The sequence below is a fragment of the Gasterosteus aculeatus genome, chromosome 7 (genome assembly GCF_964276395.1).
Source record: "Gasterosteus aculeatus chromosome 7, fGasAcu3.hap1.1, whole genome shotgun sequence".
NCBI lineage: Eukaryota > Metazoa > Chordata > Actinopteri > Perciformes > Gasterosteidae > Gasterosteus > Gasterosteus aculeatus.
Genome location: NC_135694.1, coordinates 12,163,064 through 12,235,152, shown reverse-complemented (window position 1 = coordinate 12,235,152; position 72,089 = coordinate 12,163,064). Strand labels below are relative to the sequence as shown.

The 72,089-nt window shown below is 42.3% G+C and overlaps 1 protein-coding gene across 17 annotated transcripts; it reads left to right on the top strand.

The window, feature by feature from the left end:
• Positions 1–35,541: 35,541 nt before the first annotated feature.
• ehbp1l1a (EH domain binding protein 1-like 1a) lies at positions 35,542–68,573 on the top strand. Of its 17 annotated transcripts, none has more exons than XM_078105743.1 (33): positions 35,542–35,798; positions 39,609–39,666; positions 40,184–40,279; positions 40,372–40,425; positions 40,556–40,734; positions 40,894–41,033; positions 42,659–42,724; positions 43,073–43,300; positions 44,435–44,578; positions 45,532–45,738; positions 45,850–45,966; positions 47,398–47,607; positions 47,804–47,860; positions 47,949–48,054; positions 49,867–50,292; positions 50,458–53,676; positions 53,760–53,825; positions 54,922–58,136; positions 58,221–58,269; positions 59,067–59,276; positions 60,052–60,129; positions 60,539–62,878; positions 63,076–63,169; positions 63,261–63,427; positions 63,512–63,560; positions 63,663–64,166; positions 64,568–64,619; positions 64,757–64,800; positions 64,902–65,013; positions 65,233–65,332; positions 66,171–66,244; positions 66,954–67,068; positions 67,155–68,573. In XM_078105743.1, the coding sequence occupies exons 1-33, from the start codon at positions 35,695–35,697 to the stop codon at positions 67,246–67,248; spliced, it is 12,774 nt and encodes a 4,257-aa protein (XP_077961869.1). In that variant the 5' UTR covers positions 35,542–35,694; the 3' UTR covers positions 67,249–68,573. The 17 variants fall into 17 exon arrangements, with proteins under 17 accessions (XP_077961869.1, XP_077961866.1, XP_040037529.2 ...); XM_078105740.1 differs by having other exon boundaries at positions 59,551–60,129; XM_040181595.2 differs by lacking the exon at positions 43,073–43,300 and having other exon boundaries at positions 59,551–60,129.
• Positions 68,574–72,089: the final 3,516 nt, after the last annotated feature.

Here is a 72,089-nt window from a genome sequence, read left to right as displayed (position 1 = left end):
GCTGTAAACACTTTTCCTTGGCATGAAACGGCAAATAATGAAACCAGTGCATGAAGCTGTTGTAGCTGATCTAGTCTATTTTATTCGTGCAATATACAGTCAGTACAGGAGTGCGCCCAACCACCAAGCAGACAGTCGCACCGCTGTTGTTTTTATTATTTTTTTTACATTTGAATATTAATTTTCACATTCGAATAGTTGTTTTTAACAACTATTCAAATATATATTTGAATATAGAATATTCGTTGACAGCCCTAATGCTGAGTCAAGCGACATCGCCTGAGGACATTTAAAAGACAGGCTTTTCTTTAACTTAATTTTCACATACACTTGCTTTATGCCTCTCATGCAAACCCACTTGGATGTGTACAACTAGAGTTCCACTTTAAGATCACATTTTAATGTAAGTCGCTTTGGATAAAAGCGTCTGCTAAATGACCTGTAATGTAATGTAATGTAATTTTGCTTCGTATTTAGGTTTAAATATGGACAGAAATACAGCATCAGCAATCCAGAAATTGCCTGAAAACCCCAAATGCTGTTGATTGACCTCCCTCACTCTGCTCCACAGATCCAGAGCTTTGTTTCAGACATATTTTGAGTGAAAGCTTCTCTTAATGAACCGTCCAGCTGAAGGTGCAGAGTGCTTTACTTGGAGGCGTCACAGAGGCCTGTTGTTTGTTCACATCTCTTACTATGGCTGTGTTTGTACAAGGCGCAGAGGACTGTGGGAGGGAGCTTGTGCCCAGCACTGCCAGGCCTCGCCCCTCCCTTCCACACAAACACCCTAATGTATGTCCCCAGTCTTGTAAATTCACCTCCTCTTCCTATCAAGTGTATATATTGTGGAGTCTCTACCCTAGGCTGCCCCCGATCAGGTGAGAGTCTCTATTGCAGCACTGGTGTACGCAGAGGGGGCCGGGTGCAGCTCTTGGGGCGGGTCATCGATGGGAGGTATGTCCCCAGATCCATCCTTGATCAGGGTGATATGCTCCCAGCCCCGCCTGCAGGAGCACGGCTGTGCTGAATTGCCAATCAGGGTGTCGGCATAACAGGAGCTGCACCCTGGCCTCTCTGTGTGTGCCTGGCTCGTATCCAGAGCAGAGCTCTCACCATCGGGCGGTAAGTTGAGACTCCACGTTGTTCGACCCTGTTAGTCATGTTGTGATCACCCCCTGACTAACGACCACCCTTTTTGTCCCAGGCAACGACGGGAAACCGAGGACGTTTTAAGTTGGTCTTTGATACGTGTTTGAGCCGGAGGGACCGGCAGCACGCGGACGGCGTCCTCATCCTATTGTTTTGTTTGTTTTGTTGGAAATAAAGCCACGCTGACGGCGTGTTCACCCTTCCCCTCCTAAACTTTGTGGTTGTTTTGGACCCAGACGCATCACAAGTGGAGGAGAATGCGGGCGGTCTGACCCAAGCAAACCACAGCATGGAGCATACGGCTGCGTTAGCCGCTTTGCTAAAAAGCCAAGCCGAGCTACAGAATGCTGTGAAGGAATTGGTGGGAAGAATAGACAAAGAGGGGAATGCCCCACGGCCTCCAGGCGCCGTTCTCTCCAAACAAAGTCCAGAAGATGATATAGAAGCGTATATTGAAGTATTTGAACGCACCGCTGCTCATGAGCGTTGGCCGGCGGCCGAGTGGGCTAGTATCCTCGCACCCTTCCTCACTGGTGAAGCACAGCGAGCCTGCCGGGACCTGTCCACCGCCGATGCCCGGGACTTCCAGAAGCTGAAGACGGCCATTTTGTCGAGCCATGGCTACAGCCTGCCAGCCCGGGCCCAGCGGTTCCATGCTTGGACCTACCAGCCGGGAGAGGCACCTCGGGCCCAAGTCGCAGGGCTCCGCCGCCTCGCACACCGATGGCTCAACTCGGGCGAGGGACCGCCATGGATCGAGAGACTTGTGATAGATCGTTGCATACGTGCACTGCCGCCCGATGCTCGCAAGTATGCTGCCCAGGTGAGCCCCTTATCGTTGGATGCGCTGGTCGCGCTCCTCGAAAATCACCAGGTGAGCACGGAAATGATGAGGGCAAGCAGGAGCGAGCCACCCAGGGTCACCCCGAGAGAGCCAGCCAGCCGCGACCGCCGCAGAGCGCTGCCGCCACCCAACACAAGCCAGCCGAGGCCCCCTCCCCATGCTGCGAGAGCCCACCAGGCCCCCCGGAGGTGCTACGTATGTGGTCAGGAAGACCACATCTCCTGGGACTGCCCGGCCCGAGACCAGGATGTCTCCATGGCTTCCGCCACCAGCACAGACGCTGCTCGGCCCTGTCTTCACACCGGCGGTCCCGACCAGCGACATGCCTACGTGCCAGTGAAGATTGGAGACGCCGACGCCCACGCCCTCGTTGATTCTGGAAGTGTCATCACCCTGGTCCATGCTGACTACGCTGACGACCTGACTACCGAGACCGTCCCAGTAACCTGTGTTCACGGGGACGTGAAGCAATATCCAGTGAGCTACGTTGCAGTCCGGACGCCTAAGGGAAATGTCGTCGTCCCCGCTGGAGTGGTCCCCAATCTGCCGGTGCCACTACTCCTCGGCACAGACTTCCCCCTCTTCCCCCGGTTCTGGGGAAGTGGCAAAAGAGACTTACCTGCTGCACCTCGCCGAAGGGGACATCGGCGTCGGCCGGCCAGCCCCCCAGTGCGCAGAGTCGCATGCCCCACCTTCCGGCCCAGCACAGAGGGGACCCCCGGGTCGAGCTCCGGGCCGGAGGAGGAGGATGGCGGGACCCCGCCGCCTGACCAGGATGCCTTCGCGGAGTTCCCGGTGGTTGACGCAGTGGCGACCGGCCAAAGGGGTGAGTTCGCCACCGCCCAGTGGGAAGATCCAAACTTAGAGGCGCCTCGTCAGAATGTGATGGCGATCGATGGTAATTTGTGCCCTGGGGTGAATGAGCTACCAAACCCACATTTCTGCATAAGGAACGGTCTGTTGTATAGGGGGGTCCAAGCTAAGGGGGGGGATCTAGTCGAGCAGTTATTGGTGCCAAAGAAGTATGTCTCCCGAGTATTGTATCTAGCACACACGCACCAGCTGGGGGCTCACTTGGGAGTTCAAAAGACATTTGACCGGGTGGTGGCCAGGTTCTACTGGCCGGGGGTGAAAGGTGCCATTGAACAATTTTGCCGTGAATGTCCGGAATGTCAGAAGACGGCACCCCGCCCAAACTTCCGAAACCCCTTAGTACCACTCCCCATCATAGGCACCCCGTTTTCACGCATTGCAATGGATATAGTGGGTCCGTTATCCAAATCCAGCCGGGGCCACAAATATATTTTGGTGATAGTTGACTATGCTACGCGGTACCCGGAAGCCATTCCCCTGCGTACGGCCAATGCAAAGAATGTGGCCCACGAACTCATGATGTTATTTAGCCGGGTAGGGATCGCGGACGAAGTTTTAACGGACCAGGGTACATGTTTTATGTCAAGAGTAATGAGTTCCCTGTACAGATGGCTGAAGGTAAAGCGAATACGTACGTCCGTTTACCACCCACAAACGGACGGCCTCGTGGAGAGATTCAACCAGACCCTGAAGAAGATGCTGAAGAAACTGGTGGAGGTAGACGGCAGAGACTGGGACAGTCTGGAACAGACGGACTGTTCCAGTACCGGGTCCTACCCTTCGGCGTCCATGGTGCTCCCGCGACCTTCCAGAGGCTTATGGATCAAGTCCTCAGGCCCCTGCGATCATTCGCCGCCGCCTACCTAGATGACATCGTGGTCCACAGCGCAACCTGGGTCCAACACCTGGAGCACCTGGAGGCGGTGCTGGGCGCACTACGACGGGCCGGGCTAACGGCCAACGCAAAGAAGTGCCGACTAGGATGGACCGAAACTGACTACCTGGGCTACACAATAGGGAGGGGCTGCGTGAAGCCCCAGGTACGGAAGATCGAGAAGATCCAACAGTGGCCACACCCAGTGACGAAGAAGCAAGTGAAGTCCTTCCTGGGGTTAGTGGGCTACTACCAGAAATTTGTGAAAAACTTTGCCACAGTCGCAGCCCCCCTCCACGAACTGACCCGGAAGAATCTGCCCCACCATGTGAAGTGGACCAGGGAGGCTGAAGAGGCGTTCCAGACCCTGAAGAAAGCCCTGTGTGAGGAACCGGTGTTGGTGGCCCCTGACTTCTCGAAGCCCTTTGTCCTCCACACGGACGCCTCTGGGACCGGCATTGGAGCAGTCTTGGCCCAGAACGTCGACGGGGACGAACACCCGGTGACCTACATCAGCCGGAAGCTGCTGCCACATGAGAAGACCTATGCCACGGTCGAGAAGGAAGGCCTGGCCGTGAAATGGGCCATCCATCACCTACGGTACTACTTGTGGGGCAGGGAATTCACCCTCATTACAGACCACGCACCCCTTGAAGTGGATGGCCCTCAATAAGGATCGGAACGAGCGGGTCACGCGGTGGTTTGTGGAGCTGCAGAACTATAAGTTCAGGGTCGAACACCGGCCCGGAAAAGAGATGCAGCATGCAGATGCCATGTCCCGCATGCACGAAGATGATGACCATGAAGCTCCTGGACCAAGCAAGGAGCTTAGGGGGGGGAAATGTGGAGTCTCTACCCTAGGCTGCCCCCGATCAGGTGAGAGTCTCTATTGCAGCACTGGTGTACGCAGAGGGGGCCGGGTGCAGCTCTTGGGGCGGGTCATCGATGGGAGGTATGTCCCCAGATCCATCCTTGATCAGGGTGATATGCTCCCAGCCCCGCCTGCAGGAGCACGGCTGTGCTGAATTGCCAATCAGGGTGTCGGCATAACAGGAGCTGCACCCTGGCCTCTCTGTGTGTGCCTGGCTCGTATCCAGAGCAGAGCTCTCACCATCGGGCGGTAAGTTGAGACTCCACGTTGTTCGACCCTGTTAGTCATGTTGTGATCACCCCCTGACTAACGACCACCCTTTTTGTCCCAGGCAACGACGGGAAACCGAGGACGTTTTAAGTTGGTCTTTGATACGTGTTTGAGCCGGAGGGACCGGCAGCACGCGGACGGCGTCCTCATCCTATTGTTTTGTTTGTTTTGTTGGAAATAAAGCCACGCTGACGGCGTGTTCACCCTTCCCCTCCTAAACTTTGGTTGTTTTGGACCCAGACGCATCACAATATGTAGGTTATAGTGTAGCATTGAGTTATATTTCCTAGCAGTGTGTAATCAAGTAAAAACATGTTGGTATATAAATTCCACTATTGCAATTATTCACTGAAAGCCTTGATTCTAATATTCACTTTTTAAATATTAACTTTGAACGTGAAAAGTGAGCTCTTGAGGGCTGCTTCAGTACACACCATATGCAAATATGATTTAATGCCTACCAATATCAGACTCAATAAATTGTACCTGACCCTGAAAGTAACAACATAAACCACAATAATAAAGGTTTTCAAACTAGATTTTCGGAAAATGCCAAAAGATGTGTCAACAGGTTTAGGGCAAAACCGAGGGTAACTATTTCTCCCTGCCACCATACTGAGCTACACTAGACGTGTCTACCACCGCCCACTTATCAGATACACTTTGTAAATAAGCTTAGCAGGGGGAGGTTTTCATGAGAGAATGAATATGGATTTGAAGTAGTTTGAGGAAATGGGGGTTTTGTTGGTGCTTCTAGCTGAGTCACATTTGAGTGCCTTCTTTGTCCTCTTCCTTCACCAACAGTCTGTGGCGTTGTGCTGAGGCAGAGACAGAGAGCCTGACTGACATGTGATGGCTGGTCATCAGGCCCATGAGCCTCCTCACAGCTGGGTCAAACGCTGTGTCGAATGCCAACGACAACTGCTGTCCCCGGCCACAGCCCTGTCACATGATCAACACCACGTTGCTAACCGTAGCAGTAGTTCCTTGCTAATGCTGCTGCCAGCTCCTGAAGACGGATATTTGGTGGGGAATTGGTTTCAATATGAACCGAGCCAACAGAAATACTGTATATCGCTCTAAAAGAAAGCTGATGGTGCTTCCAATGTACTGTGTAAACAGGCAATGTATTCAAATGTACCAGTCCCAACTTATTAATGTAGTACCGGAGGCAAAAACAATGTATTGAAAAAACAATGAAGCAGTCTACGTAACGTTGTAAAAAGCTAATTACACACAGGTTTAGATGAACTGTAGTGAGTGGAGTTTAAGCACTGGTTTCATGTGTTACTGACCAGCTCAAATGTCAGTTGTCATTGGGAGCATCGATTTCAAGTAGTGTGGCCCTGCCTGCCGACTAATCGGCTCAGTAGCTTTCTGACGGGAGCAAAGGTGTCAGGTGACACAATGTAAAGTGCGACGTAGTCCGCTTGGGGAAGTGCTTGCCGTGGAAGGATCGGTCAAACAAACATACAACTCTCATCCATGTTGACTAATTTTAGGTGAACCTCCCTATACAATTTAAGTTATGTAATACATTATTAACAAATTAAAAACCTATTTTAACCTGAACCTCTCTTTTCCAAAACATGACCAAGCAGTTTAATTCAACTAGAAACCAATTCTTCAAAAGAGAGACCCTTCAATTGACCAATGTCACAGTTGAGTATTTACAAACATACTGGAGTACATCATTTTCATCCCGAATCTCAGTATTAAATAACTCAATCACGAAAACACATGTTTATGTTCTTGATATATGATGCCCATGTATCAATGTATGCAGAGTCTGTCTAAAGGTCATACATGTGACTGTGCCGTAGACTGTTGCCACATGGCTGCAGGGATTGCAAAATGTTCTGTGACCTTATTAATATTGTGGCGCAGGCTCTCGCTGCCTGTCGCCGTCTCTGTGATTCTGACGGACAGCTCACAGGTGTGTGGCTTATCCCGGCTATATTTACAAAGGTCATAGATGGTGAGGCATGATACCGGCGGGGATCTGATTACTTCACCAATGGTAGGTACATCTCAAGAACGTGTTCATCCCTGCCTTGAAAGAAAGCTTTTGAACAGTCTCTATTTGCCTTATGTAATGGTCAAAATGTGACTCATAAATATTGCATTGCCTGGACTTCAAAACAGGATGCGTACCAGCAGGTGGCTGGCATGCAGACAGGAAGTGGATTGTTTAAACATAACTTCACCTCATAGTTGCCACCATTTCGGAAAGATAAACACAAAGTTGCTTTGTCTATTATGTCTAAGAGCATTCCCTGAACAGCAAGAACCAGGAAATGCAATTCCTGGAATAGTTTCAGATAAACTTAGCCTCACCATGCCAAAACTTGCCAAACACCAACTTAACCCCCCCTGCTGTTCCCACATGAGGAGACTCTCCTCCACATTTCCTTCTTTCTTGCTTTATCTTTGTCATCCCAAATGCAGCTGTTTCCCAGAGTGCCTGCAGAGTGAACTGTTGGTAGTCAGGAAGGATGGATAGACACTGACGGGGAGGTTCAGGCTCTCAGCGGAAACACCACGGACGAGTGTGGCAGCATCGGTTGTAAACAGATGGTGACTGGGATCAGACCATGAGGAGGTGTTTGTGGAACTGAGTCCTTTATATTCCTATGTTGTCCACCTGTGGGGTCAATACTTTGTTACAACGGAACGGTTTGATTCTTCCTCTCTGGTAAAGGGGGGGGGCCCATAAGGCTAGATATATACTCAAATGCAGAATCTATTAACTCACTTCATTTGGAGATGGAACTCGAATCGATGTTTCCATGACAAGTTCCCATAAATAGATACTAAAGAAATTAAGAATCTTTTATAAAAATGTTCTCGTAAAGGCACCTAACTAAAGGTAATCTGTTCATGGATTTTTAGAATATTCTTTTTTTCTGGCGGCATTTCACTGTTGAACCCAGTTGTATGATTTGAAAGCTAACTTCACTTTTCAGCCAAACATCCAGGAGCTGTTTTTGATTCTTCCTTTAAACTTTCAGGAGTACACAGTCACTTTATCAAGGAATAGCATTAAAACAACTTAAGGATCTAATATACAAATTACAGTTGACTTATTCTCCACCGGGCATAAAAAGAATATCTTTGTCCCTACATTTGATCCGTTCAGATTATTTGAAAAAACACCTCTGCTGTCAAGTGAAAGTATTTCTGTGTTAAGTCTTTATAACAGAGTCATACTTCTTCCATGCATTGTTTGACAAGGTGTGTCGTATGGCGCGACATTCATACAGAGTAACTGAATACTAACACTGCAGCTGTGGAAATGAATGATTATTGTACTCTGGGATAATATCAGGACGTGTAGTGAGAAAAACTAGGAGACCGTACAGCTTCCTTTGGCGACTCGAAACAAAAGTCATATTTATGTGAAGTATGATTACAAAGAATAATGTAAACTTTTCTTTCCACTTTAACGTACTGAATGTTTGAAAGCGGATAAGACCACATTGAGGGACTGATCCACTTATCAAGATCCCAGACGCTAGAAGACAATACTTGTCTTCATATCAGGGAAAAGGATTCTAGTTTGAAAGCTGGTTTTAAGCTTTACTGAAATAATGCGATGTGGATGTGACCCATATAACCTTCTTAAACTCGACCTGTCGCATATGCTGTATGATTCATGGGTTAATCTCAATTTGTGGTAGAATTGAGGAAATCCTACAAATATGCAATAACTGATTACAACGTTTATAAGCAACATAATGTTTCCTCCATCCATATGTCATCTATTATTTTAAAGCTATACTCATCAATATTTCTATTGCCACATGCAAAGAAGTATACAGCGTTACATTAGAAGAAGGCCTCACTTCGTCATCCTGTGAATAGACTTTATGTTTTGGAATGCAATAAGGATGCTGTCTGGTACGCAAGCATGAATGCTGGATATAAAATCTAACTATTAGCATTTAGGTTGTTAATCAGGCTTTGTGTTCTACGTTATATTCCCGGCTGCTCATGTCAGCCACAGATTATAAATAGACTGTGGGCTAAACTGAGGGGCACTCATGACATGGGGAAACTTTCTGCCCTCCCCCCCCTCCCCCCTGCACACACACACACACACACACACACACACACACACACACACACACACACACACACACACACACACACACACACACACACACACACACAAGCACACACACCTACACTCAGGGGTAATTTCTATTTCGCTGTCATCCCTTGATAATATCCCTAAACACAGCTTCATGGGAACTCCGTAATCACTGTTTGGGTCATCTCAGGACTGTTAGCGTGGGACTGCATGGGCTACATATTAAACTAGAAAAGGCATTTCCTGCTGAAAATGCGTTGGAATGCAAAAAGCTGAAAGCTGCACTGAATATTTGAAAATAGCTGAAAATACAGAAAGTTGAAGGGAATTTGAATACATTTGCTGAATATTTAAAAATAGCTGAAAATACAGAAAGTTGAAGGGAATTTGAGTACATTTGCTGAATATTTGAAAATAGCTGAAAATACAGAAAGTTGAAGGGAATTTGAATACATTTGCTGAAATAAAAGATATTAGAAAAGCTGAAATTAATTTGAAATAGTTGAAAATACAGAAATGGGAGAAGCTGAAAGGAATTTCAATAGATTTGCTGAAAAAGCAGAAATGAAAACAGCTGAAATAAATGTGAAATATTGCAAAACAGAAGTTCCAGGAGCTTAAATGAATTTTAAAAAGTACAGAAATAACAAAAGCTGAGATGAATAAAAAGAGGTTTAAAATTGTTTGTAGTAATGTTAGTTGTAATTTGGGTATTAGTACTAGCAGTAGAAGTCGGTTTAGTATCAATAGCAGTAGAAACAGCTGGAATACTGATACTATTAGCCATAGTAGTATTTTTAATAACATTAGTAGTAGTTGTATTAATAGCAGTAGAAATACTAGTAGTATGGTAGTAGAAGTATCAGTTGTAGTTCTACTAGAAGTACTAGTAATATTCGTAGTGGTTATAGTATTTGAAAGAGCAATGCGTATTTCAACGAAACCGCTTCATGGTTAAGGTACAGATAATCATTGAGGCTTTTAGTTTGTAATGATGGAATTGGGTGAGGGGGGGTTGGGAGACAGAATGTTTGTTATTCAAACTAAGAAGTTTTTAATTAATAGGCCTCATCACAAACATTACAGTAAAAATTCCCTCCATGGGGCTTTTATTTTGAAATTATTGGATTGGGTGGGGTGGGGGGGTGTAGATAGAGGGAGGGAGGGTGAGAGGGTGAGGAAGGGAGGGGTGGTGAGGAAGAGATAGAGGGAGAGAGAGAGGAGGAGAAATAGACAGACATACTGACTGACTGAGTGATTAACAGTGAGAAGAGGTCAGGGTGGAGGGGGGAGGGGGGCGAGTGTCTTTATCATATTGGTCTGTTGACAGAAAGCATAGCTGCGTCATGTGACTCCACTAATCAGGTCACAAGGAGCAGCTGTGAGTCACAGACAGATCTTGCAGCGTGTGAGTGCTCGTAACCACGACAACGGCGTGTGATCATTAACGGCTGGAAAATGCAGAGACATGGCAGCGAGTTACACAGAATCCACACCTCAAACAAATGAGAACCAGCGCAAAACTATAACAGCTATCTAAAAAATACGGCGTTTGTATGAGACCCAAGACTCTACCGAACGCGTGGATGTGCTTTTTATGTCTGTCCGGTAATAAATACGGCTCATATGGCCGTTTACAAAACGTGTACCTTGTGGATTTTTGTGAGAAATATGTCGGCAGATTTGTATTGGAGCCTATGGGGCTTTTGGCAGAGGTTGTGTCACTCAAACACTCCTTGCGCCAAAACTAAAAAACTCTGGGATTCCATGAACACATTAATCCAATCAGCACAACCATACCCTCATTAATCTGAAGAAATGAAGCCTCTAGAGTGTATACTTTGGCTGCAAGGACAGAAGTTCCATATTTTTTTAACCAGATTTCTGCGCTGCCCCACACTCTAGCCTCGAGCTCTCCACTCAAGCAGACGCAATACACACTCATGTAAAAGTCAGAAACGGAGCGAAGAACTAGTGAAACATAATCAGTGATTATGAAAAAAGTACAATAGATATCAAGAAGCAGTTTTTTTCATAAAATAGTTGAGACTTGTGTGAACATTTGAGAGTTGAAAGGGTGTCTGTAGCTGAAAGATTTGCAAAGCTGAAAAATCTGAAAGTTGAAGAAGTTTAGGAGGATTTGAAAGCAAACTCCATTTGAAAACCATGTTAAAATATTAATGATTATTGATTTATATAAATTCAAGCATAAGAGGTAGAAAGCTGAAAAGTCATAGCCCTCAAGCCAGAAAGGAGCTGAACATTTTAATATTTGAACGGTTTTAATAGCTGAAAGTGTGAAGGAGTTGAAAGGTGGCGCGGAAGAAATAGAAGAAGTTGAAGATGAAGAAATAAAGATTCGAAGAACAATACTTGGAATGCATCGTTAATGCATTCCAACAATTATTCTTTGTCACTCATCTGCAGGACAATGATTCAGGCAAGGGCAATGTGTTTGTAATTACATGTGTAGACCTTGTAACCTAACCCAGATGAAAAGACAAATTAAGAACTATTTATGGACAAACCTCACCTCACCAAACATTATGCTATTTGTTGGAATGCATTGAGATGCATTCCAAGTATTGTTCTTCGAATCTTTATTCCGACTTATTATTTTTCTTCTATTTCTTCCGCGCCGCCTTTCAACTCCTTCACACTTTCAGCTATTAAAACCATTCAAATATTAAATTATTCAGCTCCTTCAGGAGAGGGGTGCTATGACTTTTCAGCTTTTTAGCTCTTAAGCTTGAATTTATATAAATCTATAATCATTAATATTTTAACATGGTTTTCAAATGGAGTTTGCTTTCAAATCCTCCTAAACTTCTTCAACTTTCAGATTTTTCAGCTTTGCAAATCTTTCAGCTACAGACACCCTTTCAACTCTCAAATGTTCACACAAGTCTCAACTATTTTATGAAAAAAACTGCTTCTTGATATCTATTGTACTTTTTTCATAATCACTGATTATGTTTCACTAGTTCTTCGCTCCGTTTCTGACTTTTACATGAGTGTGTATTGCGTCTGCTAGAGTGGAGAGCTCGCGGGCTAGAGTGTGGGGCATCGCAGGAATCTGGTTAAAAAAGTATGGAACTTCTGTCCTTGCAGCCAAAGTATACACTCTAGAGGCTTCATTTCTTCAGATTAATGAGGGTATGGTTGTGCTGATTGGATTAATGTGTTCATGGAATCCCAGAGTTTTTTAGTTTTGGCGCAAGGAGTGTTTGAGTGACACAACCTCTGCCAAAAGCCCCATAGGCTCCAATACAAATCTGCCGACATATTTCTCACAAAAATCCACAAGGTACACGTTTTGTAAACGGCCATAGGAGCCGTATTTATTACCGGACAGACATAAAAAGCACATCCACGCGTTCGGTAGAGTCTTGGGTCTCATACAAACGCCGTATTTTTTAGATAGCTGTTATAGTTTTGCGCTGGTTCTCATTTGTGTGAGGTGTGGATTCTGTGTAACTTGCTGCCATGTCTCTGCATTTTGCAGCCGTTAATGAGCACAGGTGCGCCGTTGTCGTGGTTACGAGCACTCACATGCTGCAGGATCTGTCTGTGACTCACAGCTGCTCGCTCCTATGAGCTGATTAGTGGAGTCACATGACGCAGCTATGCTTTCTGTCAACAGACCAATATGATAAAGACACTAGCCCCCCCTCCCCCCTCCCCCCTCCACCCTGACCTCTACTTACTGTTAATCACTCTCAGTCAGTCAGTCAGTCTAATTCTCCTCCCCTCTCCCTCTCTTCCTCACCACCATTCCCTTCCTCACCCTCTCACCCTCCCTCCCTCTATCTACACCCCCCCACCCCACCCAATCCAATAGGTGCGCCGTTGCCGTGGTTACTCGTAAACACGCTGCAGTATCTCTGTGTGTGACTCACAGCTGCTCCAATGACGTGATTAGTGGAGTCACATGACGCAGCTATGCTTTCTGTCAACAGACCAATATGATAAAGACACTAGCCCCCCCTCCCCCCTCCCCCCTGACCTCTACTTACTGTTAATCACTCTCAGTCAGTCTAATTCTCCTCCCCTCTCCCTCTCTTCCTCACCACCATTCCCTTCCTCACCCTCTCACCCTCCCTCCCTCTATCTACACCCCCCCACCCCACCCAATCCAATAGGTGCGCCGTTGCCGTGGTTACTCGTAAACACGCTGCAGTATCTCTGTGTGTGACTCACAGCTGCTCCAATGACCTGATTAGTGGAGTCACATGACGCAGCTATGCTTTCTGTCAACAGACCAATATGATAAAGACACTCGCCCCCCCTCCCCCCTCCACCCTGACCTCTTCTTACTGTTAATCACTCAGTCAGTCAGTATGTCTGTCTATTTCTCCTCCTCTCTCTCTCCCTCTATCTCTTCCTCACCACCCCTCCCTTCCTCACCCTCTCACCCTCCCTCCCTCTATCTACACCCCCCCAACCCACCCAATCCAATAATTTCAAAATAAAAGCCACATGGAGGGAATTTTTACTGTAATGTTTGTGATGAGGCCTATTAATTAAAAACTTCTTAGTTTGAATAACAAACATTCTGTCTCCCACTACGAATATTACTCGTACTTCTAGTACTACAACTGATACTTCTACTACCATACTACTAGTATTTCTACTGCTATTAATACTACAACTACTACTAATGTTATTACAAATACGACTATGGCTAATAGTATTACAGCTGTTTCTACTGCTATTGATACTAAACCTACTATTACTGCTAGTACTACTAATACCACAATTATAACTAATACTACTACTAATATTACTACAAACAATTTTAAACAAATTTAAGCTCCTGCAACTTCTGTTTTTAGAAAATCTATTGAAATTCAGCTTCCCCACTTCCTGTATTTTCAGCAGTTCTTTAAAATAATTTCAGCTATTCTTATGCCTCTATCAACAGCAATTTTTCACTATTCATTTCTGTATTTTTTTGCAATATTTCAAATTTATTTCAGCTGTTTTCATTTCTGCTTTTTCAGCAAATCTATTGAAATTCCTTTCAGCTTCTCCCATTTCTGTATTTTCAGCAATTTCAAATTCATTTCAGCTTTTCTAATATCTATAATTTCAGCAAATGTATTCAAATTCCCTTCAACTTTCTGTATTTTCAGCTATTTTAAAAAGTTCATTTCAGCTTTCAGCTTTTTGCATTCCAACGCATTTTCAGCAGGAAATGCATTTTCTAGTTGTTGGAATGCATTAGATGCATTCCAAGTATTGTTCTTCGAATCTTTATTTCTTCAACTTCTTCTATTTCTTCCGCGCCCCCTTTCAACTCCTTCACATTTTCAGCTATTAAAATCCTTCAAATATTAAAATGTTCAGCTCCTTTCTGGCTTGAGGGCTATGACTTTTCAGCTTTCTACCTCTTATGCTTGAATTTATATAAATCAATAATCATTAATATTTTAACATGGTTTTCAAATGGAGTTTGCTTTCAAATCCTCCTAAACTTCTTCAACTTTCAGATTTTTCAGCTTTGCAAATCTTTCAGCTACAGACACCATTTAAACTTTTAAATGTTGACACAAGTCTTAACTATTTTATGAAAAAAACTGCTTCTTGATATCTATTGTACTTTTTTCATAATCACTGATTATGTTTCACTAGTTCTTCGCTCCGTTTCTGACTTTTACATGAGTGTGTATTGCGTCTGCTAGAGGCGGGACCTCGCAGGCTAGAGTGTGGGGCATCGCAGGAATCTGGTTAAAAAAGTATGGAACTTCTGTCCTTGCAGCCAAAGTATACACTCTAGAGGCTTAATTTCTTCAGATTAATGAGGGTATGGTTGTGCTGATTGGATTAATGTGTTCATGGAATCCCAGAGTTTTTTAGTTTTGGCGCAAGGAGTGTTTGAGTGACACAACCTCTGCCAAAAGCCCCATAGGCTCCAATACAAATCTGCCGACATATTTCTCACAAAAATCCACAAGGTACACGTTCTGTCAACGGCCATAGGAGCCGTATTTATTACCGGACAGACATAAAAAGCACATCCACGCGTTCGGTAGAGTCTTGGGTCTCATACAAACGCCGTATTTTTTAGATAGCTGTTATAGTTTTGCGCTGGTTCTCATTTGTTTGAGGTGTGGATTCTGTGTAACTCGCTGTCCTGTGTCTGCACTTTTGCAGCCGCACAGGTGCGTCGTTGTCGTGGTTACGAGCACTCACACGCTGCAGGATCTGTCTGTGGCTCACAGCTGCTCCTTGTGACCTGATTAGTGGAGTCACATGACGCAGCTATGCTTTCTGTCAACAGACCAATATGATAAAGACACTAGCCCCCCTCCCCCCTCCACCCTGACCTCTACTTACTGTTAATCACTCTCAGTCAGTCAGTCAGTCTAATTCTCCTCCCCTCTCCCTCTCTTCCTCACCACCATTCCCTTCCTCACCCTCTCACCCTCCCTCCCTCTATCTACACCCCCCCACCCCACCCAATCCAATAGGTGCGCCGTTGCCGTGGTTACTCGTAAACACGCTGCAGTATCTCTGTGTGTGACTCACAGCTGCTCCAATGACGTGATTAGTGGAGTCACATGACCCAGCTATGCTTTCTGTCAACAGACCAATATGATAAAGACACTAGCCCCCCCTCCCCCCTGACCTCTACTTACTGTTAATCACTCTCAGTCAGTCAGTCAGTCTAATTCTCCTCCCCTCTCCCTCTCTTCCTCACCACCATTCCCTTCCTCACCCTCTCACCCTCCCTCCCTCTATCTACACCCCCCCACCCCACCCAATGCAATAGGTGCGCCGTTGCCGTGGTTACTCGTAAACACGCTGCAGTATCTCTGTGTGTGACTCACAGCTGCTCCAATGACGTGATTAGTGGAGTCACATGACGCAGCTATGCTTTCTGTCAACAGACCAATATGATAAAGACACTCGCCCCCCCTCCCCCCTCCACCCTGACCTCTTCTCACTGTTAATCACTCAGTCAGTCAGTATGTCTGTCTATTTCTCCTCCTCTCTCTCTCCCTCTATCTCTTCCTCACCACCCCTCCCTTCCTCACCCTCTCACCCTCCCTCCCTCTATCTACACCCCCCCAACCCACCCAATCCAATAATTTCAAAATAAAAGCCACATGGAGGGAATTTTTACTGTAATGTTTGTGATGAGGCCTATTAATTAAAAACTTCTTAGTTTGAATAACAAACATTCTGTCTCCCACTACGAATATTACTCGTACTTCTAGTACTACAACTGATACTTCTACTACCATACTACTAGTATTTCTACTGCTATTAATACTACAACTACTACTAATGTTATTACAAATACGACTATGGCTAATAGTATTACAGCTGTTTCTACTGCTATTGATACTAAACCTACTATTACTGCTAGTACTACTAATACCACAATTATAACTAATACTACTACTAATATTACTACAAACAATTTTAAACAAATTTAAGCTCCTGCAACTTCTGTTTTTAGAAAATCTATTGAAATTCAGCTTCCCCACTTCCTGTATTTTCAGCAGTTCTTTAAAATAATTTCAGCTATTCTTATGCCTCTATCAACAGCAATTTTTCACTATTCATTTCTGTATTTTTTTGCAATATTTCAAATTTATTTCAGCTGTTTTCATTTCTGCTTTTTCAGCAAATCTATTGAAATTCCTTTCAGCTTCTCCCATTTCTGTATTTTCAGCAATTTCAAATTCATTTCAGCTTTTCTAATATCTATAATTTCAGCAAATGTATTCAAATTCCCTTCAACTTTCTGTATTTTCAGCTATTTTAAAAAGTTCATTTCAGCTTTCAGCTTTTTGCATTCCAACGCATTTTCAGCAGGAAATGCATTTTCTAGTTGTTGGAATGCATTGAGATGCATTCCAAGTATTGTTCTTCGAATCTTTATTCTTCATCTTCTATTTCTTCCGCGGCACCTTTCAACTCCTTCACACTTTCAGCTATTAAAACCGTTCAAATATTAAAATGTTCAGCTCCTTTCTGGCTTGAGGGCTATGACTTTTCAGCTTTCTACCTCTTATGCTTGAATTTATATAAATCAATAATCATTAATATTTGTTGGAATGCATTGAGATGCATTCCAAGTATTGTTCTTCGAATCTTTATTCCGACTTATTATTATGTTTCTTCTATTTCTTCCGCGCCCCCTTTCAACTCCTTCACATTTTCAGCTATTAAAATCCTTCAAATATTAAAATGTTCAGCTCCTTTCTGGCTTGAGGGCTATGACTTTTCAGCTTTCCACCTCTTATGCTTGAATTTATATAAATCAATAATCATTAATATTTTAACATGGTTTTCAAATGGAGTTTGCTTTCAAATCCTCTTCAACTTCTTCAACTTTCAGATTTTTCAGCTTCGCGAATCTTTCAGCTACAGACACCATTTCAACTCTCAAATGTTCACACAAGTCTCAACTATTTTATGAAAAAAACTGCTTCTTGATATCTATTGTACTTTTTTCATAATCACTGATTATGTTTCACTAGTTTTTCGCTCCGTTTCTGACTTTTACATGAGTGTGTATTGCGTCTGCTAGAGGCGGGGCCTCGCAGGCTAGAGTGTGGGGCATCGCAGAAATCTGGTTTAAAAAGTATGGAACTTCTGTCCTTGCAGCCAAAGTATACACTCTAGAGGCTTCATTTCTTCAGATTAATGAGGGTATGGTTGTGCTGATTGGATTAATGTGTTCATGGAATCCCAGAGTTTTTTAGTTTTGGCGCAAGGAGTGTTTGAGTGACACAACCTGTGCCAAAAGCCCCATAGGCTCCAATACAAATCTGCCGACATATTTCTCACAAAAATCCACAAGGTACACGTTCTGTCAACGGCCATAGGAGCCGTATTTATTACCGGACAGACATAAAAAGCACATCCACGCGTTCGGTAGAGTCTTGGGTCTCATACAAACGCCGTATTTTTTAGATAGCTGTTATAGTTTTGCGCTGGTTCTCATTTGTGTGAGGTGTGGATTCTGTGTAACTTGCTGCCATGTCTCTGCATTTTGCAGCCGTTAATGATCACAGGTGCGCCGTTGTCGTGGTTACGAGCACTCACACGCTGCAGGATCTGTCTGTGGCTCACAGCTGCTCCTATGACCTGATTAGTGGAGTCACATGACGCAGCTATGCTTTCTGTCAACAGACCAATATGATAAAGACACTCGCCCCCCCTCCCCCCTCCCCCCTCCACCCTGACCTCTTCTCACTGTTAATCACTCAGTCAGTCAGTCTGTCTAATTCTCCTCCCCTCTCCCTCTCTATCTCTTCCTCACCACCCCTCCATTCCTCACCCTCTCACCCTCCCTCCCTCTATCTACACCCCCCCACCCCACCCAATCCAATAGGTGCGCCGTTGTCGTGGTTACTCGCTCACACGCTGCAGGATCTGTCTGTGGCTCACAGCTGCTCCTATGACCTGATTAGTGGAGTCACATGACGCAGCTATGCTTTCTGTCAACAGACCAATATGATAAAGACACTGGCCCCCCCTCCCCCCTCCACCCTGACCTCTTCTCACTGTTAATCACTCAGTCAGTCAGTATGTCTGTCTATTTCTCCTCTCTCTCTCTCTCCCTCTATCTCTTCCTCACCACCCCTCCCTTCCTCACCCTCTCACCCTCCCTCCCTCTATCTACACCCCCCCACCCCACCCAATCCAATAATTTCAAAATAAAAGCCCCATGGAGGGAATTTTTACTGTAATGTTTGTGATGAGGCCTATTAATTAAAAACTTCTTAGTTTGAATAACAAACATTCTGTTTCCCAACCCCCCTCACCCAATTCCATCATTACAAACTAAAAGCTTCAATGATTATCTGTACCTTAACCATGAAGCGGTTTCGTTGAAATACGCATTGCTCTTTCAAATACTACTATAACCACTACGAATATTACTAGTACTTCTAGTAGAACTACAACTGATACTTCTACTACCATACTACTAGTATTTCTACTGCTATTAATACAACTACTACTAATGTTATTAAAAATACTACTATGGCTAATAGTATCAGTATTCCAGCTGTTTCTACTGCTATTGATACTAAACCGACTTCTACTGCTAGTACTGATACCCAAATTACAACTAACATTACTACAAACAATTTTAAACCTCTTTTTATTCATCTCAGCTTTTGTTATTTCTGTACTTTTTAAAATTCATTTAAGCTCCTGCAACTTCTGTTTTGCAATATTTCACATTTATTTCAGCTGTTTTCATTTCTGCTTTTTCAGCAAATCTATTGAAATTCCTTTCAGCTTCTCCCATTTCTGTATTTTCAGCTATTTCAAATTAATTTCAGCTTTTCTAATATCTTTTATTTCAGCAAATGTATTCAAATTCCCTTCAACTTTCTGTATTTTCAGCTATTTTTAAATATTCAGCAAATGTATTCAAATTCCCTTCAACTTTCTGTATTTTCAGCTATTTTTAAATATTCAGTGCAGCTTTCAGCTTTTTGCATTCCAACGCATTTTCAGCAGGAAATGCCTTTTCTAGTTTAACATGGTTTTCAAATGGAGTTTGCTTTCAAATCCTCCTAAACTTCTTCAACTTTCAGATTTTTCAGCTTCGCAAATCTTTCAGCTACAGACACCATTTAAACTTTCAAATGTTGACACAGGTCTAAACTATTTCATGAAAAAAACTGCTTGTGGATATCTATTGTACTTTTTTCATAATCACTGATTATGTTTCACTAGTTTTTCGCTCCGTTTCTGACTTTTACATGAGTGTGTATTGCGTCTGCTACAGTGGAGAGCTCGAGGCTAGAGTGTGGGGCATCGCAGGAATCTGGTTAAAAAAATATGGAACTTCTGTCCTTGCAGCCAAAGTATACACTCTAGAGGCTTCATTTCTTCAGATTAATGAGGGTATGGTTGTGCTGATTGGATTAATGTGTTCATGGAATCCCAGAGTTTTTTAGTTTTGGCGCAAGGAGTGTTTGAGTGACACAACCTCTGCCAAAAGCCCCATAGGCTCCAATACAAATCTGCCGACATATTTCTCACAAAAATCCACAAGGTACACGTTTTGTAAACGGCCATAGGAGCCGTATTTATTACCGGACAGACATAAAAACACATCCACGCGTTCGGTAGAGTCTTGGGTCTCATACAAACGCCGTATTTTTTAGATAGCTGTTATAGTTTTGCGCTGGTTCTCATTTGTTTGAGGTGTGGATTCTGTGTAACTCGCTGTCCTGTGTCTGCACTTTTGCAGCCGCACAGGTGCGCCGTTGTCGTGGTTACGAGCACTCACACGCTGCAGGATCTGTCTGTGGCTCACAGCTGCTCCTTGTGACCTGATTAGTGGAGTCACATGACGCAGCTATGCTTTCTGTCAACAGACCAATATGATAAAGACACTCGCCCCCCCTCCCCCCTCCACCCTGACCTCTACTCACTGTTAATCACTCAGTCAGTCAGTATGTCTAATTCTCCTCCCCTCTCCCTCTATCTCTTCCTCACCACCATTCCCTTCCTCACCCTCTCACCCTCCCTCCCTCTATCTACACCCCCCACCCCACCCAATCCAATAATTTCAAAATAAAAGCCCCATGGAGGGAATTTTTACTGTAATGTCTGTGATGAGGCCTATTAATTAAAAACTTTTAACTGTGAATAACAAACATTCTGTCTCCCACTACGAATATTACTCGTACTTCTAAGTACTACAACTGATACTTCTACTACCATACTACTAGTATTTCTACTGCTATTAATACTACAACTACTACTAATGTTATTACAAATACTACTATGGCTAATAGTATTCCAGCTGTTTCTACTGCTATTGATACTAAACCTACCATTACTGCTTATACTGCTAGTACTACTAACACCACAATTATAACTAATACTACTACTAATATTACTACAAACAATTTTAAACAAATTTAAGCTCCTGCAACTTCTGTTTTTAGAAAATCTATTGAAATTCAGCTTCCCCACTTCCTGTATTTTCAGCAGTTCTTTAAAATAATTTCAGCTATTCTTATGCCTCTATCAACAGCAATTTTTTAATATTCATTTCTGTATTTTTTTGCAATATTTCAAATGTATTTCAGCTGTTTTCATTTCTGCTTTTTCAGCAAATCTATTGAAATTCCTTTCAGCTTCTCCCATTTCTGTATTTTCAGCAATTTCAAATTCATTTCAGCTTTTCAGCAAATGTATTCAAATTCCCTTCAACTTTCTGTATTTTCAGCTATTTTTAAATATTCAGTGCAGCGTTCAGCTTTTTGCATTCCAACGCATTTTCAGCAGGAAATGCCTTTTCTAGTTCAACTTATTATTATTAGTTGGAATGCTTCAAGCATTCCAAGTATTGTTCTTCGAATCTTTATTCAACTTATTATTATTATTAGTTGGAATGCTTTAAGCATTCCAAGTATTGTTCTTCTAATCTTTATTTCAACTTATTATTCTTCTATTTCTTCCGTGCCACCTTTCAACTCCTTCACACTTTCAGCTATTAAAATCCTTCAAATATTAAAATGTTCAGCTTCTTTCTGGCTTCCGGGCTATGACTTTTCAGCTTTCTACCTCTTAAGCTTGAATTTATATAAATCAATAATCGTTAATATTTTAACATGGTTTTCAAATGGAGTTTGCTTTTCAAATCCTCTTCAACTTCTTCAACTTTCAGATTTTTCAGCTTCGCCAATCTTTCAGCTACAGACACCATTTCAACTCTCAAATGTTCACACAAGTCTCAACTATTTTATGAAAAAAACTGCTTCTTGATATCTATTGTACTTTTTTCATAATCACTGATTATGTTTCACTAGTTCTTCGCTCCGTTTCTGACTTTTACATGAGTGTGTATTGCGTCTGCTAGAGTGGAGAGCTCGAGGCTAGAGTGTGGGGCAGCGCAGAAATCTGGTAAAAAAGTATGGAACTTCTGTCCTTGCAGCCAAAGTATACACTCTAGAGGCTTCATTTCTTCAGATTAATGAGGGTATGGTTGTGCTGATTGGATTAATGTGTTCATGGAATCCCATAGTTTTTTAGTTTTGGCGCAAGGAGTGTTTGAGTGACACAACCTCTGCCAAAAGCCCCATAGGCTCCAATACAAATCTGCCGACATATTTCTCACAAAAATCCACAAGGTACACGTTCTGTCAACGGCCATAGGAGCCGTATTTATTACCGGACAGACATAAAAAGCACATCCACGCGTTCGGTAGAGTCTTGGGTCTCATACAAACGCCGTATTTTTTAGATAGCTGTTATAGTTTTGCGCTGGTTCTCATTTGTTTGAGGTGTGGATTCTGTGTAACTTGCTGCCATGTCTCTGCATTTTGCAGCCGCTCGTTAATGATCACAGGTGCGCCGTTGTCGTGGTTACGAGCACTCACACGCTGCAGGATCTGTCTGTGGCTCACAGCTGCTCCTTGTGACCTGATTAGTGGAGTCACATGACGCAGCTATGCTTTCTGTCAACAGACCAATATGATAAAGACACTCGCCCCCCCTCCCCCCTCCACCCTGACCTATTCTCACTGTTAATCACTCTCAGTCAGTCAGTCTGTCTAATTCTCCTCCCCTCTCCCTCTCTATCTCTTCCTCACCACCCCTCCATTCCTCACCCTCTCACCCTCCCTCCCTCTATCTACACCCCCCCACCCCACCCAATCCAATAGGTGCGCCGTTGTCGTGGTTACTCGCTCACACGCTGCAGGATCTCTGTCTGTGGCTCAAAGCTGCTCCTATGACCTGATTAGTGGAGTCACATGACGCAGCTATGCTTTCTGTCAACAGACCAATATGATAAAGACACTCGCCCCCCCTCCCCCCTCCACCCTGACCTCTGCTCACTGTTAATCACTCAGTCAGTCAGTCAGTCTGTCTATTTCTCCTCTCTCTCTCCCTCTATCTCTTCCTCACCACCCCTCCCTTCCTCACCCTCTCACCCTCCCTCCCTCTATCTACACCCCCCCACCCCACCCAATCCAATAATTTCAAAATAAAAGCCCCATGGAGGGAATTTTTACTGTAATGTTAGTGATGAGGCCTACTAATTAAAAACTTCTTAGTTTGAATAACAAACATTCTGTCTCCCAACCCCCCCTCACCCAATTCCATCATTACAAACTAAAAGCCTCAATGATTATCTGTACCTTAACCATGAAGCGGTTTCGTTGAAATACGCATTGCTCTTTCAAATACTACTATAACCACTACGAATATTACTAGTACCTCAGTAGAACTACAACTGATACTTCTACTACCATACTACTAGTATTTCTACTGCTATTAATACAACTACTACTAATGTTATTAAAAATACTACTATGGCTAATAGTATCAGTATTCCAGCTGTTTCTACTGCTATTGATACTAAACCGACTTCTACTGCTAGTACTGATACCCAAATTACAACTAACATTACTACAAACAATTTTAAACCTCTTTTTATTCATCTCAGCTTTTGTTATTTCTGTACTTTTTAAAATTCATTTAAGCTCCTGCAACTTCTGTTTTGCAATATTTCACATTTATTTCAGCTGTTTTCATTTCTGCTTTTTCAGCAAATCTATTGAAATTCCTTTCAGCTTCTCCCATTTCTGTATTTTCAGCTATTTCAAATTAATTTCAGCTTTTCTAATATCTTTTATTTCAGCAAATGTATTCAAATTCCCTTCAACTTTCTGTATTTTCAGCTATTTTTAAATATTCAGCAAATGTATTCAAATTCCCTTCAACTTTCTGTATTTTCAGCTATTTTTAAATATTCAGTGCAGCTTTCAGCTTTTTGCATTCCAACGCATTTTCAGCAGGAAATGCCTTTTCTAGTTATTATTATTCTTCTATTTCTTCCGTGCCACCTTTCAACTCCTTCACACTTTCAGCTATTAAAATCCTTCAAATATTAAAATGTTCAGCTCCTTTCTGGCTTGAGGGCTATGACTTTTCAGCTTTCTACCTCTTAAGCTTGAATTTATATAAATCAATAATCGTTAATATTTTAACATGGTTTTCAAATGGAGTTTGCTTTTCAAATCCTCTTCAACTTCTTCAACTTTCAGATTTTTCAGCTTCGCCAATCTTTCAGCTACAGACACCATTTCAACTCTCAAATGTTCACACAAGTCTCAACTATTTTATGAAAAAAACTGCTTCTTGATATCTATTGTACTTTTTTCATAATCACTGATTATGTTTCACTAGTTTTTCGCTCCGTTTCTGACTTTTACATGAGTGTGTATTGCGTCTGCTAGAGTGGAGAGCTCGAGGCTAGAGTGTGGGGCAGCGCAGAAATCTGGTTAAAAAAGTATGGAACTTCTGTCCTTGCAGCCAAAGTATACACTCTAGAGGCTTAATTTCTTCAGATTAATGAGGGTATGGTTGTGCTGATTGGATTAATGTGTTCGTGGAATCCCAGAGTTTTTTAGTTTTGGCGCAAGGAGTGTTTGAGTGACACAACCTCTGCCAAAAGCCCCATAGGCTCCAATACAAATCTGCCGACATATTTCTCACAAAAATCCACAAGGTACACGTTTTGTAAACGGCCATAGGAGCCGTATTTATTACCGGACAGACATAAAAACACATCCACGCGTTCGGTAGAGTCTTGGGTCTCATACAAACGCCGTATTTTTTAGATAGCTGTTATAGTTTTGCGCTGGTTCTCATTTGTTTGAGGTGTGGATTCTGTGTAACTTGCTGTTCTGTGTCTGCCCTCTTGCAGCCGCACAGGTGCGGCGTTGTCGTGGTTACGAGCACTCACACGCTGCAGGATCTGTCTGTGGCTCACAGCTGCTCCTTGTGACCTGATTAGTGGAGTCACATGACGCAGCTATGCTTTCTGTCAACAGACCAATATGATAAAGACACTCGCCCCCCCTCCCCCCTCCACCCTGACGTCTTCTCACTGTTAATCACTCAGTCAGTCAGTATGTCTGTCTATTTCTCCTCCTCTCTCTCTCTCCCTCTATCTCTTCCTCACCACCCCTCCCTTCCTCACCCTCTCACCCTCCCTCCCTCTATCTACACCCCCCCACCCCACCCAATCCAATAATTTCAAAATAAAAGCCCCATGGAGGGAATTTTTACTGTAATGTTTGTGATGAGGCCTATTAATTAAAAACTTCTTAGTTTGAATAACAAACATTCTGTCTCCCAACCCCCCCTCACCCAATTCCATCATTACAAACTAAAAGCCTCAATGATTATCTGTACCTTAACCATGAAGTGGTTTCGTTGAAATACGCATTGCTCTTTCAAATACTACTATAACCACTACGAATATTACTAGTACTTCTAGTAGAACTACAACTGATACTTCTACTACCATACTACTAGTATTTCTACTGCTATTAATACAACTACTACTAATGTTATTAAAAATACTACTATGGCTAATAGTATCAGTATTCCAGCTGTTTCTACTGCTATTGATACTAAACCGACTTCTACTGCTAGTACTAATACCCAAATTACAACTAACATTACTACAAACAATTTTAAACCTCTTTTTATTCATCTCAGCTTTTGTTATTTCTGTACTTTTTAAAATTCATTTAAGCTCCTGCAACTTCTGTTTTGCAATATTTCACATTTATTTCAGCTGTTTTCATTTCTGCCTTTTCAGCAAATCTATTGAAATTCCTTTCAGCTTCTCCCATTTCTGTATTTTCAACTATTTCAAATTAATTTCAGCTTTTCTAATATCTTTTATTTCAGCAAATGTATTCAAATTCCCTTCAACTTTCTGTATTTTCAGCTATTTTCAAATATTCAGCAAATGTACTCAAATTCCCTTCAACTTTCTGTATTTTCAGCTATTTTTAAATATTCAGCAAATGTATTCAAATTCCCTTCAACTTTCTGTATTTTCAGCTATTTTTAAATATTCAGTGCAGCTTTCAGCTTTTTGCATTCCAACGCATTTTCAGCAGGAAATGCCTTTTCTAGTTATTGTTGGAATGCATTGAGATGCATTCCAAGTATTGTTCTTCGAATCTTTATTCAACTTATTATTATTATTATATTTCTTCCGCGCCCCCTTTCAACTGCTTCCCATTTTCAGCTATTTAAACCATTCAAATTTTAAAATATTCAGCTTCTTTCTGGCTTGAGGGCTATGTATGTTCAGCTTTCTACCTCTTAAGCTTGAATTTATATAAATCAATAATCATTAATATTTTAACATGGTTTTCAAATGGAGTTTGCTTTTCAAATCCTCTTCAACTTCTTCAACTTTCAGATTTTTCAGCTTCGCCAATCTTTCAGCTACAGACACCATTTCAACTCTCAAATGTTCACACAAGTCTCAACTATTTTATGAAAAAAACTGCTTCTTGATATCTATTGTACTTTTTTCATAATCACTGATTATGTTTCACTAGTTCTTCGCTCCGTTTCTGACTTTTACATGAGTGTGTATTGCGTCTGCTAGAGTGGAGAGCTCGAGGCTAGAGTGTGGGGCATCGCAGGAATCTGGTTAAAAAAATATGGAACTTTTGTCCTTGCAGCCAAAGTATACACTCTAGAGGCTTCATTTCTTCAGATTAATGAGGGTATGGTTGTGCTGATTGGATTAATGTGTTCATGGAATCCCAGAGTTTTTTAGTTTTGGCGCAAGGTGTGTTTGAGTGACACAACCTCTGCCAAAAGCCCCATAGGCTCCAATACAAATCTGCCGACATATTTCTCACAAAAATCCACTAGGTACACGTTCTGTCAACGGCCATAGGAGCCGTATTTATTACCGGACAGACATAAAAAGCACATCCACGCGTTCGGTAGAGTCTTGGGTCTCATACAAACGTAGTATTTTTTAGATAGCTGTTATAGTTTTGCGCTGGTTCCCATTTGTTTGAGGTGTGGATTCTGTGTAACTCGCTGTCCTGTGTCTGCACTTTTGCAGCAGCTCGTTAATGAGCACAGGTGCGCCGTTGTCGTGGTTACGAGCACTCACATGCTGCAGGATCTGTCTGTGACTCACAGCTGCTCGTTCCTATGACCTGATTAGTGGAGTCACATGACCCAGCTATGCTTTCTGTCAACAGACCAATATGATAAAGACACTCGCCCCCCTCCCCCCTCCACCCTGACCTCTACTTACTGTTAATCACTCTCAGTCAGTCAGTCAGTCCAATTCTCCTCCCCTCTCCCTCTCTTCCTCACCACCATTCCCTTCCTCACCCTCTCACCCTCCCTCCCTCTATCTACACCCCCCCACCCCACCCAATCCAATAGGTGCGCCGTTGCCGTGGTTACTCGTAAACACGCTGCAGTATCTCTGTGTGTGACTCACAGCTGCTCCAATGACGTGATTAGTGGAGTCACATGACGCAGCTATGCTTTCTGTCAACAGACCAATATGATAAAGACACTCGCCCCCCCTCCCCCCTCCACCCTGACCTCTTCTCACTGTTAATCACTCAGTCAGTCAGTATGTCTGTCTATTTCTCCTCCTCTCTCTCTCCCTCTATCTCTTCCTCACCACCCCTCCCTTCCTCACCCTCTCACCCTCCCTCCCTCTATCTACACCCCCCCACCCCACCCAATCCAATAATTTCAAAATAAAAGCCCCATGGAGGGAATTTTTACTGTAATGTTTGTGATGAGGCCTATTAATTAAAAACTTCTTAGTTTGAATAACAAACATTCTGTCTCCCAACCCCCCCTCACCCAATTCCATCATTGCAAACTAAAAGCCTGAATGATTATCTGTACCTTAACCATGAAGCGGTTTCGTTGAAATACGCATTGCTCTTTCAAATACTACTATAACCACTACGAATATTACTAGTACTTCTAGTAGAACTACAACTGATACTTCTACTACCATACTACTAGTATTTCTACTGATATTAATACAACTACTACTAATGTTATTAAAAATACTACTATGGCTAATAGTATCAGTATTCCAGCTGTTTCTACTGCTATTGATACTAAACCGACTTCTACTGCTAGTACTAATACCCAAATTACAACTAACATTACTACAAACAATTTTAAACCTCTTTTTATTCATCTCAGCTTTTGTTATTTCTGTACTTTTTAAAATTCATTTAAGCTCCTGCAACTTCTGTTTTGCAATATTTCACATTTATTTCAGCTGTTTTCATTTCTGCTTTTTCAGCAAATCTATTGAAATTCCTTTCAGCTTCTCCCATTTCTGTATTTTCAGAAACTTCAAATTAATTTCAGCTTTTCAAATATCTTTCATTTCAGCAAATTTATTCAAATTCCCTTCAACTTTCTGTATTTTCAGCTATTTTTAAATATTCAGTGCAGCTTTCAGCTTTTTGCATTCCAACGCATTTTCAGCAGGAAATGCCTTTTCTAGTTATTCTATTTCTTCCGCGCCCCCTTTCAACTGCTTCCCATTTTCAGCTATTTAAACCGTTTAAATTTTAAAATATTCAGCTTCTTTCTGGCTTGAGGGCTATGTATGTTCAGCTTTCTAGCTCTTAAGCTTGAATTTATATAAATCAATAATCATTAATATTTTAACATGGTTTTCAAATGGAGTTTGCTTTTCAAATCCTCTTCAACTTCTTCAACTTTCAGATTTTTCAGCTTCGCGAATCTTTCAGCTACAGACACCATTTCAACTCTCAAATGTTCACACAAGTCTCAACTATTTTATGAAAAAAACTGCTTCTTGATATCTATTGTACTTTTTTCATAATCACTGATTATGTTTCACTAGTTTTTCGCTCCGTTTCTGACTTTTACATGAGTGTGTATTGCGTCTGCTAGAGTGGAGAGCTCGAGGCTAGAGTGTGGGGCATCGCAGAAATCTGGTTAAAAAAGTATGGAACTTCTGTCCTTGCAGCCAAAGTATACACTCTAGAGGCTTAATTTCTTCAGATTAATGAGGGTATGGTTGTGCTGATTGGATTAATGTGTTCATGGAATCCCAGAGTTTTTTAGTTTTGGCGCAAGGTGTGTTTGAGTGACACAACCTCTGCCAAAAGCCCCATAGGCTCCAATACAAATCTGCCGACATATTTCTCACAAAAATCCACAAGGTACACGTTTTGTCAACGGCCATAGGAGCCGTATTTATTACCGGACAGACATAAAAACACATCCACGCGTTCGGTAGAGTCTTGGGTCTCATACAAACGCCGTATTTTTTAGATAGCTGTTATAGTTTTGCGCTGGTTCCCATTTGTTTGAGGTGTGGATTCTGTGTAACTTGCTGCCATGTCTCTGCCTTTTGCAGCCGCTCGTTAATGATCACAGGTGCGCCGTTGTCGTGGTTACGAGCACTCACATGCTGCAGGATCTGTGTGTGACTCACAGCTGCTCCTTGTGACCTGATTAGTGGAGTCACATGACGCAGCTATGCTTTCTGTCAACAGACCAATATGATAAAGACACTGGCCCCCCCTCCCCCCTCCACCCTGACCTCTGCTCACTGTTAATCACTCTCAGTCAGTATGTCTGTCTATTTCTCCTCTCTCTCTCTCTCCCTCTATCTCTTCCTCACCACCCCTCCCTTCCTCACCCTCTCACCCTCCCTCCCTCTATCTACACCCCCCCACCCAATCCATTAGGTGCGCCGTTGTCGTGGTTACTCGCTCACACGCTGCAGGATCTCTGTCTGTGGCTCAAAGCTGCTCCTATGACCTGATTAGTGGAGTCACATGACGCAGCTATGCTTTCTGTCAACAGACCAATATGATAAAGACACTCGCCCCCCCTCCCCCTCCACCCTGACCTCTTCTCACTGTTTATCACTCAGTCAGTCAGTATGTCTGTCTATTTCTCCTCTCTCTCTCTCTCCCTCTATCTCTTCCTCAACACCCCTCCCTTCCTCACCCTCTCACCCTCCCTCCCTCTATCTACACCCCCCCACCCCACCCAATCCAATAGGTGCGCCGTTGTCGTGGTTACTCGCTCACACGCTGCAGGATCTATGTCTGTGGCTCAAAGCTGCTCCTATGACCTGATTAGTGGAGTCACATGACGCAGCTATGCTTTCTGTCAACAGACCAATATGATAAAGACACTCGCCCCCCCTCCCCCCTCCACCCTGACCTCTTCTCACTGTTAATCACTCAGTCAGTCAGTATGTCTGTCTATTTCTCCTCTCTCTCTCTCCCTCTATCTCTTCCTCACCACCCCTCCCTTCCTCACCCTCTCACCCTCCCTCCCTCTATCTACACCCCCCCACCCAATCCATTAGGTGCGCCGTTGTCGTGGTTACTCGCTCACACGCTGCAGGATCTGTCTGTGGCTCAAAGCTGCTCCTATGACCTGATTAGTGGAGTCACATGACGCAGCTATGCTTTCTGTCAACAGACCAATATGATAAAGACACTCGCCCCCCCTCCCCCCTCCACCCTGACCTCTTCTCACTGTTAATCACTCAGTCAGTCAGTATGTCTGTCTATTTCTCCTCCTCTCTCTCTCCCTCTATCTCTTCCTCACCACCCCTCCCTTCCTCACCCTCTCACCCTCCCTCCCTCTATCTACACCCCTTCACCCTACCCAATCCAATAATTTCAAAATAAAAGCCCCATGGAGGGAATTTTTACTGTAATGTTTGTGATGAGGCCTATTAATTAAAAACTTCTTAGTTTGAATAACAAACATTCTTTCTCCCAACCCCCCCTCACCCAATTCCACCATTACAAACTAAAAGCCTCAATGATTATCTGTACCTTAACCATGAAGTGGTTTCGTTGAAATGCGCATTGCTCTTTCAAATACTACTATAACCACTACGAATATTACAAGTACTTCTAGTAGAACTACAACTGATACTTCTACTACCATACTACTAGTATTTCTACTGCTATTAATACAACTACTACTAATGTTATTAAAAATACTACTATGGCTAATAGTATCAGTATTCCAGCTGTTTCTACTGCTATTGATACTAAACCGACTTCTACTGCTAGTACTAATACCCAAATTACAACTAACATTACTACAAACAATTTTAAACCTCTTTTTATTCATCTCAGCTTTTGTTATTTTCTGTACTTTTTAAAATTCATTTAAGCTCCTGCAACTTCTGTTTTGCAATATTTCACATTTATTTCAGCTGTTTTCATTTCTGCTTTTTCAGCAAATCTATTGAAATTCCTTTCAGCTTCTCCCATTTCTGTATTTTCAACTATTTCAAATTAATTTCAGCTTTTCTAATATCTTTTATTTCAGCAAATGTATTCAAATTCCCTTCAACTTTCTGTATTTTCAGCTATTTTCAAATATTCAGCAAATGTACTCAAATTCCCTTCAACTTTCTGTATTTTCAGCTATTTTTAAATATTCAGCAAATGTATTCAAATTCCCTTCAACTTTCTGTATTTTCAGCTATTTTTAAATATTCAGTGCAGCTTTCAGCTTTTTGCATTCCAACGCATTTTCAGCAGGAAATGCCTTTTCTAGTTAAAAACTTCTTAGTTTGAATAACAAACATTCTGTCTCCCACTACGAATATTACTCGTACTTCTAGTACTACAACTGATACTTCTACTACCATACTACTAGTATTTCTACTGCTATTAATACAACTACTACTAATGTTATTAAAAATACTACTATGGCTAATAGTATCAGTATTCCAGCTGTTTCTACTGCTATTGATACTAAACCGACTTCTACTGCTAGTACTGATACCCAAATTACAACTAACATTACTACAAACAATTTTAAACCTCTTTTTATTCATCTCAGCTTTTGTTATTTCTGTACTTTTTAAAATTCATTTAAGCTCCTGCAACTTCTGTTTTGCAATATTTCACATTTATTTCAGCTGTTTTCATTTCTGCTTTTTCAGCAAATCTATTCAAATTCCTTTCAGCTTCTCCCATTTCTGTATTTTCAGCTATTTCAAATTAATTTCAGCTTTTCTAATATCTTTTATTTCAGCAAATGTATTCAAATTCCCTTCAACTTTCTGTATTTTCAGCTATTTTTAAATATTCAGCAAATGTATTCAAATTCCCTTCAACTTTCTGTATTTTCAGCTATTTTTAAATATTCAGTGCAGCTTTCAGCTTTTTGCATTCCAACGCATTTTCAGCAGGAAATGCCTTTTCTAGTTATTTTTCTTCTATTTCTTCCGCGCCGCCTTTCAACTCCTTCACACTTTCAGCTATTAAAACCATTCAAATATTAAATTATTCAGCTCCTTCAGGAGAGGGGTGCTATGACTTTTCAGCTTTTTAGCTCTTAAGCTTGAATTTATATAAATCTATAATCATTAATATTTTAACATGGTTTTCCAATGGAGATCGTTTTTCAAATCCTCTTAAACTTCTTCAACTTTCAGATTCTTCAGCTTCGCCAATCTTTCAGCTACAGACATCATTTCAACTTTCAAATGTTGACACAAGTCTCAACTATTTTATGAAAAAAACTGCTTCTTGATATCTATTGTACTTTTTTCATAATCACTGATTATGTTTCACTAGTTCTTCGCTCCGTTTCTGACTTTTACATGAGTGTGTATTGCGTCTGCTAGAGTGGAGAGCTCGAGGCTAGAGTGTGGGGCATCGCAGGAATCTGGTTAAAAAAATATGGAACTTCTGTCCTTGCAGCCAAAGTATACACTCTAGAGGCTTCATTTCTTCAGATTAATGAGGGTATGGTTGTGCTGATTGGATTAATGTGTTCATGGAATCCCAGAGTTTTTTAGTTTTGGCGCAAGGAGTGTTTGAGTGACACAACCTCTGCCAAAAGCCCCATAGGCTCCAATACAAATCTGCCGACATATTTCTCACAAAAATCCACAAGGTACACGTTTTGTAAACGGCCATAGGAGCCGTATTTATTACCGGACAGACATAAAAAGCTCATCCACGCGTTCGGTAGAGTCTTGGGTCTCATACAAACGTAGTCTTTTTTAGATAGCTGTTATAGTTTTGCGCTGGTTCTCATTTGTTTGAGGTGTGGATTCTGTGTAACTCGCTGTCCTGTGTCTGCACTTTTGCAGCCGCACAGGTGCGTCGTTGTCGTGGTTACGAGCACTCACATGCTGCAGGATCTGTCTGTGACTCACAGCTGCTCCTTGTGACCTGATTAGTGGAGTCACATGACGCAGCTATGCTTTCTGTCAACAGACCAATATGATAAAGACACTAGCCCCCCTCCCCCCTCCACCCTGACCTCTACTTACTGTTAATCACTCTCAGTCAGTCAGTCAGTCTAATTCTCCTCCCCTCTCCCTCTCTTCCTCACCACCATTCCCTTCCTCACCCTCCCTCCCTCTATCTACACCCCCCCACCCCACCCAATCCAATAGGTGCGCCGTTGCCGTGGTTACTCGTAAACACGCTGCAGTATCTCTGTGTGTGACTCACAGCTGCTCCAATGACGTGATTAGTGGAGTCACATGACGCAGCTATGCTTTCTGTCAACAGACCAATATGATAAAGACACTAGCCCCCCCTCCCCCCTCCCCCCTGACCTCTACTTACTGTTAATCACTCTCAGTCAGTCAGTCTGTCTAATTCTCCTCCCCTCTCCCTCTCTCTCTTCCTCACCACCATTCCCTTCCTCACCCTCTCACCCTCCCTCCCTCTATCTACACCCCCCCACCCAATCCATTAGGTGCGCCGTTGTCGTGGTTACTCGCTCACACGCTGCAGGATCTGTCTGTGGCTCACAGCTGCTCCTTGTGACCTGATTAGTGGAGTCACATGACGCAGCTATGCTTTCTGTCAACAGACCAATATGATAAAGACACTCGCCCCCCCTCCCCCCTCCCCCCTCCACCCTGACCTCTGCTCACTGTTAATCACTCTCAGTCAGTATGTCTGTCTATTTCTCCTCTCTCTCTCTCTCCCTCTATCTCTTCCTCACCACCCCTCCCTTCCTCACCCTCTCACCCTCCCTCCCTCTATCTACACCCCCCCACCCCACCCAATCCAATAATTTCAAAATAAAAGCCCCATGGAGGGAATTTTTACTGTAATGTTAGTGATGAGGCCTATTAATTAAAAACTTCTTAGTTTGAATAACAAACATTCTGTCTCCCAACCCCCCCTCACCCAATTCCATCATTACAAACTAAAAGCCTCAATGATTATCTGTACCTTAACCATGAAGCGGTTTCGTTGAAATACGCATTGCTCTTTCAAATACTACTATAACCACTACGAATATTACTAGTACCTCAGTAGAACTACAACTGATACTTCTACTACCATACTACTAGTATTTCTACTGCTATTAATACAACTACTACTAATGTTATTAAAAATACTACTATGGCTAATAGTATCAGTATTCCAGCTGTTTCTACTGCTATTGATACTAAACCGACTTCTACTGCTAGTACTGATACCCAAATTACAACTAACATTACTACAAACAATTTTAAACCTCTTTTTATTCATCTCAGCTTTTGTTATTTCTGTACTTTTTAAAATTCATTTAAGCTCCTGCAACTTCTGTTTTGCAATATTTCACATTTATTTCAGCTGTTTTCATTTCTGCTTTTTCAGCAAATCTATTGAAATTCCTTTCAGCTTCTCCCATTTCTGTATTTTCAACTATTTCAAATTAATTTCAGCTTTTCTAATATCTTTTATTTCAGCAAATGTATTCAAATTCCCTTCAACTTTCTGTATTTTCAGCTATTTTCAAATATTCAGCAAATGTACTCAAATTCCCTTCAACTTTCTGTATTTTCAGCTATTTTAAAATATTCAGCAAATGTATTCAAATTCCCTTCAACTTTCTGTATTTTCAGCTATTTTTAAATATTCAGTGCAGCTTTCAGCTTTTTGCATTCCAACGCATTTTCAGCAGGAAATGCTTTTTCTAGTTCATCTCCAACGTCTGTAATTGTGTTTCTCTATTGCTGAATAACTGTCATTATTTCCAGGCTTCAAGAATCAATAACATCCCTTTACTGTTGTTATTATATTTTCCAGCAGAACATGAAGTCATTGTAGGTGTGACTGGCAAGGTAAAGTTTATTACCGAACAATCTAGCTTCAAGTTAGCTACATTAAACTATAGGGAAACCGGACATTTTTGGCCCCTTCGAATTAAAAACTTCGAATTTTGAATTATAGTATTAATATTGTGGTTAGTAAATCAACTATACAGCATGTTAGCTGAATAATCAAATGTAATATTTCCCTTGTTTCCCGGTTCAATCAATGCCCAAAATAAAATACTCACGCACACAGTTCGACTATTGGTTTATTTCCCGATGTCCAAACCTTCTTTTCTGATCCTAGTTGAATTATGTTATTTAACGACTTTCCGCTTAATCCGGACCCTTCACACAAAAGCACTCCGTATCTCTCTAAATGTATTTACAATATGTCATATGCTGCTTCCAGTAATACTACACACGATTTTAAAATAATACTGGCGAACTAAATACATGTATAAAGGCTTTTGTTTCCTTTGAATTGTATCCGTGGCAGTGGGTTGATACCTTTGGAACGTGATTCAGACCTTTGTTCTGCTAAATGCAAAATAAATCCTGACTTTTGCCACACGATTGACAACTTTAATTCAAAACACGCTTTATTGTGAAAGTCTTTCTCTTCGGCTTCCGCTTTCCTCTGACTGGCTAGCTTGACTCCGGCTCGCTGGGCGTGTGTTTGTTTTGTAGCCCGTACAGGAGTGAGGAGGCGCCGGGGAGCAGTGGAGCTGTCACGGCAGCAGGTGCGCTTTCTCGGTCTCTTGTCCCGGGTGGAGACCCAGCGAAGGGACAGCGGGCTGCGCACTTCCTCCGCGTCCACGTTTGTCCCCTCTGAGCAGCCATGACTTCTGTGTGGAAGCGACTTCAGCGGGCTGGAAAGAAAGCGTCCAAGTTCCAGTTCGCTGCCTCCTTCCACGAGCTGATGATAGAATGCACCGATAAATGGTGAGTGGCTTTGATGACACTTGTCATTAACTTGTCATTAGTTAATGGGGGTCGGGAGGACGTGTGCTGCGTTTTTCTTGTCAAGGACACCACGTATTGTGATTCAAAACTGAATGTTTCAAAAACGTTCTCTTGTCCAAAGTCGTGTGCGCCACAGGAAGAAATGCCGCTGTGTTTACACGCCTTGCAGCGTTCACGTCGATGCAAATTAACTTATTTCAGGTCCGCTTGTTATTATCGCAGTATTACAACTGTTTCTAAAAGTTGACATTGATGGATTCCCTGAATAAAAGCGACTTTTGCTGTTAGAAGTACAGCCGTTGTTTCGGAGGCTCTACTGATGTCAGTCACTGTGAAATATAATATGGTGACACTCCCCTCGACACGCACCCTTACTTCCGCGTCTGCTTATTGATGCGCGCGTGTGGTTATTAGCGTTGTTTTATGGCGTCATGGTACCCAGAGCAGCCCAGACTCGACACCTGGTTGTTTGGAGACGCTGATCTCTTCAAGAAGAAGAGTCCGCAGGTGGAGAAAGGGCGTGTGTCAACCACACCTCACAACCAGCACGGCTGTAGCCGGAAACGTGAAACAATGACGTCCTGCATTGAGTCCCCTTCTTCACCGATGACAGGTTTCTGACCTGTTACCACATGAACGTGTCGGGAGGCTCAGTGTTTATGCTCGGTGTTGCAATGCTTTAGTACGATTTTTGACCAGTGTTTTTTTGTGGTTTCATTTTTCATTTGACAACCGTACAACGCCTGGTAGACCTGAACTCTCCCGGTCTTCTCTGTTGGTCTTCGCTCTGTTTGTCTGGCTGCTTGGGTCTTGGCACCGGAGGAGTTCCATTAATACCATTCCCATTACTCATGGTGCAGTCAGCGTGCGTAATCCACCAGCTTCGGCTTGCACGGTGGCCCACCTTTCCCGTCACTCTGTTATGTGCCATCCACGAAGTATCCCACACACTGAACCAGTACCAACATGATTTAGAAACCAAACAGATGCCATCGTGCCGGCAGAGACCAAAAGCTGTGCTCACACAACCATGATACTACATGTTTTCTTTTGTTTCTTTAATTTAGACAGAAACCAAAGTGTAAATCAATTATTAGTGGTTTTGTAATGATGGAGCTATGTCTTGTTTTCATGGTTGTTTTATAACATCAGTGTGTTTATCCTCACTGCGTCTCTGGCTATGTTTCCAGTTGCCGCAGTAGGTGCATATATGTGTATTACTACATGATACCCAGGAAGCTGCACAGGGTCACTTCACCCTGCAACAACCTCCAGTTCTGCCCTGTGAAGCCAATGCTTCATCTCCTAAAACTTGCCTACTCTCTACTGACCGGGGTGCAAGTCAGTCTATAGAAAAACATAAGAAAAAGGCTCTCCTTCTCTCTTGATTTATACCTTCTTTGCACCTTCTTTCTTATTCGTTCTCACTCTTCCACAACCTTTATCGCCGATAGTTGTGAGTGTCATGCAACATGAGCAGGAGGCTTTAAAGGCCGATGCTGACTATGTGGATTCAATGCGCTTTGGATTGAAGCTGATATTCATTTATTTTAGTTCTAATTGTGGTTCATTTGGGCACAATTTGGGGTGTCATTTTTGTAGTTTCTAATAATTTGGTAACATGGCTACAAAGAATCAAGAAAAGTCTGACAAATTGGAAACAAACAGATCACTCAAAATTCTAAACCACTTTATTTGAATGTCAAAAGGTTGATGTTCGAACAGGAAGGTGGTCTGTAAACTGGGATTGATGTTTACAACCACACTAAAGCATCCTCTGCTTAATGGGCTATATGACTCTAAATGGACTCATTATTTTCAAAATGAGTATTTCTCAAACTGTGGGCCCTCTAGTGGGAACTGGAAGTTGAGCCCTATAAACTCATATGTACAATGTTTACTAAGGGAATAATTCAAGTGAGTAGTAGAGTCATTTTAATATAGACTCCTATACAACAATGAGTTCCCCCTGCTGGTCATTACAGAAAATGCAGCTTCAAATTTTGCATTGGCTGCTCCTACCAGCCACACCCGACTGGGAGAAAAGCCTGTTGATATAAGTCAATGCAAATGGATCATTATGATTAGAACTTTTGGAGCTGGAGAAATAAATAGCTGATGGAGTTAATTCTCTGCTCAGTGCCATCACATGCTGTATTTGGTCTGTCTCTGGATCCTCTGCACCAGTTCTCTGTTTTGTATTAAATAAATAGTTAATATAAAATAAATCCCATGTGTGGGACAATGTGTCACCCTCCTTACATTCTTTCAGCTTGTGATTAACGTGCACGCTGTTTACGGTCATAGCGAATCAATGTTTATTTATTCCCCACATAAGAAACATGGCGTCACTTCCTGTTTCAGTGCAAAACGCAATGTGGCCTCAAGCATTAACTACATCTTTGGACAACAAGTTGCTGCTCTAAAGCCTCAGGATTATGTAAGCGTGAAAGGAAGTCATACGAGAGGTCTCCCTCTATTTAGATTGAATGTTTTCAGGGATTACAGCATCTCCCTCCCTTTTTCACACAGACACTCATCCAAAAATATGTTCGTCCTTAAAAGACTCTTCATCCCTGATGTCTGACTCACACTGTCACAAGATTTAAATTTTCTCCGGGATGAGCTCTTCACCTCAGTGGAAGCACACGGATTTAGTCATCGTGCCCTGGGTCTGTGCTCCTCCTCAGACTACACTATTATTACATTACATGAAATTAGATGTTGGTTTATTCCAACCACCATCAGATGGATCACCATAGACCATCAAGTTTGCCCCTGAATTTAAGTATGTTTTCATTGTCATTGTAAGCAAATTAGCATGCTGACATTAATGCTCAGCCCAAAGCCACGCTGTCCCCGTGTCCAGCACCACAGAGCTGCTAGTGTGGTGCCCAGGATGGGTCTAAAATTGCTAAATTTTTGGACCGTTTACTATTTCAAGTGTCCAAATTCTTAGAGTGAAATTGACACTTTTTAGGACCAACAAAAATTGCCACAATGCAATGAACAGATGATGGAAAAGTATTACGATATCAGAAAATCCTCAAATCCAAATTGAATGTACAGTGAAGTGAACATGGGTATTGTTACCATCACAATTCAGACTGTGTATCAGTATTCCATACTTTTAAGGTATGGAAGAAAATAACCCAGTACCAAATAGTATTTAAACTTCTCCAGTCGAACGATACCATACTGTCATAGACATATACATAAGAAATGCTTGCATGCATACAAGTTAAACATTTATACATATCTCAACACTCATGCATGCACATATGAAAATGTTTTATATATATTGTAGAACACTAATACAGTCATAACTGAATCTCTTGCAAATGATGACAAAGATATAAAAAGTTTAGATACATATGCAAGTGTTTCACTTATATTTGTATGAAATATGTGTATGTATAGATTTTTCAGGCAAACTGGAGGCATCAAAGCTTCAGTCCACAAACCAATGGGTGATATCACAATGACTACGTCCACCTCTTGCAGACAGTCTGTGGGTGAAGTCAAACGGGAACTATTTAATGGGGTTAGCAGTTCAGTGTGTTGCGTACACCAAAAGTTTGGAATGTTTGTTTTCACTACATACCACTGCCAATAAATGCAGTGATTATTGCATTTTATGCTAATTATTTTTGCATTCATATGATTGCTATGATGTACTTTATAGTACTGGTATCATATAAAGTTGACTTGTATTGGTACTAAGGCAGTAATAATGGAAAAAACATGTAAACCAACTGAGATGTTATTTCTGCTTCCCTGTGATTGCAGGCAACCAGACAAACTGAGGGTGTCATGGATCAGGAGAACCAGACGTCACAGCACAAAGGTAACAGAGCAGAAAGGAAGGACATGACAATCATAAAGAAGCATTCTAATCATCTGAGCTCCTGGTGCAGCACAGCGGAACTTCTAAATTATTTTGAAGCAAATTGGCGTAATTTCGGGAGCAGGACCACGCCTCCTCTTCCCATCCCATTGATGCATTCCAATCCCCACCCTCCCAACACCCTTTTTTCCCATCTTTTTCCTCCCCTCTTTCAACATTTTTTTGTAGGGTCCTGAAAGGGTTCGCCGTGCCTGGGCACCACGGCGGATCCTCTGACGTAGCTCCCCAAAACCCATTCGACAATCCTATCGCTTACATCTAGCAAATAGTGGTCCTTGCTACCACTGTAACCTTGGAGAGAATAGGTTTCATAGGTCTCAATGTTTCTGTTACACAGAAGGCAGTTTAGTTGTGACAACGTCATTTTTAGGTCTGTTGATATTGTAAAGCGTGCTCTGGATAGGTGCTCTCAGTACCTGCGAATTGATTGAATCTGCGGTTTGTTGTTTTCTGTCAGCTCCACAGCTGGCAGCCAGGGATCAAAAACCCGTACAGAGGCCTGGTGCTTTGGCAGGTTCCAGAGAGTTTAGACATCAGCGTCACACTCTTCAAGGTAGGAGCTTAAAGCTTAAGTAATAGCGGCTCACAAAATGAGTTGTCGTACAGATGGGAAATGCTCAGCTGAATGGATTTATCTGTGAACAGGAACCAACTGCAGATGAGTTTGAGGACAAAGACTGGACATTCGTCATTGAAAATGTGAGTCAGCAGGATGGATCCGTGTTGTCCTTGTGATTTCATTTAATTAATTTTAATCATAAAACAATATATTGTCCAGGTCAATAATTTCTGTTCAATTTCCTCCTTGTCCATTGTTTTTATTCATCAGGAGACCAAAGGCCGCAGGAAGGTGTTGGCATCAGCAGATGTGAACATGAAGAAGTTTGCCAGTGCCACACCGGCCCAGTATGATGTCACGCTGAAGCTCAAACCGCTGTCTGTGAAAGTGGTGGAAGCCACGCTGAAACTGAACCTGTCTTGTGTCTTTCTCAAAGAGGGCAAGGCCACGTAAGTCATTAACCGAGCAGCATATTAATATCCTCAAAGAGTCCTCAAAATCGTCACAGCTGTTGTACAGAATTGAAATCAGCAGCATTGTTTAAAGGCCAATACGGATATTTATGTTCATCTGATGCTTTAAGAGGATTCTCTTTATACTCTCCACAGAGATGACGATATGCAGAGTCTGGCCAGTCTGCTGAGCATGAAACAGAGTGACATCGGGAACCTGGATGACTTCATTGACAGTGATGATGAAGGTGGTGAGGAGAGGAGGGCCAGCTTTGGACAAGCTACTCATGTTACGGGTAAGACTGGGGAAACGCTTATGGATCACTTTGGTGAATATATCAAATTAACGTGCAATGCATTCAGGAGCTACTTGTTAGCCTAATTACCTAATGTTACCTAATGCTGAAGTTCCTGGTTCAACACTAAAACGTTTATAAGCTTAAGTTATTGACATAAGCTGAATGAAAGTTGAAGAGAAGACGCTTCACTTAGGTTGAGTTGTTGGGACATCAAATCCACAGACGGTCTCACATGATCTTTGACTACAGACTTTGTAAACATATCTATGCAAACCTACCTTTTTTTTCTTTGTATAATCCCTATTGGTCTAAATAGGACCAAAAGCGCTCATGTTTTTTTTCCAGGGGAATACTTTCATAACCTGTTGTTACAGGTATGCTTGTAAAAAAAAATCCCGACCAGTTTTGAAAGGTCGAAAGTATTTTTTTTTAATCAATTTAAAGAATTATCAATTTTTTTGCATATTTATTTTTTTAATCAAATGATTGAAAAGACTATTCTATTACTGTTCCTTAGTCATAAACACAGGAGAGAAAAACATTCAGATCACACCAGATTTTTATACAGTAGATTTGTGATTAAAATGTAAGATATTTTGGTTTACGGTGAGTTTACCACTGGTAACTGGTCTAAAGCCTAGTTTATGCTTCTGCGTTTTCAGAGCGACGCAGACGCAAGACCCCCTTGCGTGTCCCTTGCGTGCCTTTTCACACCTCCTCGCGTGCTTGCGTGTGTCGACCCATTTTTCTAGGCTTTTCAAGCCTCCCGCAGAGCACAAGGCTGCGATTGGTCTGCTAACTACATCCTTTACGGAGTCTCACATTTCCGCTTTCATAGCCCGATACCGCCATTATTAAAACGAAGAATGTTTACGAGAGAACGGATCAGATTTAAGAACTTCTGTCAGAAGAAATGCGTAAATATGACCGCTTATACAAGCCGTCATTGGCGGGTTGTAGAAGCGGGTTGGATTCACGGAGGGAGATCGCCGCAAACGCCGGTTTGCCGGTCGAGAGGTGCACAAAGTTGTGTAGGAAAATACGGGACAAATGTGTCCACGATGAAAAGCAGCAGTGGCGATGCACGGGGCCATAAAGTCTATGATAAATAAATAAACAAATCAATAAATAGACGTGACTCTCTAGGTCGTCTTCAACAAAAACACGTTACTCCACCTGTTGTTCTGTTGGTGAATTGCTCTGCAACACACACAGAACCATGAATTGAAACGAGTGTGTCGACACGACGACGCAGAAGCAGAAGGATGCGCCGGCCTTAAGACTTCCTCTCTGAATATTGCCCCATGGCTCCGTAATATTTTAATTTTTTTACCTACAATGGCCCCTTTGCAGGTGTCCCATTCATATGATTCCAAAACATCTTTTCTAAATAAAGTGTTGCGCTGGATATCGCAACTTACAACTTTCCCACTTCAAGGTCTAATGCACTGTGAAATTCATCCTTTCTGTTTCTATTTGAACTATTTCTCTCAAAACGCTACTTTCTCTTTTGTTTGATATTTAAAAATCAGTTTCCATTTTCATTTAACCTCTTTGACTGCTGTTCCTTTCTCTCTCTCTCTCTCTCTCTCTCTCTCTCTCTCTCTCTCTCTCTATAACAGCCTCTGTCTCTATCATGAGAGTACATGACCTGGCTTGGAGGCCTGTAGTTGAATCAGGCCCCACAGGTAACTGTCTGTCCATAGCTCCACTCTCCCGCCTTACTGATACACACATTACACAGTAATCTATCTTTAAGGGGCATTATGCGTACTTGAAAAAGCATTATTATTGACATGAAAGTAACAAACCCATGCCTTATGGGCCTCATTCCTCTTCCCCTTTTTACTTCCTCTGTGTTTCCTCACAAATACAGCAAAGCCTAATCCCTCCCCCCCCACCCGTCTTTTACTGCTTCTATCTACTTCTCATACCATTCTTCTTTTCATTTAAACCTTCATTTAATCCCCCTCTCCCCATCTTTCTCTCTTCCCTGTGTCCTTCCATTCTACCCGTCTCCACCCGGTAACCCTCAGAGATGGATGGGAAAACCTCTGGCATTTCCTCCACCATCTCTGCCCTGTCTCCTCCTCCTCCTCCTGTGCCTGAACCCCCAGACCCCTCGGTTCCATCTTCTTTATGCACACGACCACCAAGCACTACCCATCAGGCTCGGCCCTCCCCATTTGCCTACACACTGCCAGCCTTTACACGTGCTCACCCACCTGTGCTTCCCAGAATCTTCCAGCTCGCTGCCGGATCAGGTATCGGTCAACAGATACTTCAAATACAAACTATTTTAAAATTTAGCAATGACCTTTTCTGCATCCACATTCAAACACAACTGTTGCATGGCCAGGGAAGTGGAATCGATTGCTCGATTTCTTTGCAGTTGTGGAGCCTTTTGCTTGTCTCGTGAAGCAGTGGTGCCGAGCCCCAGAGACAGTTGGTTCCCGGCCGCAGAGAAAGAAAACATTTCTTTTTTTAGAAAAATATTTTGTTTTGAAAAATGTTAGGCTTCCCGGCCAATTAAATGCGCCTGTCCCTTCAGTATAATCCCTGGGGCTGAGAGCCTGGCTTCAATCATTTCTCATTAATGTAGCAAAATAATTCACTGTAGTTCACTTCAAAATGACTGTGTTAGTAGTCTTGATACCGCAAACCTAGTAGTCAACACCAATAACGAGGATTTCTACAATTCTCGATACCCAATTCAAAAACATGGTAAAATAGAGGTAGCATTCCCCCGCTGCTCATCTGGACACGGATTTGTTGTTGACAATGTAGCTTTATGCGTGGCATAGTCCACTGTCCCTGGTACAACACTGTTAGTGCTTATCCCCGGTATACTTGCACTCCTGACCAAAACAAAAACTTCACATTTTCAGAATTTTGGCATTGATTCGGTAGGAAAGTATTGGCTATCGGGACCTCCTCACTATGTAGGTCTGATGACAATTTATTCTTTTGAGACCCAAATGTCTAGAAGGGTATATCAGAAGTCTTGCAGGCTACACCTCACCACATGAGATCAGCCCTAGGATAACCTTTGGTATTACTTATTTGAATCCCAACCACCTTCTTTTCTTAAACAAAGTAGCCCTTAAAATGTTGTTGCCTAACCTGAGCTGCAAGGGTTAAAGGGCGTGTTGTGTAGCAAGTGTTTCCAGGTGAATCTATGCGAATAAAGTGGCCGAGATAACTATGATCAAATTATTTACGCCGTCAACGCAACTTTGTTTACTTCCAATTTCAAAATGTGCGACAATTAGTTGATTTTTTTATTGACAGCATTTATTGTTCTGTCTTTTGGTTTGACTTCTTCTTCTTCTCTCTCCTTTCCTTTACTTCTCTGCCCCTTCCTGTCCATCTGCTCTCCTTTTTAATGCCCATTTCAGCTTCAAGAAGGCCCCATAGCTTTCACAGCTTGGAGGCCTTTGCTACCTTCACCCCTTCTAAAGCCACCTCCACCTCTTCTCACCCCCCCTCCGCCCTCGATCCATCGCTCCACACTCCCACTTCCTCTGATACCTCACAAACAGGTAGTGCGTGATTCTATTTAGAGTCGTTATTAGTTTCTAATTGACAAATCAATCTGAAATGCATGGTTCTGTTTACTGCTATAAATTTGCATTAAGGGATTTTGCTGCAGCAAATCCTTTCTTTATATCAAAATAAATACCGTATTTTCCGCACAATAAGGCGCATTTAAAAGCCTATAATTTTCTCAAAAAACGACAGTGCCTTATAATCCAGAGCGCCTTATATATGGATCAATTGGTCGGTTGATCCATACTGGTTGTACACGGCGCTCAAGGCGCTCTGCCAAACATGCCAAAGCTCGGTCTACGACGGCGAGATGCTGAGCCGGCGCTGAAGCACGTGAGATATGGAGCTTGTTTCAGGGCGCGTCGGAGAAACAGAATCGTTCTTGCCGAGCACTTCATGAGATTAAAGAGCGAGAGATGGTGCCCTTTTCTTTACAGTGGCTGAACCATCTTAACGGGGGAAATAAGTTGTTCTAAAAGGGGCCCTTGGCAGGCGGCATGGCTGGAGAGCAGCCAAAGATTTAAGACGTGGATGGCGAGGGGGGCGGCGGGAGCTGACGCACCTCGTAGCATCGATCGGACCCTGAAAGCACCGTCTCCACCTCCCCACATCCCCCCATCCACCAGCCCCGACGTCAAACGTTTGACTGCAGTATCTTATGCGCCTTATAATCCGGTGCGCCCTATATATGACATTTTTTCTAAAATAGGTCATTCATTGAAGGTGCGCCTTATAATCCGGTGCGCCGTATAGTGCGGAAAATACGGTAATAAATAAAGTCACCAACTATTATTTTTCTTATTTGCAGCTTGTTCAAACTGTGGCTCCTTAGAATTCGGGCCTTTTACGTCACAACAATGCAGCATTAGGCCGAGCATGCTTTTGTCCTACCGCCCCCCCCTCCCTTAATTTCTTTTGATTTATTCTCTCTGTCTTCTTCTCTCAGCCTGTCCCACTGCCTTGAGACGACATGGCGTTCTATCCCTTCCTTCTGCAACCTCCTCATCTTCGGCTCCTATCAGCTCCTTCTCCCCTACCCCCTCTCTACCTCCACCTCCCGCTGCTCCCAGACACCCCAAAGCTTGCTTCTCCTCAGGGGAGTTGGGCTCCGCCCTCACCAGGCCTAGCAGCCTTCCGTCAGCCCCAGAGACAGGTACAGGCACAGACCCCGTCAGAGGCTGGTCATACACCCGTTACTACGCATTTACTCCTTTTCCCTCATCCATCCTTCCATGTTTCTATTTCCCTTCTTATTTTTTTCCAGCTTCGTGGCAGAGCGAATGGAGGCCCCCGAAATCTCATGCGCCTCTAGCACAGCCTGCCTGCTCCCCTAAGTTTCTGCATCTCTCTACCAAGGATGGACAGCACATAGAGACGCCATGTAATTCTGCTGTACCGTGTGTCTAACAATCACTGTGCTTAAATGTAGCTTTCATTCATCCTTTAGAATAAAGATTTCTGCCCTTTATGCTATCTAGACCGAAAGTGCCCAAGAGTAGTTAAAGATCTCAAATGACTCTCGCTGACATCCTGCTGCCGAAAATACTCACCAGGACCAAACGACCAAATGTTGACTAATCTGCCAGTCCGGAGAAAGGACTAAGAAATTACTTAAATATCCTAAATATACAATTGTTAGGACACACATTGTGCAAGCAAAGGAGAATCCAAACTACGTCTGACCAGGTGTTATACAACAAGCAGCAGAATTCTCAGGAACACTTTCGATGACCTCCATTTCCATAGAGTATAACATAGTCATAATAATGTAACGGGTGAGTTACAGTCACAGAAACAGTACGACAAAGCGGCCACAGTAGTTAAAATCTAAGTCTTTATTTTCCTCTACACAAACAAAACTGGTTTAAAGACGTGGTCAGAGACTGAAGGCTGGGTGAATAACCGGGGAAGAGGCAAGGCGAGAAATAAATCCAAGAGAAACACCCGGAAAGTCTGGCATACAGTGAATGATCTGACAGCAAGTGAGTGCTTGACTGGGGTTTAAATACTAAAGGGAGTGAGTAGGGTAGACAGGTGAGTGTGATTGGGCTGACGTGGTAGATGTGAGTAGCAGTCACTGAACTGAATGAACTGATAAGGTGGAGTGTAAAATGAAAATGACAGGGTAGAAGTGACAGAGCTGTGACAAACTGTATAATCATACCTTTAAGCACACAATTAGTAATTCTTCATAACAATAATCCTAAAAAAACACTAATTATAACATTTTAACACACTATTGCTGGTAACCCAGTGTCTTATTTTGTTTGTTTCCATTTTAATGCAAATGTTTCACTTGACTTAAGTCAGACAATGACCACATAGAGGGACATCTAAGCAGCTTTACTGGACATCTGCCCATATACCTAAATCTACCAGTAATCACATTTCCACAGGGATTATAGAAAGGTTAGAATGTATTACACTATGGGAATTATAGTTGATACTACAAACCAATACAGCAATTAGGCCTTAAGATGATACTTGAACTTGTAAGTCACTGTTAAAGGCTTTATTAATGTTATAATTTGTATTTTAAGCATTATGGTTATTTATGAATACGTTAGACCATTATTATACATACATTGAATATGTATGCAAGACTATGATGCATTTTAATTATTTTCTATTGCAATATAGAAATGGATTTCATAGAAATAGTTTTCTCTGTCATTAATGAGGACAGTTTTGAGAAGATTTTGGTTGATTCACTGAAAAACAGAACAGTGTCATTGATATTCCACCTTGATTTCCCCCTCCCTTACCTTCCTTCCCATCATTCCTCTACCCTATCGTGTTTCCTCTCTGTCAGTTTCGTCCTTTTTGGAGGAGAAACCACAGGCGGGGTCTGGATTCATTCCTTCTTGGAGACCCCAAACCCCCCCTATAGCCGAGACCCTCTCACCTTCTCCTTTAAGTCCTTCTTCTGCTCATGTTCTCTTTGGGTCTCCTCCTCCTCTTCTTCCTCTTCCTTCTCAGCCTTATAAATCCCAAACTGCAACAACCGCCAACAGTGATGCAGGTACAGAATCAAAAAGGAACCATGCTGAGTGACTAAAGCCTACCAATTGTCTCCCTCTGCTATTACTTACATGAGAGTATCTAATCACTCTCTAAAATGATACACTGGATATGGTGCTGCCATGGTGTAATATGGAAAGCGAGCTTATCGCATACAGTCCCTGTGTAATTCCCTCTACGCTTTTCATTTGTTTCAGAATTCAAAAGACAGTTGAGCACGCTGCGTGAAGAAGACCACCAGTGTATGACTTCTGGTGAGCGTGAAGACACAATGAGTAGAATAAGTGTGAGCTTTCTGGAAATGAGCCCCTGACTAACGGATCGTTGCTTTATGCTGTTCAGCCCCTGATGCTACAGCGCCAGCCAGCCGCAGGCCAGAACCCCCCAGGGCTTCAGACAGGGGAAGAGACCCACATGCAGGAATGCATGTTGTGAAGGCATCAGCAGGGTGAGTTCATATGAAAGGTGGTCTTTTAATCGGTTTGGTGTTTTTTATTATATAGGGTGGCTGGCATGGCTTTAAAGGACTAACCGCATCTCCAACGCTGTCAATGGCACCACTTTGTGTGGTCAGATGTATCAAATGAGTACTCTGGTCTTAACAGTGTAGGAAACGGTCATTGGAGCTGAGAGACCTTTATTAAAGCAATAAGGTACGAGAGGCTGTACTTTATCGTCCAATATGTAACAGTTCGGGGGCATTGTTAGGCCCGACGCGGAGCGGAGGGCCGGCAACCCTTGAACGATTACATTATTGAAGATACTTTTCTTAAATCCCAAATGAAATGATGAGTGTGAGCTTTACTGGCCGGCTGGCCCCAGTACTTGGTAACCCATGCGGGCCAGATTATGGAGCTTCTTAACTGGGAAAATGCTAGAGCAACTATTTCAAAATGACACATGTGATTACTTGCCTCCAAATTTTTCAGGAGTAAATTGAATTATGAATACCGTACAACAAAGCTTGTGAAAAAAATCAAAAATCACGTTGGTGTGTTTTTATGTTGTTACTGTCTTCACTGTATTAAAATGGGGTGTGTGTAGTCGCTGATTTGTCAAATGTATATATTAGCTTGCACATGTACCGTTTGTAGTTCTCAAGCTCATATACTGGTTATTTATTACCTACCCAGTGCAAAATGAGGAAGCCAAAGTGAGTGGACTGGTGAATTACAAAATAATATATTCTAAATTAGGTGTAGTAGAAATTTGGACTTGCACTCAATATTGATTGAAAAAGAGGAATGCCCATCCTGCTGAGATTTTTCCAGATGCGTTACTTGTTGGAATTGGTTAAGTTTATAAGTCTTACACTTATTTGGGGGATTGGCTTTATTCCCCCTAGCCGTTAACAAACATTTAAATGCAGCTTTAACAAAGACGCTGTCTAAGGCCACACAACATCAAGGTACACTAACTTACATTGTTTCTTTTGGAATGTGTTTGCCATTAATTAGTAAGGCTTTCATTGGCAGCATTGGCTCCAAGGGGCTTTTCTCATTACCTTTAATATACTTTATCTTACAAACTTGCCATTGGTTGGACTTTAAAGCCCTTCTGGCAATGTTTGAAATTAATCTAGGTTAAATAGAGAAATCTGTAACACAAAACACAAAATGTGTTGCGCTAAAAAAATGAATCTACCAAACAAACCTTTAACTGAATGTTTGAGTGTACTAATCAAATGTAATTGTATCTTTTACATGTGTCATGAAAGAAGGAAAATATCAAGAAGATAAAATGATTGAAATGATCAATTTGGTACTATATTATAATGTCTGTGGTACCATCTGCTAAGCATCTTCTGCTGCTTGTAAGATCTAACATTTTTGAGCACTGCAAAATATCTTTTTATGGTTCTTGTTGAGCTGCCTCTGGAAAGGCCTAGAGTATGAGATTAAAAAGAGTATTCCAAGTATGTTGGCATTTTAACAAAAACATCATCACAACATCACCACATTCAATTTTGCAAGTGCAGATTGATCTGGCATTGTTATTTCCGTGTATAATTTAAAAAGGCTGCGCCTGGTTGGTAAAATCTGGTTATTTGTTCTGTGATCTACCACAAGGAGCTTGTTTGGTTGTGACTCTGGTTTGAATCTCCTCTTATTTTTTGTAGTTCATTGTCACTTTGCTCATTGGTTTGTTTGCTGTTTAGTGGGATTCTGTGAATATGGCCTCGATATGGACTGGATTACTGCAGGGGAAACTTTCCTTACGTTTTAACATCATAACTCTGCTTCATTTGTTTGTCCCTCAGACCTGAGAGCATGGCCTCACTCCTGCCTCTAAGCCCAAGAAAGCCAGTAGTCCAAGGACTAAAATATTTTGAGATGCCAAAACCACAGGTCAATCAATCAGAATCAAGGCCAACAAGAACATTTCCGAGCATTCAACCAACAGTTCTTCCCTTCACTTCAGCACATAGGCTAAACTGTGATTATCAAGAGTGTTCCTCTGCTTCAGTCAAAGGGCCTTTGGTTAAACCAAGAAGTCACTTGTCCATGAAGTCCATTCAGTTAGGAAACGCCCGACCAGAGCCCAATCATCACATTTCTCCCTCCAACTCCAAACCAACCCCCAGACCACTCCAGGGACCTTTGCAAATTGCTACAGGGTCTGACACAAAACCGATAGGAACTATGGGAGCGGCCTGTAAAAAAGAAGCTGTAACTGTGGATTTGGGGTAAGTGCAGTATGTTGCTCTGTCAGGGAAATCCCTATTCCAACACACTATTGCAATGCAGAAGTAATTTATAAAGCCAAAAGATTGATATATTGTGTTTAGCTTTCCTAAGCACACCAGCCTTTTTATTCTGACAACAAACTTTGGTGTACTTTATTCCCTCAGAAATGAGAGCATTGCTGGTCAGTCTGGAGAATGTTCAATTGTGAAAAACTCACATTGGGAGAAGCCACAAAGAGACATTCAAACAATAAGCCCTACTGTTCCAATACCCATTATGGAGAAGAAAACCAGATGCAACATGACTGCCTCAGTGAATTCAAGATTGGACCCTTTTGGGGTTCTCTCTGCACAGCAAGTCACAGCAGACAATTTATCAAATGAAGAAGAATTTAAAGTGGATTTTGCATCATCCTCCACAAAACGATTGGATGTGCATGATTTTGACCCACAACATTGTATGGGGAAAGTGAGAACAAAAATTGTGGCAAAATCTGCAGGCAGTACAGAAGAAATGTGCTTGTACTTATCAACGGCAGAACATAGTCAATTATGTACAACAAAAAGTTATATTTCTCAATCACCGTCCATACTACAGCCTGACGTCACACTATGCCTTCCAAGAATGATTAAGTTACAATCAAGTTGCCCACAATATTCCAAGATTCATGGCATGCCATCTTTATATCAGTCAGAGATTACAGCTTGGCCTGATTGGAGGTTATTGACTCCAAAGTTACCAAGCAACAGATTTCCTTTACTCCTGCACTCAGACTTTAGTTCCCTTTTTAAGAGTAGTGCAGGGATTTTAAAAATGGTGGACATTACACCGTCCTGCCCCAGGTCTGCTAGTATTCCAGGATTCCCATCTGCTTTGAAGCGTGAACCTAATATGACTTGTCTTTTACCCATTTGTCCCAGAATTTGCAGTATTCCAGGGTTAGCTTCTGCTGGAGCAGTGAATGTGTTTGAAGATTATGTTTTGGACAATGGTTCTCTGTGGAGGAAACAATTGCAGATAAAAGACGCATTTATTTCGTACATGTCCTGTTTTCAGGAGCAAGATGTTCCTGATACTAATATGGTTAACAGTATGGTGGCCATGTTGCCAACATGTTCTAGAAAAGCGAGTATTCCAGGATTTCCTTCCGCACCATTGCTCAAGGTTCCAAGTATTCCAAATATGGCTAGTCTTCTCCCTACATACCCCAAACAGACAATTGTTGCAGGTATGCCTGGTAGACAAGAAGCTATGGCAGCGAATGACAGCTGGCTTATTTTAAGGGAATATATTTTTGAAAGACCATTGAGAAGTAATCCTGCTCTGGTGTCACATGAGGATAAAGAGCATATACGACATATGGTAGATATGTTATTATCTTGTCCCTGCAAGGAAGTCCTCCCTGGTTTTCCCTCTGTGCCAAGAAAAGGCACAGATACCCCCAAAGAAATGTTAGATATGTTGAGAAGCTGCCCGCACAAAGCCAACGTTTTTGGCTCACCTTCTGCTCCACAAAAACCAAGCATGGTTAATATAATGCCTTTATGTCCCGTACACAGTAAAGTCCCTGGTTGTCCTTCACAGACTGGACAGAAACTCTGTGTGTCTAGCTGCAATGAATGGTTTGCCTCTAAAATTTTACAGTGGGACATTCCATTCATCAAAAAGGAAGTCCAGATTCGAAATGCAGTTTCGTGTTTTGATGAAAACACTGCTAAAAGTATGAGTGCAATATTACCCTCTTGCCCTGAGAAAGTTAGAGTTCCTGGGTTTCCGTCTGCTTTGACACTCACATTAACCAATGTCCCAACTATGGTCAACTTATTGCCAAGTTGTACAAAGGCATCTAGAATTCCTGGAATGCCACTAAGAGACACCAGTGAACAATCAGAGTGGCTGATGGCAAGCAAATCGCTCCTACGTCCTCGGGAAAAGTTGGCATTTGAATACAATTTACTGGATGTAAATGTGTTCTATTCTGATTGTGATTGTGTGTCAATATTACCATCTTGCCCACAGACAGCTCGTTTACCAGGCTTTCAATCAGTACTATCTACGGTGTTAGCAGATATACCAAGTATGATCAATTCGTTGCCTACATGTCCAAGACATTCCACCGTATGTGGAATTCCTTCTAGATACTACGGTTATTGTGATGAGGCCGAATGGCATGTGTATAAATGGCCAGTGTGGGAAAGGCCATTAACAAACCAAGGCAAAATGCCAGTAATACATGACCATACAATGCATATTACAGACAAAGTAGTTGTCAAGATTATGGTATCAATGTTGCCACCGTGTCCACAACACTCAAGTATTCCTGGAATTTCTGAGGCAGGAGAGAAACCAGTGGAAGCTGTGATGAGGGAGGCTCAAACCATGTTAAAAACTGAAGCCACTTTCCCGCAACAACGTGAAATTCCAGGTCTACATGGACAGAGTAGCGCCAAAGATTGGGATGGCCGGTATGTAGACAAGGACGTAGTTTGGAAAAGCTCATTCAATACTGTTAAGGATCCATCCTATAGGGACAAAGAAATAACGCAGAGTATGCTAAAATCATGTCATTCACGGTCCCTGAACCCTGGAACTCCACATGCTTATAAACAGCAGGTTCTTGATGCCACCTTGATGGAAAAACATCATGGTAAAAACATGGTAAAATTGCTGCCATGTTGTCCACAACGGTCAAGTATTGTTGGTTTCCCCTCAAGACTGTCAGTTATTTCTGATTCTGAAGTAGGGGACCGGCTGGTGGTGATGATGAAGATGCAAGACTGCAGTGACTTTCACACAATGTATAGTTCTCCCAAAGATAGAATAATGGCAATTCCTTCTCTTGATTCTTCCTGTCCAAACATTGCTCTCAGTTCTTACTTCCCAACAGTTAAAATGCCTGACATAAACTGCCTTCCAAATATGATAAATATTGTGCCATCTTGCCCAAAGAAAGCGTCTGTTCTTGGATTGCCATCCACACATGTGCACCTTTCAGAAAAAGAGTGGCGAGGAACAACGATAATTGGAAGTGAAAGAGAAAACCATACGAATGAACACCTCTCACTGGAAGAACGTTTCTTTGGAAACGTTTCTGTTAGAGAAGGATCAAAACTTTTCATACTCCCGAGCCAAGGATCAGAGGATGTTCAACAAGGAATGACAATGGAGTCATCAACCCCCTTACTATCATCAAATTCTGAGGGCCAGCCATCCTCCATGGTCAATGGGATGAATACATTATTGGATGAGGCCAGTCCAATAGGATTCAATCTTGATACAGAGACAACTAAATCCAATGTGTGCTCAGATTTGAAGAGATATAAAGATGAACAGGGCTTTTGGATACCAAGTGAGGCAGAAGAAAATGCTGTTCTAGGAAAAGGGTGAGTTGGAGAGTTGAAGTTGGAGTTTTTTTGTGATATCAGCAGTGTAGGTTTTGAAACTTGCTTTTGGATTGTGTTTTCAGAAACTTGCATTGCAGAATCTGGCACTCCCTTCCTCATATGCCACTGTTGTTGAGTGTTAGGAAGAGGTGGGTTGCCTTGGTTTGCACTGTAATGCAATGCGGCGATGCATTTTAACAATAATGCTTAATTTGCTTTAATTTGGCACGATCTGACTGCAAAGTCTGTATTTGTTGTGTGTCATACATTGTACACACAGCTCTGAGTTGTTCTGTGGTTCCGTTTTGCCCTCTCGGTACTTGCCATTGTGTCAGCCCCTGGGGTCAAAAGGATATTAAAAAGATTAAGATATCAATGTGTGAGAAAAAGGCAAAGGAGAAGGTACTTTTGTAGGTACTGTGGAGGGTTTCATGCCTGTATACAGTCAGATAAAGGTGCATTAGATACAAGTAGTGGGGAGCTAATACTTATAGGCTCCCCACTTGTCAGATTGATTTCAGAGTAGTGATGTGTAATACGTGGTTTTAATTTATAATGTCCTCTTGATGTCGGCTTAATTTTTTGTTGGACATAGTTGCATTGTCGCTTTTGCGATTGTGAGCAAAATGGTTTGCCATAGAGCCCAAATTCATACAAAACAGTACAAATGCAAGTCAGTTTAGAAAAACTCAATAAATAGATAAATAATTAAACCAACAATGTTTACTTTCACACCTTTTGCTTTTTATATTTTACAACATTTTATATTATTATTTATTTAGGAGATAACGCTGGCTTTATTACGCTAAATTTTATAACTATGGCTGTGGAATCAACCTGCTGTGGCATGTTGTTTTGTTTGCAGTGTTTTAATGCTTTTGGAGGGTTGTTTAATACAGGCTGTTTGTAGTGAGTGGCATTTGTTAACATAGCATGCATAGTGTAAAATAACTATCATAAGAGTGACAAAGAGCAGTAATATAGACTTTTATTTCTAACGTTGCTTTGTATGAATTATTTGTAATCATACTGTCAAGTAATAATTACTTTAATTACTTTTTAATAATCACTAATTTCTTTCTCACAAATTGTTTGAGGTAAACTGGACCAGGCTTGCATTCTATTATGATTAAAACCAATATAGTTACAATGTAGCTTGTGTGAAGCATCTTACGCATTACTAGTTTTGCTGGGTGTCTTTAGTAAAATTTGACCATAACATACTTTAATTGACCTTCTCCTTAGACATGAAAACCTGGTTTCACTAGAGCCGTCGTGCCAAGTTGTTGCTGGTGCAACACAACTTCCATCCCAAACCCAAATAAGTAATGCCGAGCTGCAATTACAAAAATGTCCCACAAACAAGACCGTAGTATGGGAAGAGCTACCAAAGACATCTACAGTAAAATGTCCGACAGACCAGACCATACTATGGGAGGAGCTACCAAAGGTGACTAAAGAGATAGCAAGAAAGTCATCTGAGGAAGAAATGGAAATGACGAGAAGAAAAGTGGTCTGCCTCTCTTCTACAGTGTTGAAAACTAGTAATGAAATGAAGACAAATACAGAAACTGGGATTGCAGATCTAATGCCAATATACCCAACAGTTAGCAACATATTCAAATGCAGTGTTACTGCTGAACAAACAGAGGAATGCCTACTGAACAGCAAGTCTACTTGGGATACCCCATCAGAGGATAAGGACATTGTGCATAAAACGTCTTCCACCCCTTGTGCACAACATGTGCCATACTATATGAAGACAGATTTATTGCTTGTCTGTCCCAGTGTGACATGCATTGCTGGAATGCCGTCTAGATTGCCCCCAAAAGGAAAACCCTGGTGTATAGATCAAAAGACAATCTGGGAGAAACAATCAAAAATGAGGGAAATATTAGCACCATATGCGTTGACGGATGATGAAATGAGCCATATGGTTTTACTGGTACCCTCTTGTCCCAGAAAGGCTATAAATCCAGGTTTTCCTTCTGCACCGCTATACAGTTTAGTTTGTTTTTGTCCAAGTGTATCCAGTACACCTGGTGGTTCATCCATCGATGAAGCCAGCAACCGATCATGGGTATCTCAGCAGGCTCCAATTTTGGAAAATAAAATGAAAAGTGAACAAGTTGTAATGACAGCATCACTAAAAGAGAAGGATCAATTTAGACTGGAATCTTTGGAACCAACTTACCTAAGACATTCTTGCACACCAGGCATCCCATCAATTACACAACCTGGTATAGCATATCATGGATCAGATATGACGAGCCTTCAAAGTTCTTGCACCAAAACACCTTGTATTGAAGGTGTTCCATCATTAATGGAACCATTGAGGAAAGGCTGCCCTGCAGATTACAAACCCTTAGAGGTAATTCAGACAGAAAAATACATTGTTGTGATTGAAAAGAGACCCCACTACAATGACATGAACAATGACACGAGAGCCATGTCAGCCCTAGCCCCAACATGTCCAAAATCATCATGTATTGTGGGTTTTTCTTCAATGCAGAGAGATGACAGCAAAGACTGTAACACTTTCCATGAGCCGTTATGGGAGAAGCAAATTAAAAAGACTTCTATATTGATACTGGAAAATGATAAAATAAAAAAAGACATGAGAGGAGTTGTGTCTCTTGCACAAAGTTGCCCAAGAGAATCACTCATCTCTGGCTTTCCCTCTGTCCCAAAACTAAGGATAAACAATGTTGACATGACAAATATGGTCAGTCTTTCAAGCTCATGCTCAAAAAGGTCAAAAATACCAGGATTTCCGTCATCCTCTAATTCAAAAGAATGGAAAGTAAGCAGGAAACCCCTATTTGAATGTAAATTGCAAGCAAAGGTGGTGTCATTGATAGACAGAAGTGAAGGAGATAAGAGATCAATGAAAGCAATGGTTGCTCTTGTACCATCCTGTCCAAAAGAGGCAAGGGCGCCAGGATTTCCTTCTCATCCAAATTCCCAGAACATTTATAATGCACCAAATATAATCAGTCTTTTTCCATTGTGCTCGCAAGTTTCCAAGATTCCTGGATTCCCATCAATTGATCTGAATGTTAGTGTGGGATGGATAATAGAAAAGATGTCATTGCTGAAGAGCCTACCAAAGAAGACGGTCATATTTGAGATATCAAATAGCGTTAAAAAGAATTCTATCGTTTCCTGTGTACCGTCCTGTCCAAAAATGACAAGAATCCCTGGTTTCCCATCTATTCCAAATCCCAAAATGGTGTATTATGGCCTAAATGTAGTCAATCTCCTTCCTTTGTGCCCCCTTGTTTCTATCATACCTGGATTTCCATCAGTTAAAAGTCAAAAGGAAGATGGATGGTCTGCTGAACTGGGTCCATTAATGCACAGACCACTAAAGAACATTCAGTTTAGGATAAACAGCTCGCCAGCTAACATAGACAAAACATACAACATGATTTCCTTGGTTTCTTCTTGTCCAGGATCATCAAAGATTCCAGGCTTTCCCTCTGTTCCCAAATACAACATGCTAAGTATTGTCCCTATTTGCGCCAAAGCATCCAATCTCCCTGGATTTGCATCCTTTGAAGGAACCTCAAAATTACAATGGGTTTTTGATCCACACACTTTGTGTGATAAGCCATCAAAGGAGACAGTATTCATAAGGCACAGTCCAAATGAAGACCCCAAATCTGCAAAGACAATGTTGGCCTTAGTGGCATCTTGTCCAGAATCATCCACAATTCCTGGCTTCCCCTCTGCACCGCAAACCAAATCGAAGATTACCAGTGAGATATGCTTTGTACCTTGCTGTTCCAGGGCTTCAAGTCTCAAAGGATTTGCATCCATGTCTGCAATCCAAAATACAGGGTGGCTTAATGAAACAAAACCAATTTTGCTAAGTCCTCAGAAGAAAAGGCCAGAAATAATTGTGCCACTTATTGAAAAGAACGAGCTATGTTGCTACAGCATGAGAGGCATGATGACATTAGTGACATCCTGTCCAAGAGAAGCCAGAGTTCATGGTTTTCCCTCTGCTCCAGTTACAAACAGACCACCAAATATGGTCAGCTTATACACGTCTGCTCCATGTGTTTCATGCATCCGAGGTTTCCCATCAGCAAGGACACTTAGCTCTGAATGTCTAAATATACAAACCTGGACAACTGACAGCAAGTCATTGTCTGAGAACTTGCAGAATGAGAAGATTTGTGTCATTGCAAATATTCCAGCCAAACACGAAGAAGATGAAGCAAAGTACATGGTAGCAATGGCAGCTTCATGTACACATTCAACAGAAATCCCTGGGCTTCCCAGCATTTCACAATTGAATTCAGCAGAGAAAGAAAAAGTCTACTGTTCTACTGGAAAGTATACACCCCAACAATTGCCTCACGCACTTTCAACACAGTCATATCAAAAAGACCCAAGAATGCCTGTTGTTCCTTCCACATGTCTTAGCTTCTCCAACACAGCACTTGCATATGGTAAGACTTTGACAGAGTGAAGATTCACCTTTATATCTATGTCTTGTTTTTATGTATTTTACTTTGCGTTTGCTTTTGTGACAGAGTTCAATGGAGGTGCAAAGCAAAACATAGATCTTTGTGTAGACAACAGGTAAGTAAAGGAGCCCTGTGCTCTTTGTTGTTTGCTGTGAAAGAGGTCATTTAGTGCTTGTCTAACAAGGACTGTTTGGACGTATAGACAGTAGTTTTGTAACTTGATAATGCAGTGCATGGTCAATTTCAGTCTCTGTGAATGCTCTAAATCAGGTTAGGTAAGGGGCCACATACATCATAGGCTAAAATCATAGGCAATGGTCCGGCCGACGGAGGGGCGTGGATCGTCCGGGTTGAAGGGCCATCATTTCCAAGCGAGAGCTGCTGCCTGGAGTGATGCTGTGATCGAAAAGGTCTATTGCTGGGGTTCCCACACTTTTTCGGCTCTCAAACTACTTGTGAATTAACCAAGTCATGGTGATCTACCACCCACACCCTCCCCGTTGGCCGGTTACAATCCGCACCTGGTCTAAAGGCTGGCGCATGCTTCTGCGTCTGCGTCTTTATGCACCGTTGTGTCGATGCACTCGTTTCAATTCGTGGTTCTAAAAGGCTTGCGTGTGTTGCGTTTCCTTGCGTCGCTCTGAAAACGCAAAAGCATAAACTAGGCTTAACTCGTGCGTTCACTCACAGAGTGTGACCCCCAGTGGACTTATTAGGAATAGCAGGTACTGTTGTAGAAATGCAAGTTATGTCTTTCAAGCTAAGTCTCACAGTAGCAAAGTGGTCCGGCGGGCCGCACTGAATCTCCCGGCGGGCCGGCGGGCCATAGACATCATGATACCTATGATTCAATGTTTGATTGTGCCCAAAAGCTGTATTTCACACCTTAAACAGTTGTTTCTGGATCCTCAGCCAATCACAAGTAGAGAGGACAGTAGCAGAAGTAGCCCAGACAAAAGGGAAGAAACCAATGGAAACACCAGACACAGCGGGAGTCTTGGGTTGGGAAGTAATGGAGGCAGAGGGAACAATTACAGAAAACCAAGCACCGTCTTCTTTCCCAGCAAAAGTGGAAGATACGTCGGGATTAGTAAAGGCTATTGTGGGTGTTTTCAACAAAGGGTAAGTGTAATACAGGCCTGAAACTAATAGTGTGCGCATGCGTCATAGTGTGCATCAATCATTGCTAACCATAAATGAAGATATTCCAGAGTTCCCTTTATCATACATTATGCTCATTGTATTTTTCTATTCAGATTCAGACATTTCAAATTTTGGCGTAAAGGAAATAACTGAAATGCATTTGCATGCAAATTGATTTCACCTACTCCATTACTTACTGGTCTCTATAATAGGTTCCATGTTTATTGAAACCGTTGTTTTGCCACGGTTCCAGGTTTCACTCACTCACTCCAGTATCCATGTCTCCCAGTTATGAAACAGTAGCATCTATTTTCGGGCCGTCTAGCTCTACTTTAGCTGAAGTGGAACACCAACCCATGACTGCCTTTTCTAAGGATCTGAAAGACAAGCCATTGGCCTCTTCAGATGAGACACATTTTGCTGGCAGCACAACTTCCATTCAGAAGATAGAGAGCCAGTTGGAAGACATTTACATCAAAGATAAAATTGAATATCCAGGTAGTGCTGAGCCTTACACGTTGGACTTGGAAGGTGACCGATCAGCGTCTCCATCACCAACTACCAACAATGATGACAGGTTTTTGGTTTGTGCAACCATTAGGAAATGGCCACCACTGACAGAGTCAGATATCACTGAAGTATCAAAGGAGAATAGTGGACAAGTAGAGGAGCAAGAGGCCTTTCTTGATAAATGGCATGCAGAGGAAACATCGCTCACCGGACAGGATTCACATTGTACAATGTATATTGAAAGCTTGTTAGCAAGGCAACAGACTGGGACAGAAGAGGAAGAAGTTAGAACAGACTCAATTTCATCACAGCGGAATGAAGGGTGAGTGCTGCGGGACAATGACTCATTGAAGTGTTGCACGGTGTGATAGTGTATATGTTCTGCGTTTTGATGATAACATTGTCTCTTGTTCTGCTTATGAGCGCTTGCTACTCAGAAAATTTTGATTGTCAATTATCTGTGATAGCCGTAAAGATTGGTATTGTGATATGGAATGGTACTGTTAACCTTTTTGTGGTGTCGTTTTAAGTATTGTAAACTTAGGGACAATTTGTCTTGCTTTATATGCTGCTGTGTTGTTGATGATGATGGCCAGGATGTTTTTAAAATTTGTTACATGATTTGCTGACTCAGTTGAGCATATTTATTGGTTTGACATAAAGTGCATGGTACAACTGCGTATATGACAAGGAAGAGCCCATTCTGAAGCTTATCCTTTCTCTTCCTTAAGCCCCCAACAAACAAACATGGAAGAAATTACATCAAATGAGTCACGCACAAATTCCAATGTTCACAGTGAAAAACTCATGGAGAAACCCTTATATATTCAGGACATTAGTCCAGTTGGACCACATGCTACCATTGCTGACCGTGGAAGAAAGCCAAAGAGAAATGTTCCAAAACCTCAACCGAGAAGGTTTGATCAGGAAAAGGATACTATTCCAGTACGACCACTCAGAAAGAAGGATAGTTTAACCTCAGACAGCCAACAAAAATCTGATGTTGTGTCGGTCAATCTCCTCCCTGAGGTTTCTCCAATCCAATATCTAGAGAAAAATACTAGTGGTGAGATACAACTTGCCACTGCCCCATATTGCCGGATGAAGAAAGGAGCCGGTAGCATTACCAGTGTAGCTCAAAATGGTCATGCCCAAAAAAGTGATAGTACTCAAGTAACTTCACACTTAAGTGACTATAGACACAAAGGAGAAACTGAATCTGTGCAAATATACAGGGACGTTGTTGTGCCGCCTTGTGTGAAAAGAAGAGATGGCAGTTTGCCACTTGAAACTCCAGAGAAAACTGCCCCTTGCAAGCCTCTGAGGAGAAAAGACAGTGTGACTAGGGAGACACTTGTTCCAAAAACCAATGACCAACAGGATTTAAAAGCCAAGGTCAGCTCGGATCCAGTTCCTCCTCAACCATATAAGAGGAGCTTTTTTGTTTCAGGAGCTCTTGAGTCTTTACAGAGCATTGATGAACCCAGTCAAACAGAAATGTCATTACTCCCTTCACAACCAGTAGGAAAAAAAGAACAAACAATCAAACTAAATTTGGTTGGGAGTGCCTCTGCAAAGGCAGCTACAGAAATAGTCTGCACAATGCACACAGAGCAACCCTCTCATGCTTCGGAATGGGATAAGAAAGATATCAACACATGTGTCAAGGCCTCTTCTCTCACAATTCTCCCATCACAAACAAAGGGAATTGGAAGTATCACACCAAAGTCTGAACCAGACAGGCTTCATGTTGAGCAAACTGCTTCTCTCTCAATCATCAAGAAAATACATCTTCCCCAGCGGGGCAAGAAATTCACCTTAAACAAATCCGGCAAAATCTGCAGTGACAAGGAGTCTGTAAAACCAGTCCAGATAATAAACACTGTTTATAAACACAGGGAAGAAATACAGCAGTCACATATTGCTGGCGAAAAAACTGTTGATATGATTGGCATCATGTCCTCTCAGAAAAAAGAAGAAACATCAGAGAAAGGACAAGCAGAGAAGGACAGACAAACATCTCTTTGTATCCCAAGGCCACGTGAGAGAAAACGTCTCAGCGGCTCCTTCCAAGATGATGTGACACCTATGGCGAGCACATCAAAGTCTTCCCATGGAGAAAATGGAGAGGCATCAAAGCAATTTGGTCCTTTAGCCTTTTCTTCAACAACTAACAAATTGTCAAAAGCGAAACATAGCAAACAATTTCCTTCTCTTCCTTTGGGTGATCAACCTTCTTCATCCACAAAAATAATGAATCCTGTGACGTTAAGGAGAAGTAGATCGGCCACTGAGGGCAGGGTTCAGGGAGAGGATGGTCATATTTCAGAGAAGACACCAGGAGCTTCAGGCTTACCTGTACCAAAACCAAGAGTAAAGAAACGTCTCAGTGATTCATTTCCAGATGCCACTTCACTTGACTTACCACCTCCCCGCCTGCCAGACACATTAAAAGACACTGGGGATGAATCAGTCCAACAGAATGACCAGTCAAGGTTGCCACGACCATTGCCGCGGGCCAAGAAACATCTCAGTGCCAAATATTCAGACAACACAGTGCTTGCAACTAATGTTTCTCCTCCAGAATTGGAATTGAGAAACCCAGAGGCTATACACGCCACTGGCAAGGAAACTAAGGAAGGCCCAAAATCGCTGGATTCAAGTGTGATCTCTGAAGGAGGCTTCGTCACAATCCAAGGAGAAGATAATGGTGCGTCACAGTTGGAACGGGAAGTGCTCGAAGCAATGGAAGAAAATGAATTTCATCAGGTAGACGCTGTTGAAGATGATGAGAAAAAACTGGATGAAATCATTGATGGCTGGACCTTTACAGAAAAACCTGTTGCCACAAATGACTCAGAGAAGGCTGCAGAGTGTATGCCTCAGCAAGCTAACATTGAAAAAGTCCTGGGAGAAGAGGTTGATAGGGCTCAAACTTCTCAGGATGACTGGCTACACGTAGGTGATAAAGACAGTGAACGAGTGGAAACTAACGCGAGGAAGGAAATGAGGGACGAAGAGTTGGACTTTGGCTTTGTTTCTGTAGATGCTGATTGTTTCGAAGAAGAAAGGTAAGATTAGTCAGTAAACATACTGAATGACTCTAACTCTACTCAATAAAAATGAGCATGTGTTTGTATTTCTTAATAATTGAACATGGTGTGGCCTCATTAGAACATGGTTTACAAAATCATCAATAACCAGACAAAAATGTTTGTGACATTGTGACATTTAATTTTCACTTTATTTTGTTTTTGTGTTTTTGCAGGCAGAGGGAGAAGTCACAGGTTGGTTGCTTTCACCAAGCCAATGAAACAACAACACAGCAGAAAAGACCTGCAGATGGGGATACGGCTCCGGAAGTATGTGCAAGTTGTTGCTCAAAGTGAAGAGTTATCAATGAATCTGGAGTTATTTACAATCTTCCTGCAATACTGTAATTATGTGTTCTAGGGCTTTTCACCAACTCCCAGCTTAGTGACATCCAGCCAGTCTCTACTGGACTGGTGTCAGGAAGTCACACAGGGTCACAAGGGATTGAAGATCACCAATTTCAGCACCTCCTGGAGAAATGGCCTTGCCTTTTGTGCCATTTTACATCACTTCCAACCAGAAAATATGTGAGAAAGCTGTTGGAGTTTTGTATTCTTCCTAATGCTTGCAGTGTTATTCATGCTTACTTTGTCTTTTCTTTCTGTGTGAAGTAATTTTGAAATGCTGAACCCGTATGACATCAAGGACAACAATAAGAAGGTGATTGTTAAATAAAAGACCCAACATTACCTATATAATCGTTTCATGTGTTCACGTGTGGTTAATGATTACTAATCAGATTTATTGTCCTTCATACTACAGGCCTTTGATGGCTTTGCCGAACTTGGCATTTCCAAGCTGATGGAGCCTTCAGACATGGTCATGCTGCCGGTGCCTGACCGCCTCATCGTCATGACCTACCTCAACCAGATCCGCACCCATTTCACTGGCCAGCAGCTCAGTGTGCTACACATAGCAAAGAATAGCAGCGAGTCCAGCTATGCAGTAGCAGGGGACCGGGAGGGCCAAGAGGACCCTGAGGCAACTGTTCGCTACTGTGCCCAGCGGTTGCAAGAAGAGGGTATTAGTCTAGACACCAACGGGACTGCAGGCACCGCACAGTCGGCGGACAATAAAACCAGGGATGTCGTGCCACCTCCCAGAAGCAGACGGGAGCAGGTTGCTGGGGTTCAGCCACCAGTCGCGCCACCAAGGACTCATTTCCTGTCCAAGACTGGGTTCTCTCATGTCAAAGACGCGGATCTGGTCAAGAAGCGTAGATCACAGCGGAGGAGTATGTCATTAGAAGAAGGAGACATATCGGTGGTATGAGTCCTACTTCGTCTTATTCATCTCCTTTTTATTGTCATCGTTGCATTTTTCACTTCCTTGCCCCCCACCCCCACACACATCTCCCTCAGTGACTGTACTTCCCCCTCCACCCTGGCTTGACTGCCACACACCCTCCTCCAGCCACTGAACATTTGCACTGTTATTACATATACATTTCTTACTGTTCATATTGCATAACTATTTCTTACTGTACATATCTATTTATTCACTTATTACACTTTACATATGCACATACTCTGCACTTTTTGCTATTTTGCACTCTGGTTGGATGTTAAACTGCATTTCGTTGCCTCAGTACTTGTACCCTGTGCAATGACAATAAAGTTGAATCTAATCTAGAAATCTAATGTATGTGCAACTTTTTGTGTTCGCAGGTTGTTGCAGGTCAAGATGATCGTGTGATTTCTCGGAGGAAGTCAGATACCGGTAAGATTTCATATATCTGTGTTAACATGAATATTAATGTATCCACCTTAGTAGAAACTGTGACATTTTAGTAGTATAGTAGAAACTAAAGTTGTTGAGCTTCATTCATTCTAGTGGTATTTGTATTTGTCGTACAGAGAGAACAGAGGCTGAAGTTGAGGAGGGAAGATCAGAGAGCCAAGTCAGTCCCCATTTCTTTCATTGCAGGGTTGAATATCTACAAGTGCCTAACTGTCTGTTTTTGTTAATTGTGCTTGTTTGTGCATGTATGAATGTATTCAGGACCCCAACCAGTATGTGCTGAGTCAGATAGAAGCCCTGGAAGCGGAACAAAGTCATATTGATAACAGAGCAGGTGTTGTGGAGAGGAAACTCAGACAATTGCTGGAAACGGGTAAGATTATCTCACTACAGATGGTGCATAATGAATGATATGCACATTCAAACTCAGGGTGGCAGTAATAGCAGAATTTGTAAAAACAATTAAGCTTAAGGACAACCATTTGGATGGTACTTATTAAATAGATTATTTTAAAGTATTCATAGTGAAACAGCATTATTCCACTGTAAGAAAGAAAGAGAAGGAACATGACTAACTGATTTTCTCTTGTAGGTAGTGACAAGGTGGAGGAGGAGAGGTTGATTCAGGAATGGTTCATACTGGTCAACAAGAAGAATGCTTTAATCAGGAGGCAGGACCATCTGCAGCTTCTGTAAGACATCCATGACACTTACTGATGAAAACTGTACAATTCAACCTTGCCTACTGTTTGTGATCCCCTTTTGGTTCTGCTGAGTTGAGACAATGTGAAAGTGTCTTGAACTTGCATTCCTTCTACTGACCAGCAGGGCGTGACTGTCATAAAGAAGTCTGATTGCACGGAATGAGAAACTTACTCTACTTATCTCTTGATTTATTCTCTCAGTAAACATGGTAAACATGAGCTGACTTATTCTTCTACTGCACGATGTTCATTCAGTAAATGATGGTCCTGCCAGTCAAATGCAGCTGAAGCACACTCTGCTCTGCTTGTGTGTGTGTGTGTGTGTGTGTGTGTGTGTGTGTGTGTGTGTGTGTGTGTGTGTGTGTGTGTGTGTGTGTGTGTGCGTGGTGATGGCTCTGAGCTCATCCAATCCCCCCTGTATGCATAAATCCTCAGCCCGCCATCCACCCAAAAGAGATATTTCCTTCGATTTTTTGCCAGTCTGTATGATATGTTACTGTTTTCTTTAATGAGTAACTTGAATGATAAAAGAGTCTGCTTTAAGAAATTGTTAGTTCCCATATAGGTCACGTCACTGCATGACATTTAAGCAGCATTTGTACTTTTAAACTAAATAATGAATGAAATTATGCTGCTTCTCTCAACATTTCTCACTTAAAATCCTGAAACACAAGTTTGCTGTTGTCGTTGGGCAGGATACTCAAGTAAAATGAGAAATTGTAGGTAACATTCCACTTTTGACCTTTGATGTGAAATGCTGATATGAAAGGTACTAACTCAACGTTCACTCACGTCAGAAATCTCATTCATCTCTTGTAATTGACAGGCTGGAGGAACAAGACTTGGAACGAAAATTTGAACTATTGAACAAAGAGCTGAGGGACATAATGGCAATTGAAGGTAAGATTTTACTGCTAAACAAACACCACTTCAACATCACTCCCAAACACAGTGCATGAGATTGGCCACTGAGGTCCACTGTTGGATGGCAGCGTGCAGGGCTTGACATTAGCACCCAGCCAACCGCCCAACGCGGGTAGAATTCGTTCTGTGGCGGATAAAGCAGTCACTCTCACTAGCCACTTTGGCGCGTGGAATTCTATATATCTCTGTCTAGTTTTTATTGTAGTGTAACGGACCGTCTAATGGTTAGTGTTTTGCGTTTGAGATAGTATGTCCCTTCAGTTTAAACATAGTTGCTCTGGGTGTTACCTTCATGTCCATTCATGGTCACTTACAAATTTAAGAGCGCAAAATGGTCCTGCCGTTTCAATTACGAGAAAGATTCTTTACAACATCTGTTGTACACAAATCATTATATTGTGTCATCCCTACAGAAAGCATGAGGACCCAAGTCCCAATATACACTTTGTTCACGCTGCAGGGTCACAATCGCAATTAAAAGTATGTTTTTCTTCAAAAGACTAAATCTTACAACAACAACCACCCTTAGGACAATGGATCTTTATGATCTTTATGAGCAATAACATTATTATCCACAACCAAGATAAGGATAAACAATACATTATTGGGATGTCAGTAACTAGCAACCCCCCCATACCCTCACCCCTCACTGTTCTTTGGCTCCTTCTCTGTCTTTGGGGTGCAGAGGGGCAGAAGACTCCGTTCCATAAACAGAGAGAGCAGCTGCTGCTTCAAGAGCTGGTTTCACTGGTCAACCAGAGGGACGAACTCGTCCACAACATCGACGCGAAAGAGAGAGGGTGAGACACACTTCCTCAGCTGATACACACACTTTCATGATTCTGCAGCAGCTCCTGCGACTCTCCTCGTCTCCCCTTGTCCGCAGAGCTCTAGAGGAGGATGAGCGTCTTGAGCGAGGCCTGGAGCAGCGGAGGAGGAAGTACGCCAAGCAGCAGAAAGAAAAGTGTGTGATGCAGTAGCAACAGATTCTGTGAACTCTTTGGCCACGAAACGCTGCTTCACACGTCTGACAGGACGCGGGTGTGAACACATGTTTGGTCCTCTTTTCACCTGCTGTCAGACTGAAGTGGACATTTGCATGTAGCGGGGGTCCTTCTGACCAGATATGAGGTGGAGTGAGGCTCGTAAAAATAAACTTTTTGCTTTTGGTTTGCTTTCCTTTTTCAATGATGTAAGATGTAGTGTTTGCCTCCATTTTGTGCCCCAAGATCAAAGTATTTAAAATGGGCTCTATTGTCATACTCCACAAATCAATGTGTTGCCTACAAACTAACCCGTACAGGAGATTCAGCACCAACGAGGAGTAGAGGCAGCGAGAGAGAGAGAGAGATAGACGCTTGCAGGTTTTCACTGTTTGCTTTGCAGTTTCTGTGCTCTGTGTGTGTGTTTTCAGTAACTGTTGTTACAGACGTGAATTGATTGAGAATGTGTATACGACTTGGAGATGTCTGGTACAAGTATGAGTTGCCAAAAACAACAGAAGTATTTCTGACCATGTTGGGATTGCACCTCCTGATAGTAAAATCTAATGGCAGTTCATTCATAGTTTCAGTGTTTCCCGGTCAGGGTTAGTTTTTGACAGATGAGGAAATCTCAGTTCCGAGGTAAAAGACTTGGGGTGTTGTTTTTATCCTAATGTTTAGTGGGATAAAGGACGAGCGAATACACCCACTTTAAATAACTTAATGGGTAGATTTAAAATGGTGGTGTTTATTCAAGTCATCTATCTGAGAAGCAGCCACACAGATATTAAGATGAAAACATCCATCTGTTTAGATGGCACAACAGCATTTATCCTCTCTGGAAACTGATGACAGTGACATTTATACATGTAGGATTTTGTTTCACATTTCACATGTTGTTTAGAAAATGTTCTGGTGAGACTTAAGTGGCTAAACACATTCAATGACTCCTGCCTTTTATTTTGAAAGATCTTTAAAGTACCAGACAATTTGATCTTGAAATGAAAGGTAAAGACGGGAATGTCTTTTCATCCTCAAAGCCATATGTTTGTTAGCATGATAATAACATGAGCTTAAAGTAAAAAAAAAACATTTTTCTAGTTTTGCACTGAAAAATATTTTACTTCAGTGCGAGAAGGTCCTGTAACAGCGGCGTTTATTTTATGTGTTTGCAGTTGACCCGTTGACGGCTGCTTGTAGCCGCTCGGATACCTCGTGTGAATGAGTCACAACCTTTTAGAAGGATTGCTGTTATTATTTGTGGTTTTATGTTACATTTGCACAATTTGTAAAGTTTAGAAAATATAAAAGATCTGAACAAATTTAACATATCATGCAGTTTTATTTGATATTGTATCATCGATTGTTTGGTTTTGAAGATTGGAGTTTTGTAAACTTTTTTTTCTACACTATTAAACAACGCCCCTTGTACTGGAGGGCACAGGGCTGGTGGTGTCGGGGGGGAAGGGCAGGGAGGACGTATCCGTACTCACTCGGTATTGGTCTCTCTGGGTGCTGAGAGTGATTCAGTGGTCCGCTGTGCCGGATGGGCTGGTTGACGTCCACTCTCTGCCTCAGGAGGCTCCTGTGGTCCTCCATGCATCTCATTTGGTCCTGTAGTCCTCCATCCTTCTCAACTGATCCTGTAGTCCTCCATCCTACACATCTGGTCCTGTAGTCCTCCATCCTTCTCATCTGGTCCTGTAGTCCTCCATCCTTCTCACCTGGTCCAGTAGTCCTCCATTCTTCTCATCTTGTCCTGTAGTCCTGCATCCTTCTCATCTGGTCCTGTAGTCCTCCATCCTTCTCACCTGGTCCAGTAGTCCTCCATTATTCTCATCTTGTCCTGTAGTCCTGCATCCCCTTCTTCTGGTCTTTGGTACCCCATCCTTCCTTCCTTCTCATCTGACCAGTACAGGACCAGATATGAAAGATGGGGGATTACAGGACCAGATGAGAAGGATGGGGGACTACATAGTCCCCTATCCTTCCCATCAGGTCATGAAGTCCCCCATCCTTCTCATGTGGTAGGCCTCCCTCCTTCTCATCTAGTCCTGTAGTTCTTCATCCTTTTCTTCTTGTCTTGTAGTCCCCCATCCTTGTCATCTGGTCTTGTAGGCCTCCATCCTTCTCATTTGATCCTGTAGTCCTCCGTCCTTCTCATCTGGTCTAGTAGTCCTCCATTCTTCTCATCTTGTCCTGTAGTTCTGCACCCTCTTCTTCTGGTCTTTGGTACCCCATCCTTCCTTCCTTCTCATCTGACCAGTACAGGACCAGATATGAAAGATGGGGGATTACAGGACCAGATGAGAAGGATGGGGGACTACATAGTCCCCTATCCTTCCCATCAGGTCATGAAGTCCCCCATCCTTCTCATGTGGTAGGTCTCCCTCCTTCTCATCTAGTCCTGTAGTTCTTCATCCTTTTCTTCTTGTCTTGTAGTCCCCCATCCTTGTCATCTGGTCTTGTAGGCCTCCATCCTTCTCATTTGATCCTGTAGTCCTCCATCCTTCTCATCTGGTCTAGTAGTCCTCCATTCTTCTCATCTGGTCCTGTAGCTCTCCATCCTTCTCATCAGGTCCTGAAGTCCTCCATCCTTCTCATTTGGTAAGCCTCCCTCCTTCTCATCTATTTCTGTAGTTCTTCATCTTTCTCTTCTTGTATTGTGGTCCTCCATCCTTGTCATCTGGTCCTGTAGTCCTCCATCCTTGTCATCTGGTCTTTGGTCCTCCATCCTTCTCATCTGGTCCTGTAGTCTTCCGTCCTTCTCATCTTGGTCTCATTGTTTCTCATGAATTGATCAAATAGTATTGTTTCACATGAACTCCTTGTATATTTCTTCTCACTTACTGTAATAGTGGGGAAAAACATTATCTCCACTCTTCTTCAATCCACATAAATCTAAACCATCTTAGAACTCTGAAGTCCACTGTAAGTTTATTTATGCATTTCTGACTATTCTGTTTGAAAACATGCCCATCCATTGTTCCGTGATGAGATGATAAAATTGATGACTATGAAAATATTATTCATGGAACACCCTTGACTCTGCAGTATCTAGGAGCAGCAGCAATCATAGTCAGCAAGAAAACAAGTAGGAACCTTTTTAAAAGCCCTGCAACTTAAACTTCCTCACACAATGGCAGCAAACGCTGGTGAAACAAAACAAAAAAGGTAGACATATGAAGTTTTTTTTTTAGCAAATTATCATACTTCAGATACATATTATATTAAATTCAAATTAAATTACTTAAAATATCCCTAACTTCCTACTTTGACAATATAACAGACTTTCTATTTAACTTGTGGATGACGTATAACCTTAAAAAATAGATGACGGAAAAAGTTCTGCCTGCTTTTCTAAAGAGAGAAAAAATAAAAAGCGGAAATGAGAACACTTGCCCAATCCAGGATATAAAAGACTAAAACTAAACTAAACTAAACTAAAAGCAAGACTGAGGAGCTGCCTCAGAGGACACAGAATATAGACAGAGCATAGGAGTGTGTGACACGACACAATGATTGAATGAAGGAGCGCAGCCTCATAATTCATCAACGTGTCGGGACTCATCAGGAATCATGTGAAAAATGACGAATTGCCCAAAAATCCCCCAAAACCGAGCAAAAATGTTTCATTGGAATGAATGGAGTTAAAAAAAAAAAAAAAACTTTGCAGCCATACTGACTCCCTATACTTCAACATAGAAAAATTATTTGAAGCCTCAAACATAGGAAAAAGTCTTGACCTTTATGAGCCAAAAGGCCATACACATACCTCCAATGGCTGTCTTCTAATCCTAGTTCAAGTTTTAGGAAAGTGTAAGACCATTTCTGTGTTTACAATGGGTGTGTACGTGGGCAGTTAGAGGGCCGATTGGGATGTTTCTACATCGCCCTAATTTAACCAACACCAACCACATCACCAAGACTGCCATCTTCCACCTCTGGAACATAACAAGGCTTCGACCCTCCCTCTCCTCTGCCACCATCGAAATTCTCAACCGTGACCTCTAGACTCAACTACTGCAACAGAACCCTAAAGACCATCAGAACCAAGTGCACCTCCCCTCTGGAACGCCCTCCCCATCCAAATCCGCCAGACTCCCACCCTGTCATCTTTCAAACAAGCCTTCAAAACCCACCTCCTCAAACTTGCCTTCGACTGCTAACCCCTACATGCAGGGGTTCCCACACGACCCGCAAGCTACTTTTCAATGATCTACCCACTCCCTTTGGGTGTCTAGAGTAAAGTATTATTATTATTATTTCCACAATTTTAACCCTTCATGCTTCATTTTTGGAAATCTTGTGCTGGTCGTACCCATGTGGCTATGGAATCCAACAGACGTTCGCTTTTAGCCGCAAAACACCATGAGCGAGACATAGTCCGACTCAAGCTCCATAGAGACCAATTCAAATCTGGTGAGGAGTTTGGAGACTGGCGATATCCTCATATTTATGACTGCAGAGACATATTAATCATATTGAAATGTTTGGTAGAGTCTTGGGCGCTCAAAATCTCCTTATTTCTTTGTTTACTCATAGTTTTGCAGGCACATACACTTGTTTGACGTGTGAATTTTAGGTAAAATCCCTGTTTACTCTATCCGGTCTTTGATCAGCTCGTTAATGATCGCAGCTACGCCGTATCTGGCAACCAGGGCCAGCCCTTCCTACAGGCGACCAAGGCGACCGCCTAGGGTGCCAAAGTCGTGAGGGTGCCCTCTAGTGGTGCCCTTAAGCATACATCTTTCTCTCAACAACATTGATTAACAAAATTAAATCAAACCCTGGTGAAATAAAACCATCATTAAAACAAACAGACATGGCGCCCCGCC

Coding starts and splice junctions, on each gene's coding strand:
- ehbp1l1a (XM_078105740.1), top strand. CDS start 35,695: ATGACTTCTGTGTGGAAGCGACTTCAGCGGGCTGGAAAGAAAGCGTCC. Junction 44,579..45,531: donor CTCTGATACCTCACAAACAG/GTAGTGCGTGAT, acceptor TTCTTCTCTCAG/CCTGTCCCACTGCCTTGAGA. Junction 64,167..64,567: donor AAGAAGGAGACATATCGGTG/GTATGAGTCCTA, acceptor TTGTGTTCGCAG/GTTGTTGCAGGTCAAGATGA.